General features: G+C 34.7%; 6 protein-coding genes across 6 annotated transcripts in view; 2 read left to right on the plus strand and 4 right to left on the minus strand.

Annotated features, from left to right (window-relative positions):
• Window positions 1-1,165: 1,165 nt before the first annotated feature.
• On the minus strand, window positions 1,166-2,161 carry LOC105348532 (profilin-4). The gene has a single exon (XM_011458004.3). It carries the CDS (start codon window positions 2,097-2,099, stop codon window positions 1,665-1,667), a length of 435 nt encoding a protein of 144 aa, XP_011456306.1. The 5' UTR covers window positions 2,100-2,161; the 3' UTR covers window positions 1,166-1,664.
• A 953-nt stretch (window positions 2,162-3,114) lies between these two features.
• Window positions 3,115-5,933, plus strand: LOC105348484 (protein aveugle). Its single transcript, XM_011457927.4, has 5 exons — window positions 3,115-3,294; window positions 4,507-4,681; window positions 4,970-5,036; window positions 5,141-5,217; window positions 5,718-5,933. Exons 1-5 carry the CDS (start codon window positions 3,256-3,258, stop codon window positions 5,795-5,797), a joined length of 438 nt encoding a protein of 145 aa, XP_011456229.3. The 5' UTR covers window positions 3,115-3,255; the 3' UTR covers window positions 5,798-5,933.
• Window positions 5,934-9,375: 3,442 nt separating this feature from the next.
• Window positions 9,376-15,743, minus strand: LOC105348483 (trimethylguanosine synthase). The gene is made up of 11 exons (XM_034458984.2): window positions 15,656-15,743; window positions 14,588-14,685; window positions 13,993-14,236; window positions 12,718-13,801; window positions 12,160-12,274; window positions 11,800-11,898; window positions 11,058-11,650; window positions 10,541-10,672; window positions 9,986-10,202; window positions 9,807-9,885; window positions 9,376-9,710 (listed from the first exon to the last, which is right to left on the minus strand). Exons 2-11 carry the CDS (start codon window positions 14,683-14,685, stop codon window positions 9,501-9,503), a joined length of 2,871 nt encoding a protein of 956 aa, XP_034314875.2. The 5' UTR covers window positions 15,656-15,743; the 3' UTR covers window positions 9,376-9,500.
• Window positions 15,744-22,427: 6,684 nt separating this feature from the next.
• Window positions 22,428-38,516, plus strand: LOC105348482 (nuclear pore complex protein Nup155). The gene is made up of 36 exons (XM_034458985.2): window positions 22,428-22,500; window positions 22,871-23,009; window positions 23,179-23,316; window positions 23,665-23,761; window positions 23,947-24,017; window positions 24,134-24,226; window positions 24,543-24,703; window positions 24,804-24,909; window positions 25,017-25,090; window positions 25,346-25,437; window positions 25,548-25,645; window positions 25,776-25,928; window positions 26,269-26,369; window positions 26,602-26,748; window positions 26,918-27,028; window positions 27,138-27,200; window positions 27,291-27,408; window positions 29,629-29,773; window positions 29,972-30,038; window positions 30,155-30,264; window positions 30,356-30,429; window positions 30,546-30,679; window positions 30,785-30,850; window positions 30,964-31,095; window positions 31,192-31,269; window positions 32,243-32,439; window positions 32,527-32,677; window positions 32,791-32,895; window positions 33,011-33,165; window positions 33,266-33,395; window positions 33,542-33,655; window positions 33,881-34,001; window positions 34,138-34,248; window positions 34,492-34,628; window positions 34,746-34,852; window positions 37,802-38,516. Exons 2-36 carry the CDS (start codon window positions 22,874-22,876, stop codon window positions 37,935-37,937), a joined length of 4,029 nt encoding a protein of 1,342 aa, XP_034314876.2. The 5' UTR covers window positions 22,428-22,500; window positions 22,871-22,873; the 3' UTR covers window positions 37,938-38,516.
• Window positions 38,517-43,444: 4,928 nt separating this feature from the next.
• On the minus strand, window positions 43,445-58,483 carry LOC105348481 (QRFP-like peptide receptor). Its single transcript, XM_011457924.4, has 4 exons — window positions 57,872-58,483; window positions 45,089-45,184; window positions 44,080-44,771; window positions 43,445-43,646 (listed from the first exon to the last, which is right to left on the minus strand). Exons 1-4 carry the CDS (start codon window positions 58,107-58,109, stop codon window positions 43,491-43,493), a joined length of 1,182 nt encoding a protein of 393 aa, XP_011456226.3. The 5' UTR covers window positions 58,110-58,483; the 3' UTR covers window positions 43,445-43,490.
• A 9,304-nt stretch (window positions 58,484-67,787) lies between these two features.
• Window positions 67,788-72,089, minus strand: part of LOC105348480 (integrator complex subunit 1) — a 20,393-nt gene continuing 16,091 nt past the window's right edge. Inside the window, exons 41-45 of the mRNA XM_011457923.4 lie at window positions 71,669-71,862; window positions 71,451-71,521; window positions 70,737-70,828; window positions 68,165-68,274; window positions 67,788-67,933 (exon numbers count right to left, since the gene is read on the minus strand). Coding sequence (XP_011456225.3) covers window positions 67,815-67,933; window positions 68,165-68,274; window positions 70,737-70,828; window positions 71,451-71,521; window positions 71,669-71,862 — 586 coding nt within the window. The 3' untranslated portion in view covers window positions 67,788-67,814. The remainder of the gene's footprint in view (window positions 67,934-68,164; window positions 68,275-70,736; window positions 70,829-71,450; window positions 71,522-71,668; window positions 71,863-72,089) is intronic.

The following is a 72,089-nucleotide window of genomic DNA, read 5'->3' on the forward strand; positions in this document are numbered from 1 at the left end:
TGTTCTAAATAGGAAATAAATTAATATGTTTACAAATCTACCTTATTTCTTCGTTTTTACATTTAATTATTATATTAATCATATATATCCTCTTTGTATTAGTTGTTTTTAACTGCTTTTATTCACGGAATACGTGAAATTTTTATTTGTCACAATTGCATCATGGTTTTGTGTTTCTTCGATGTTTTTTTTTTTATATCTGAGTTATGATAATAAAAAAAAACGAGTTTGTATTCCTTCTACGTTTATTTAAAGTTATGATAAGAAAAAAAATATCGAGGTGCCGAGTTCACCAGATTCCTGATGCCGAGTTTACCAGGTGCCGAGTTTACCAGATGCCGACTTCACTATTTACGCAGGTGCCAAATTCACCAGGTGCCGAGTTCACTTGTTACCAATAAAACTATCCTTTGGAACCTACCCTCCCCTCAGGCAAATTTTCTGGATCCACGCATGAGCTGGTGCATGCTTTAATATTAAAATTATAACTAAATATGTTTTTAAATACTTTTAAAACTAAAATAATGACTTTATTTGCGTTCAGAAAGTATCTCAATTGTACACTGCTTTCATTAGTTTGTTGTTAAGATTTTGTTAAGATTAGTAGTTTATAAGTGTATACTGCGAAACATATTCACATCAGTCTCAACGATGCGATAATCTTTGCTAAATATTTTTTTGAGCACTGCATATCTGAATGTATTGACATTACAACGATTCGAGAATCGTTGCTATGTAGAAAGATTTTGAGCTCTGCGTATTTAAATATTTTTGACGATTGTTCAATTCATTTCAAAACTATTTTAATCACAATCACTTCCCAAGAAAATTCAATCTGATGACAAAAAAAAAATCAGACATCATTTCGTGCATTACGCCATGGCGAACTCAATATTGGAGAGTCTAAGCTAGATTACCCCTGTGCTTTTCTAAATATCTATGAATATATGCACAATTTACCATGATGAATGTTTTTTTTTAAAGGTATACATCTGTGGGATTTTGTACGGTTGTTTGTGATATATACATTAACCATATCTAATATTTCACAACTAAACGCAGACGGGTTTTTCAAATGTCAAGACCATTAATGAACATTGTGCAAGCTTATAATTCAAAGTCGTCCACATTCTAAGTTCGTCGTTGACAAAAATTAGAATATACATGCTATATCGTATTTTATTTGTCTCCATTTCATCACGATTCCACCAACCTTTGACTCAGACCTCGTTTATACATGCTTCTGTAAAACACGGTTATAGCGAAAGCGCTTAAAACGAATTCACTCTGACAGCGAACTCAGCTCCATTCCCCAAATAAAAGATTATATTATAAACTCATAGAATTCTTGTTTCTGGCGCTTCGCTATAAAGTTTATTAGTGTACAGTCTATATCACATTTGTTCGATTAAACTAAAATCTTTACTTATGCAAAACCTTATTTATTAACATTTCTATGAAAAAAAAACCCACATATATAATACATCTATAACGTGCTAATACAGTCATACTCAAATATAAACGAAGACCATATACACAGTATTCAATACTGTCTGTTTTGATGTGCTATTGGGCTGTAAAGCGGCATGCACATTGGCATGCTGTTTGAGTATTTCGTCGGTAGATCACTAATTAAAGCGTCAAAAGTTCAACTTTTACTCCACTTATAATCCCGCTCTCCTTAGGAAATCGCCTAGTTTCATGACCTGTTCATTGCAGACTTTGGCCTCGTACCGTTCGTCCGTCACAGCTATGATAAGAAGTGTGAACGTTTTACACACAGTACATCCGTGGAACTCCTTACGAGCGAATATTCCATTCTTTCCATCGGCTAATCGGACGTCGTAAGTTTTTCCATTGATAACAAGTCCGTTCCTCTGTACGAGGTCTGGATAGGTAACTCCCTCGATCACGACTTCGAGTTCCTTTGGAGATACCCAGAAACCGTCACTGCTGGTGATCCGCCGTTTAGTCCTTACGTCATAGATTCCTATTTGACAGGGATCCGCTTCCACTAAATTGTCCAAGATATAACTGTCCCATAATTTAAGAACGTATTCCTCTCGAAGGGAACTATTTTCCAACCGGGAAACCTCCATGATGATGGTTCTTCTGCAAGTTATTTGTTTGTGTGCCTTACCATTAACAATAAATTTAAATGCCTGTAGAATTATTATTTGAGCGGATTGAATACGACATTTAAAAAAATTCAATGAAGTGCTAGGATAAATCGATAAATAACCGATACGGCTTAAAGTTATCTTTTGACACATGGTCTTTTGCCAGAAAAAAAACCGTATTTCAGAGAGAGAGAGAGAGAGAGAGAGAGAGAGAGAGAGAGAGAGAGAGAGAGAGAGAGAGAGAGAGAGAGAGTTAAATAAAACAATAATATTGTGGTGTTTTAAATAAAACATTATCATATGCGTCGGAACGGGGGGGGGGGGGGGGGCTTTTTGGGGGGCAAAGTTAGACCTAACCATCTGGCACATAGCATCAAGGAGGGGCCAGCTCCCCCCTTTTTCTCGCAGGAAACATAATTTTTCTTAACACATATAAAATTTGAAGTTTCAGGAAGCTATCACCCCCTTCTCCCACGGGCCCTGGAAGTTATTGTAAATATATTGCATGTGCATGTATAAAAATACTTTTTTATACATGCACATGCAATATATTTACAATAACTTCCAGGGCCCGTGCCTTCTCCCACCTCATTAAATTTTCGGTAGAATGCAAGGAATTAAAATGAAAATAAAGAAATATTGAATATCAATAGAGTGATATTGAAAATTGCAGATATAGGTACACTACCCCCCCCCCTTTTTTTGAGGGGGGGGGGGGGTGTCAAGATTTCTGATGATTAGTCAAGCCCTGCCCCCCCCCCCTCCCCATTTTCAATTTGCTTCCGACGCCACTGATTATGATACATGGTCACCTTGTTCCGCATGTATAATTTAGAATTTATGTTAACTCAGATAATTTATTTATCTATATATCTGGTGAAATGCCAGTGGTGGTGTTTGTTGTCTCGAGACTATGGTGTTTGTTGTCGTAGGTCCCTCCTCTCCTTCATCCGGAATATTCCATTCATTAGTTTTCACTTTTATCTACCGATCTTCAATATCCGTTTTAATTTCCTTCTATTTCCCTGTTCTGTGTCACATTGTAAACTGTCAGGAAAAAACATTGAAAATGAAATGGCGAATTCTATATAGAACAAATTAACAATATGTAATCAATCCAATCATTTTTGAAGTAATGAATTCAGAACAAAGAGCTGGGGACCATCGCCAGCAGGTAAGGAACCCGTTATCAAAGCACAGGTGCTTGTGTAAAAAAAAATTCAAACTTCAAATAGTGGGTCCTTGGATGAAAATTAATAAGGGAGGTTGCCATCTTGGATGTCTCCTCGCTTTATCAGCTAATTTCTCTTTTAAAACGTTATACTATAAACTTGTCTCGATTCGTATTCCTAAAGTTATAAATGATATTTCTTTAAGATCTCACCTCCAGTTTAATTCTATTTACGTCTACATCAACAAATTTTATCTTTTTTTGGGTAAACATCTAAAATCAACAACTCCTTGGCTTTTCTCATAGCCAATTGTATGTCAGAGATCTCACATGCTGTACTTTCGCTTTCTGCAGAAGCCAAGGAGTTGTTGATTTTCAATGTTTACGTGAGAAAACAACAAGTTTGTTAATGTTGGTGTAAAAATGAACTTATCTGGAGATGATATTTCTAAGGAGAATCATTTTTAAAGGAATACGAATAGCCACAAGTTTCTAGTATAATGTTTTAAATTGGATATTAGCAAATGAAGCGAGACAGTATAACACATCGAAGATGGTGGCCTCCGTTGTTATTTTTCCACCGAGGTACCCACTTTTTTAACAATGTTTTTTATTTCTATGCAAGCCCCTGTGATCAGACCAGCAGAGTTCTGGACATTGTCATGATTGATTTTGTTCATGACAATGCTGTATATTGCATTGTCCCAGGCAGAGGGGCTTGTGTAGAAAAAATATTATTGTTAACTTTACCGGTAGTTTATTTCTGAGACATGCAGAGGTGAAATTTTAGATGATAGACTTTTTATTACTGCTATTACTATTTGTTTCACAGGATTCCGGTCACATTTTCAAAGTCACTCAATTCATACAAAAACAAGTTACTGAAGTATCATTAGTGTCAGATAAATATATCAATATGTTTTGCGATGTGTCTGTTGGGAAAAGAGCATCAGGAACTTCAGATGAGTTCACTCACTCATCATCAACAATCCAACAGTTTGCAAATAGAAAGATAGTGTTTGCTCCGTATGTTGGGACACTTTGATTGATATGCATAAAAATTGGTATACAGGAACACCACAAAGATTACAATATATTTGATTATAAGATTATGCAGTCAAAGGTCAAACTACTTTGAACATAAATTTTCTCTAAAAATCTTAAAATAGATCAAATTATTGTTAAAGCATTCACAAATTATCTTTTTTTTTGTAGCCACGAACGCGAGACCAATCAAATTCAGTTCACCCTCATGGAAAAAAGCCAAACAAGAGTAAACCTAAACCGCTCTATTTTTGGGACTGTGCAGACGTGAACAAATGGATGAAGAAGTGGTGTGGTGCTCTGCATGAAAAGTACGGGGAACTTTTGCTTGAACAGGAAGTGACTGGTATGTATAATTAATGATATAGATTATTACCAGTTATGTACCAATATATGTTTAAATATTTTTGTATGTTTTCCTTTTAAACATGCAGCTTCTTCCCTTTTGTGTATACATGTGGATCTTGTTTCACCTTGAGGGCTCTTAATTGATACATGTAATATTATTTGAAATTGAATCAGATGTCATGTCAGGACTGTACAAATTGCTCATCAAATTATTTTTTTTATCTCATACCATAAGATATGTATTTATATACATGTAACTGATAAATGAATATATTTTTTCAAACAGGAAGAACACTTATTAGGATGAATGAAATCAAGCTAGAGAAAATGGGCATTGCAAATCCAAACCACAGGTTGGTTTTCCTTATCTTTCAATTTTATATGTTATTGGTATTTTTTAAAGAAAACTCTTTTTTTTCTGAGGTACCAGTTTATTTATGGGCTTGTGGTATTTCAGAAGGGAACTTATGCAGCATATACTGAGGCAGAGATTAAAACATGAAATGACAGATCTGAAAAATATGGATCAAGAAGGTACAAAGAAAATAAACACATACGTTAAACCAACTTTTATTCATGTATTAGAAAACTTTGTGAGGTTCTTGTAATCATCTTAATGTTGAATTTTTCTGGCTAAAAACCATTCCTTTACACTATTAAAATATGTCATATTTATTCAAGTTTATGGACGTAGGCTCTGTTATAAACCACAAACCAGTTTATCCCTTGTAAATTGAAAACTAGGTGTCTCGAATAAAAGTTTGTTTACTGTATTTTAAAATTTATGAAATCTGAAAATGTAAGCTAGATGTCATCATCTTTTCTTTATGTGCATCAGAATATTTGTTGTAAATTAATACGAATGTTCATGTTCTATCAGATAACATCAATAAATACCAGTACTTGATTTGAATATATGAAATCATGTCTTAGTTATTTGAAATAACTACACACCCACCATATTATAGACAATTATTTGTCCCTCTCTCCATTGTGGTATTTAGGCCTAATGACTTTGTATTTGATTATTGCAGGAAGTGGATTTGCACAAAGTAGATACCAATCTATCAAAGAGAAAGACAAAGATAAACATTCAGAAAGCAACAAGAAATAACTTCTATCCTGGCTTCTTATTCCCCTTACAAGCATTCATACTGTCACAAATCTATTTGCAGAGACATCCTTTTTCACACTTGAAATTCATCCTACTTCATGTGATTTTTTGGTAGATTGTTGCATCAGATATTTTTTTTTTATTTTTATGAGTATACAAATATTAATTTTTTACAAGTATTCATATTCACGTTACTACATGTATGCTTAAGAAGGTGCACATGGAAAGAAGTAATCTTAGATTTGCATATTGTAAAGATTATGGTATCTGTAAAACACTAAAATCATTTGATTCAAAAGTGATCAGCACTTAAACTCTTTGATCTATCATTTTGCCGGTATTGATGGGGGTTAGGGGGTGGGTTTATAAAAATCTATACACAGACAGGTATATATGAAATGCAAAAATATAGAGCTCATATACATTGTTGTTTTTATATACATTTATAAGAAATGGAAATATAGCTTCTGAAGAACAAATGATAATGAATACAAGTACAATGTACCAGTAAACAGAATGTTTAAAAAAAATGAAATAGATACATTGTATTCATATTTCAAAGATTAATTTTTACATTAAAATATATTGGTTGTAAAATTTTTGTATTTGAATGAATGTTGTGAGCTTGCTTTGTATTTTAAAGAAACATTATGTTTACAGTGTAATTAATTGATCCCGATGGCATTTGATTTTTTTTATCGATATATACATTGTAACACATTATTGTATTGGAAAGCACAGGTTGGTCTTGCTTCTACTATCAACTATAAAGTTTCAAGATCATATACATATACCAAAGAAATACATGTAGTTATTTTTCAGTTTTTGCTAAATGTGTAATAAATACATTTAATTATCTTTTACAGAAAGCTGAGTAGTATTTTTCAAGTACACAATTAATGTAGTACTTGTAGTTTATGTACAATCATTGAAAATGCTTTTGTATTGTTTAACATTTAAGGAATTAGCAGAAATATTTTGTGTTCAGTTAATTAGCATCTCTTAGGAAATCAGTCTGCAATACTGTATGTTTATTCATGATTTACTGGAAAATGTTCCCAATGCAGGTCCTGGTACAGACAAGTTCATATATCATCAAAGCATTTCTCCAAATATACATTATGTTGAGTTTTGATATGATTGTGTATGATTTTGTATTAAATTTTGATGACAATTCAGTTACAAAGAACATGTATGAATCAAGCAAGAATTCAGTTTTATTTACACGATTTGAAAGGCATTAAAAAGTTAATCGAAAACTGAATGACTACACCTATGTTTGCAGTTTTGATTAGGATAACCTTGGATGTCTTGGCCAATTATAGAAAAATTTAATTAAAAAGAAATGATATTGCCAAATGCATTGCAGCTCTTTGAGGAAATTTATATCTAAAAAAGGAAGGAATCTGTAATCTTATAAGCGGCTTATAAGATTACAGATTCCTTCCCACGTCAATAATAACACTTGATGATGCCCACAATATTGTAACTCCTAATTGAACGTGAGGATTAATAAGCCTGTGTGGTCAAAGACTTTTTTATTGCTTTTCACTTCCTCATTTTGTAGTTGCCTTCATTTGAGAGGAACTGTTCAAACTATTTTCATACAAAGATCTGTGTCATGAACATGACCCTCTTTATGACTGAAACATACATTTACCACTATTTTACAAATTAAACAACATTTATCTATTATCAACATGCAGCAAATTTATATCATTTGGTGTGCATTCATGCCCTAATTCTAGTTGAAATTGATAATATTTATCAACTGATTTACATGTACTTGTGAATTTTTCCCCATAAGATTGAGAATCATAGTTTTAACAGTACACTGAAGGAATGTGATGCATGTATGTTCATCTTGTTTCTGAAGAGGGAAGTAAATGGGGCTCTCCCTCATGCTTTGAGCAAATTGTTTACCGAGTAAAATCATCTTGCCCTTAAAGGTGTCATCTATATCTTGTCTAAAAGGTTTGAAGACCAGGAATTTCCATTTAAGATGGAGCTGTGGCAACATTGCAAAAGAAATATTTCTTCCTCTTGCAATCCAGTGTGTATAATCATCTACACCAAGCTGAAAAACATCGCTAGCCAAGGTTTATGATCCACTCTGCTCCTCTACAACCTTTGGCAGATTAAGCCAGTGTTTACAGAAACAGCACAGCGCTGTCTAGCAATTGAGTTGTAGAGGAGCGTAGTGGATCGTAAACCCTTGGCTAGCAAAGATGCAAGCTGAAGGGACCATGGCCTTCAACCTCTGCCTTTGAAAATAAATATGGTACTCCTTGCAAATAACATCCCCTTATTAAGAAGTAACAGTAAATTACTGTACAAATTTTCACATTCCGCGAATTTTGGTGTCTTGACGGTACACCGTGAATGGGGTAGAAAAACTGTACATTTTGCATACCGCCGGTACATATCACATGTATGAGTGTGATATCATTCAAACAGTATAGTCTCTTTCTTGCTTACAAAGTTTGGACAAACCATGGTTAAAATGTTACAGTACCGATCAGACCCAACCTAATAGAAAGTAAACCCTGGGTTTACTCTGGGTTTACTTCGGGTTTACTAGAGTGGACCCAGAGTAAACCCAAAGTAAACCCAAAGTAAACCCAGAGTGGACACAGAGAGTAAACCCAGTCAGAAGTATACCCCTGAAAGCAGAGGCTAACTGTGTATTTGGAATACACAAAGGGTAGGAATTACAGGCAGTAGGATATGGTAAGATAAAATACTAGTCTGCTTCACACTTCAGTGCATACAGTTGACCTCAAAAGCAATTTCAAAGTAAACCCGGGGTTTAGTTGGGGTTTACTCTTGTGTTAGGTTGGGTCTGATCGGTACTGTACATCAATCAGTCTATAGCCAATGATCAGAAATCTAAAAGCAGAGATATTTAGTTGTAGATATGGTTTGGCATTCTGTGTTTGTTCATTTTAATCTAACCTGCGACTAAACTGCAGATACATCAATACATAAAGGTATGAAACGAGGTCGACTGGCCGTATTGCTCACCTGAACAATTGCCAACTGTCATAACTCTGACAAATCAGTTTTACAAAGTCTAATTCCTAGCATAAAAATAAGATGAACATATATCTGAACAAAGTACCTGGTAGATCTGATAAACTAGAATAAATTCCAAAAGTGCTCATCTTATCTTTATTTCAAGGTAATTTTAAAAAAGCTAATCCTATTTTTCCGTTAATAGTAAATTGCATCTTTTGATGTGTGCAGCCAAGTCCTAGCCTTTAATATATTGTGCACACTGATTTGTGATATTCAAAACTTGCTGTACTGGCCACTGAGCAATTTTTGTTCTACCTAACAATCTTTCATGGTTAATTTATTTTGTCTTCTTAGTCATCAGCCAGAATAAATGATAATTACTGAAATCAAAATCAATTTAAATGTACTTTCAGTAAGTATATTAATGTTAACCAGGGAACCAGAAACACGCTGTTTACTAGTACATGTATTTTTTTTTCCTTGGTCAATGCTCAATATGTAACACAATGTCAATATATATATGTGTATTGAATATCTTTATAAATGACTTAATAGATAAACTGAGTATGTGAATTTTTTTATTCATGCATTTTTTAGAGTTTTTTATGGTAAACTTTTCTCTTTTCCTTACTACAGTTTATTCTTTCTGCTAATAGTGTAATTATGCATCTTAATGAATATCAGTTTAATGTTCAATGTCCCCCGTCTCTTGAGTTGAATCTGATTGATTGGTTTCTTCAATCTCTGCAATGTTGTCCACATTCTGTGCTGCTTCCTCAACGTGCTCTCCTTCCAGCACAAGTTCACCATAGTAGGCTGTGATTGTCTTCAGTTTATTGTTCAAAAGATTCTGCTCGATTTCCACATTTCCCCCAGGACCAGCCAAATAGGTCAGCTAAAATTGTCAAATAAAAATTACTGAGTTATCCTACAAGTATTTTCTTCATTGTTTTAAAAAAATGAAATAAAAATCAAACACATTCAAACTTACTTGTTCAACATTTGCATTTCTTGGAACAAAGAAGGCAATATTGTCTGTGATTTTTCTTGCTACATCAAAAATTGCTGAAGTACATTATTAAGGAAAATACACACAAAAGTTATGTCCTTTAAAAACAGATTTAATTATTTTCTAGAACAAAAAATATCTTCATTCTAGTAAAAGGATATGATTTTAACTCAATCATGGTCTCCAGATCAAACACTTCTGCTCCCAGATACTCTGGACCACCCCAGGGAGGGCTCAGAAACACAACATCAGCCCGGAGTTTAGGAGCCACGTGGAAGTAGTCCCCGATGATGAACTCTATCCTGTCCTCCACCCCGTACACTCGGGCATTGTGCTTGGCGATTGCCACTCTGTCAGGATCAATGTCAATTGCTATAACTGTAAATATAAAACATATCCTCAAAATTAGGTGACTAAGGATTGATGACCACTGTAGAATACAATTTTGGCTCGATTACCCACGGTAGAATAAAATACAGGTAATATGATTTCAAAAGCATTCGTGGGCAAAATGTTTTTGTAGATTCAATTAAATTCACAGTTTTCAGGATAACATATTTATCAATGCAATGTTTTATCAGATATCTTTCTTTGATGAACATTTTGATATGTGAAAAACTCAACAATGATGATTTAGTATTCAACAAATATTGATGAAACCACAGTAAATTTGCTTAATTTACAGCACAATCACATCACATAACCATATAATATACCTCTTTCACAAGTGAATGCAAATTGTATAGCATTTCCCCCTACACCACAGAAAGCATCCACAATAACATCACATCGGCATCGCTCTGCAATGTGCTCTGCTATTTTCTCAGGGGTCACCGAGAACCATCCCTCTGTAACAAGAGCAAGGAAATGTTTCATGTGAAACTAGATCAATGAATGTAGTAAGATGATAAAAGTTTCATATAAAGGTAGATTCATAGAGTGCTTGGATATAGAATGTCCATTATGTGTTGGTTCAACAAAGGTATATTCCTCTCCTGAGGTTTGAACTCTGTTCATTGTAATATAGACCTAGTTCTCCACCTTAAGGATTATTCCACCTATCAGGGACTACATTAAATATACACCATGTGCCCACATAGGTATAAATAATTAGCTATGAAAATTTATACTTGCGTATTAACCCATCACCTTAATGAAACTGTCAGAAATTACTTACTTAATTTATCATAGAACAAGTCAGTCTATGAAGATATTATCCCTGTGTACACATACCTCTGTCCAGCTTAACGCCCTCATCAAATCTAGAGAACAGGCGGTACCTCTGGGCCCAATACTTCCTCAAATCCTCACTGTTGGCCACTTCTAGAGGCATTTTCACTTTCTTTTTATTTCTCTTCTTTTTCTTCTTGTGACTGGTAATTTGTATTGTCTCATTTTCCAAGCACTGAGTTTCAACTGACACCTCTTTTTCAGAGTGAATATTTTTATTTAACTTGGAGTCTACAATTTCACTTTGTTCCTGATCTTTTTGATATTGAAGTCCAGGGTTTAGTTGTTGTGAATTACTGGTATCATCAGAAGATGAAGAAGAATCCGAGTCATTTATATCCAACACGCTCTCATTACATACACCAGGATCACCCTTCATTTTCTGATCTAACTTTCTATCATCATCATCAGCCTTTTCAAGAAATCGTTTCGCCTTATTCAGGGCCTTACTCTTTGTGATCGTTAACTTTTCACCTTTATCATCATACCAGAAGTGAGAGGGTTCTTTTCCTTTGTCCATTTTCTTACTGTTCCGCAATGCCTTTTTATCAAGATACTTTATTTTTCCAACTGTCATTCTTGAAGTTTTTACAGGTCTTTTTGAAAGAAAATCTCATGTTTTAATTTTTTTATTACCATAGTTTATCATGTACATTGTTATAGGATTAAAATAAATTTTCACTATTAAAAACATACATTATAATATAATTTCCAATTAAATTCAACTTTATTTTCATATCTATACCTTTCTGGTGTATCTTCATTATCTTCTGTTAAAGCAAATCCCATGAACTTCAATCCTTCCCTGCCATCTTCTTCTAAAGGGACATCATCTTGTGAATGGCTATATAAGATATAAAAATAGATATCATAGTTGACCATTCTCACATGTGGCAATTTTAATAAGGGTCAACTTTTTCGTAAGGTACTGAGCGAACAGGCTAACTAATTGTTTCTGCACCCAGATTAGTGGAAAATTACCAGTGCACTTTATGTATAATGACTATACCATTTATACTCTCATGAACTGTGCTACTTAACACTTAACTCTTTTATAAAGACCCTAAAAGTTAAGGTGCATTGATTTCAATAAGTTCTCTTTAACCTGTTGGGGATATCTTTGGGCCCGTCATCAGGGGGATCATTGTCTCCACCCCCTGTCCCACCTGATAGAGCCCCTCCCCCACACTGACTGGTGGATTGTCCACTGCTACCACCACCTACAAAACACAGACAAAGTACAGATGAAAACAATTCAGTGGTGTAGATTCCTTATTTTAAATGAGTACTTAACTCTGCAAATCAACCATTATGTATAATCATAAATGCCAGGGTTTTTTTTTATCACAGTTTCATTTAGTTTACGTCAGTCGGAAAAATAAAAGCAAGGTTTAAAATCTGTGAGCTGCGATGTTACATGGATATTAATTTCTTGTGTCATGTTAGGAATCTACAATACATGTACCAGTCATTAACTATAATCTGTCAAAATTCCTTAGATAAGCATTTTTAATCAACCATTTAATTAAGGTACATGTATATCTAATGGGTAAAAAATCACATGATAAAAATACTTCAGTTAAACATTTTTCCTATTAAAATGAGAAAACACCATATGAAAATTCTTCCCTAAAATCTTGACCATGCCCCTATCATCACTTACTGGTCCCTGGTGTACACTGCTGCCCTGTCTGTTGTGTAGTCTGGTTGCCTGCCTTCCTCTTCCTGCCTTCCCCTGATCCATCTTCCACCTCATCTTCCCTGATATCAACAGCCTCTCCTGCATCATCCACATTGTCCCCACAAACATGGTCACTTGAAACCTCCTGAGGAGTTTCCTTGTCTCCCTGTGATTCTGTTTGCTGGACTGTTTCCCTGGGAACCTTAAGTTTGTTGAACTCATTCAGAAACTGGTTGTAATAGTACCAATACAATTCTGTGTAGTGTTCATTCCAGAGCTCCTGCCAAGCTATATCATAATTCTCCTGACTTGTATGTTCTCCCATAGGCACCTCATTTTCATCATCTCCACAGACACCATTGGAATTCTCCTCATCCACTTGAGGATCTTGTTCTCTCTCGTACTGTTGAGGAGGCCCAGAATAAGAGTAGCTGTGCATCAGATTCACCATCTCTGTCTGCTGGTTTGCAATGTTTTCTGTCACTGAGGATGACTGATCTCCATTGTCACTCACAACTTCCTTCTCTGTTCTCTCTTTCATAACATTTTCAATTGCAGCATTGTAAGATTCCTGAAACCTGTTACACACTTGTGGGAAGACATGGGACGGACTTCCTCCACATAATTTTTCTTTTCCATCACAAATTTTTGATGCTGCATTATTTTCATCCTCTTTACTTTCCAAACCTACATCCTTTGGACTTTTATTTCCAGAGCAAGTTGGTAAAACAGTCTCAGTTTTATTCTCCTCACTCTTTCTTTCTACTTCATCTTGTTCCCTCACGGCTACTTGAGTTTCTACCTCTACTTCTGCTATACAGGGAATCCCTAAATACATCCCAGAGTCAATCTGTTCTGGATATTTATTTACCCATCCCTCCCACACTAAGTATTCCCCATACTGCTCCCAGTAGCTTTGCCACGCTGGTTCAAATTGAAGATCTCTGTTGTTGGACATGTCCCCAGTTTCAACTAAAGAAGAATCATGGACTGATTTCTGTGAACTCTTTTTCCGTTTACTCTGCTTTTTTCTTTTTTTTCCAGATGACTTTTTTGGTTTTGGTTTCTGTAAAATGTAAAGATATCTCTATAGTGGACTATATTGGTTAATATTTCAGCAGTAACTCTCAACATGAATGATTTTTCATCAAGCATTTTAAACATTCTAGCATATGAAAGCAATATTATGTAACCTATAAAACAAATGAATTTCTTTAATATTCAAAATACTGTCAAATTCTAATCAAAATTTGGCACCTCTGTGGTAGATGTTTTGGAGCCAAAAGACGTTGGTAGCCCTAAAGTGGACATGAGAGCTGCCTCTTCATCTATACACTCTCTATTATCCTCTGTGTCTTGCTCATTTACAGCTTCATTGTCATCTACTGATTCATCTTCTTTATCTTCATTGTTCTCTGTCAAGTCAGCGATACTATCACTATCTTCATCACTAGCATTCTCCCATTGATCTTGGTTTCCTAATCTGCACAAATATCTGTCACTGAAAATATACATATATACATGTACAATGCCGATTGTATATACTGGGGTACATTTAGTGAAAAATAATAGCTACAACAAGGCTATCGCGAGCCTGCAACAATTTTTCAAGAATAAAAGCTAGTTTACAGTTTGTACAATGCAATATCAACATACAAGTAAGATGATACAGTGTCTTTATAAATTAATGTACAATATATATACAATGTAGTATTTAATAAACATGTACATTGAGGTTGTATATACATGTTGTCATGTACAAAGCATACTTGACTTATCAAAAGGTTACTACACACTTGGTTGTTACATCCTTTAATCAAGGAGTAGGTAGATATACAGTAGATGTCCTCACCTAATGGATGCCCTGGTACAGTGACAGGTGACTACATCACGGTCATTGTTCTGCAGATAAACTTCCAGGTCAGCAATATGACTCCAGTTGTAGCACATCTGTCAAAATGAACACCAGTCCTTATCCATTCTAAAGCCAGATTCTAAATTGTGACTGAATAAATTTTAATGCCACCCCTCCCCCCTCCCTCCTTTAATACCCAAACTAACAAAACAGAACAAAAACAAGTACTGGTAAGCACTTGAGTTAATTCAGTGAGATATTATTTTTATAATAGTGCTGCTCAAACATATAATTAAGCAGAAACCAAATAGCGATCAAACTGTTGTCAGATGTTCTGGTCTATCAAAACAACAATAGGTGAAACTGCAGATAATCTGTAACAGTTAATTTTTGGTATAAAACCATTTATAATATTGCATATTTTATCATTCATGCCTTATCATTTTCAAAATATTGATTTCAGTATGTTTGGCTAAGTTAAGCAACTATGTTATTTCCTTTGTCTTGTTTTAGAATTCTGATCCAACACTCACTGCTGAGCTATTACAGACTTCAATTAAGTTGATCACATTGTATTCTGTACCACAAATTGTCAATACGTACCTCAAACTGGACATAGTGAAACAATCCATGAAGAGCTTTAAAATGTTACTTATTTCTTTTTAATATTAAAAAAAAGCATCATATAAATGGGAAGTGAAACAAAGGTAAATTTCTCTTCGACGAAACTATATTATATATTTACAAATAAGAATTTTACTCCCTTTGATATGAGAAACAAAAATTTATGGGCACTAAGTTTGTGGCTACTGCAATCAAATACTAAGAATATACTGTTAATTTTCAAATGTACTGAGATGGTTCTAGCAGGTGCTTGTAATTGTTAAAGCTTATAAACATCATCATCGCTAAGGTAAACTTGAAACAGGTAAAATATTATTTATATGTTACTCGTGCTATTAACCATTTACAATCCATTTTTCTGCAGACAGCATTTGTGCGGTTGAAAATGTTTATTAGGTTTTCACATACGCACAAGATCTTTGTGCTTTATGTGTTTCTTACCCTTATTGTTCAAGGAAACCAGTTCTTATTGAAAACGTGCTCACAGCGTTCAATAATGTGAAAATGAAAGTACACTCTCTAGCATTTCTTTACCTCCAATGAAAAAGAGCTCTACAATCGTAACCCCCCCCTTCTTTTGGGGGGGGGGGTGTAATTGTAAGCTATTACTTTATTTTTTTTTTAATGCCAATAGTTGTTATGTTAAAAATGAGGTAGCTGCAGTTCTAAAAAGACCCAAGTCTTTTTTTTTTAGACCGGGAGCTTCAGACATTGCGCAAGCACCTGACGCTTATTTCACAAAAAAATATTACTCTCTACCTATAACATCAAGTGCCTGTGAGACCTTGGTGTAAAAAGCAACCTGTGAAAATTAACAATTTTTGTCGTTTTCTTCGTGTTCCAAAAACGAAAACTTTTAATTTCACATAACCCCCCCCCCCCTATATGTTAAAAAAGTGTTAAAACTTTTTAAGGTGGCTCTATACACCACTTTTTGATGACGCAGCACGCGAAAAAGTAAATCTGGAAGCATGTAATTCCGGTACTGGCTGATTTAAACTGAGGCGAATTGTATGGGGACCGCTCTTTTGAAAAGTTTATCAATTTGCATTTGGTTAAAGGGTTAATTACGAACCTGTATGATATAAGTTCGAATCCAGTTGGGAATTTTTAAAATTTTTACCTTTCCCAAAATTTTAAATCGTATATTTTTGTTAAATATCTTAAAAGAAAATTAAAAATTGGTGAAAGTATTTCAATCATAATGTGCTTTAATCCACATTAATATCGTCATCTGTTCCATACAACCTTCAGGGGATGGGAGGGTGGCTTTGAATTTATCTCAGGTTGTGATACATAAATCCTATATCTTAAATTTCCCCTTTATTTATTTGACTTAGTTTTGCATTAAAGCGATAATATTTACTTATATAGACCTATAATGAAAATATGTATGATTTATCATTCCAACACAAAATTTAGGAAATGTTCTTTAACTCTTTTTTGTGTTATTTGTAATGATTTTCATTCAATTTTTTACGTCACATTTATTAGAATACATTTTCTTAAAACATCAAACAGCTTTTTCAGATGATTTGTCAACAGAGTAAAGTTATTTAAAAAATTATGTTTTGGGGAAATACTAAACAATTTGCAATGATAAAATTTTTGAATGTTATGAAGCGTTATATTTTTTTATGTGTCTGAAGGAAATATCCATCATATGATCAAAACAATTCTTTCAATTTGTTAATAGTTAACTTTTAAAAAATTATTTTACAAAAACACGAAAAAACATTAAAAACTCTTTAAAAATACCTATAGTATCAATATCATCATTTTAATATTTGATAAGTATATGTTTTGTGGTCTTCATTGAAAATTGGAATAAACTGTGGGTATATAGAGCCACCTTAAATTCAGTACAGTCTAAATCCACCAAAAAAGGCACTGAAAGATTATCATTCAAGTTGTCCAAATGATTTATACACTGTACTTTCTTTGTTCTTTATTGTTAGAAAAAAAACCTCACATTGACATTGCCGAATTTAAATTGGACATGAGGGAAAGTAAATGTTTTACATATTGACCTACCAGTGTTTTACCGAGAACTGTACTGAATGGTATCAATCAAACAATGTATACCGAAGTGGTTTTACATGTAAAAATAAGTTGAATGTTTATTTTGTAGGTACTGAAACATGAGTATTGCTATTTGATAGGATATAAATAATGTTTAATAATTTCTTTAATGAATCATAAAGGCAATCAAGTTATAAATAAAAACTCGAAGTTTGCACATACCCCTAACCACATTACAGGAGTTTGAGGTTCAGTATAAGTTAGCAAAGCTATCAAATTAAATAGGTTTTGTTTTACTTGAAAATTGTCAACATGTTTAAAAAAAACTTCACCCTATCCCCACTCCTTCGGAAATTCTTGGATTCACCCCTTAGGAAATCTTAGCATTTGCATATGAGAGAGAGAGAGAGTGTTACATTGTTTTATTTACAAATCACCGTCCTTGTGTTTTATATACTAGTACATGATTATATCTTTCCTCACAATTAATGAATAATGCAACTCTCAAACGCTGTTGAAATGTATTTTTGAAGATAATCTCTGTGGTTGCAGACTGATGCCAGTCTTGCAGAAAACAATTCATAATAAATATATTGAACATTCAAGAATTTTAAACAAATGTTCTATAAACATAGTTGTGTCAATCATAACATCTTGCCAAAACCTCGGTCGAATCAGTCTTAGAATGAAATATACTTGTACATAGGTACATACATAGTACGTTAGATCTCATACATTGATCTAATATATATCTTTAATTTCCTTGGAAAATTCTGTCTCCTATCGAGTGGTTTTTAGATGCCCCGAAAAAGAAGAAATCCGTTGTTGTCTTTTGTTTTTAACGGTGGAACGGGTGGAAGAAAGACTACGAATTTTCTCAGCAACGGTTGTAGTTCCTGGAAGCAAAGTCGAGGAGTCGGCACAAATAGTTTGTTCTCGGCGCAACTTGGGCTTTACAGGCTGTTCGACATTTTCTTCTTCGGTAACTAAAATCTCAATGATCTTACAGCTGTTGTCCAAGTTTGTTTCAAAACGCCAAGATGTATCTGTTTTAGGGTTCGGTTGTCGCACACGCCTTCTTAATAAAACGGACGAGTGAGCACCACTTTCCATCAGTTCGCGCTTTCGTTTCTTTAATATTTCCATCCTTTCTTTCATTCTTGCCTCTGAGCGCAGAAACTCCTTGCTGAAGAGTCTATAGTCTCTTTCGTACTGTCGGATTTCCCTGTTACACTGCCAGGATAGTTTTCGGTGAATTCCGTAGTATGCGGATCTCTTCGGCAGGGCCTTGATTTTCTCAAACAGAATCTCACTGTCTACCGATCTTCCTTCAGGAAAATCTTCAAAAGTTGCTTCTTCCATGTTTGGCGAAATGTCTCGACTGCTTGGAAAGAGTTGAGTGTTTAGAACTTTTATAGGCATTGTTGAATAAATCTGCACATTCCACCTCTGGTTTGACTTGTATTTTAATAACCATGTCTTACCTTCGTTGATTGATAAGGTGATAAGCCTTTTCTTAAATTTACGCGAAATCTTTAAAATCAAACATCGAAAGATTTTTTAAAGTGTTTCAGTCTTGGGCTTGATGCTTTTGTCGACATTGGTGTATGCATTTAGAGCGCTTATCTCAATGCATTGGTCATGCGATAAAAATGGAGAGTTACGATTAGTGCAAAGAGAAAAGGTATAATCAATTTGTCACGCGAAGCAGGTTTTAACAACATGACCAGAAAGAAAGCTGACTGATTTGAAATAAACGAGATAGATCGCTGACCTTTTTAAAAGCTCTAAGGGGGAATAATCCCTCTCACTAAGTGATTTCTGTCTCACAAAACACAATAAATTGCAGTGAAATCAACATCGCGATGCACATGCACTTAATTTCTCTCTTTGTACAGATTTTGACGAAGAGAGATGCAGTTAAAGTCGTTTTTAATGATACTGTTTGCAAATATAGGCCCATGTGCGAAACAAAAATTTACACAAGAGGACACCAAAACATGGATATCTTTATGATACAAAATTGCATCATATTTTCTGTCCTTGATATTTAAAACTACATATATTATCATATACACCAATCAATTTCTTATTTAACACGGAGGACCCTATTTGGAGCCGAATCTCCATCGCCCATCAGAAAGAATCATATTTCTCAAGATTTTCCTGTGACTTTCATCATGTAACTAAGCTTAAGAATTAATACAATGTATTATGCAAGTATACATAATACATAAAAATGCCAAACCGGAATTGGATGCAAGTCTGTGTGAAAATAAGTGGTGTCTCATGCAGTCCAAGACTTCGCAAAAATAAGCTAAACGTACACGTAGTGCCACAGTCGATAATTTAGTTTGATCCGTGTTTCATAACTGTTACCCATACCGAAGGCGACTGAAAACAAACATATCAGATTGCAAAACTGTTTCATCTGATTTGTAAACTTAGTTATACAACTGGAAGCTAGGATTAACAAATGTAAATTACATTAGAGTTACTTGTACAGTAAATATTTTATAGACGTTTAAGCCCCCGAATTAACAAAACTGAAATAAACATAGATTAACATTTGAGGTACACAATTTAACGATATAGTATATACGCACAATTTTCTGATCTTTTGTTGACGGACAAAAGAAGTTAAAAATAGTTTTGTTTGTAAATCATTGATATTTTCCTTGCAATTTTAAATCACGGTTTAAATTCTTAATCTATATTGAATATCTGTAATAGTTTACGAATGGGCTCATGGCGATAAACTATGTTTGACAAATGTAAATCATAATTAAATTATAGTTTACGACCTTTGATTATAAATTACTTTGTTAATATGTAGTAGAAAAGTTTAAATGATAAAGTTAACTATAGCTATAACTATAGTTAACACTGAAAACAATCATTTGCGGTTGTTAAACATAGTTTATCTGATAAATAGGGTTTTATGTTCAGTAAACTACGGTTTACAAAACTAAAGCACGCCAAATTCACATAAATTAGCAAAACATAGTTTCAAAGTCGATAAACTAGGTTTATCGGGTGTTAACTATAGTTTAAGGATCCTCAACTATAGTTACCGACGTTATTCTATAATTCACATCTGTAAACTATAGTTTACGAATGCAAATCTATGTTGTTCTGTCTAAAAATACACGTTAACAATAGATTTTGCTGATAAATATAGATTCACGTCTGTAAACTATAGTTTACATTCGTAAACTATAGTTTAGAGTTGATAAATATAGTTTCACGATTGTGAAACTATATTTATCATATACAATTTGCATTCGTGAACTATAGTTTAGAGTTGTTAATCATAGTTTCTCAATGGTGAAACTATATTTATCAGATAAACTATGTTTAACAATCGCAAATGATTGTTTTCAGTGTTAACTATAGTTAACAGATGTGAAACATACATGTAGATTATCGCGTTAACTATAGTTTACAGACGTGAAATATAGATTAACGTCGTTAACTATAGTTTTCGATCCGTAAACTATAGTTAACAGTCGATAAACCTAGTTTATTGACTGTGAAACTATCTTTAGCTCATTTTTGTGAATTTGTCTGATAAATGTAGTTTCACGATTTGTGAAACTATAATTAACAACTCTTAACTATAGTTCACGATTGTTAATTAGAATTAACAAATGTGAATCTATATTTATCAGCAAAATCTATTGTTAACGTTTTTTACAGATAGATAAACTATGATTATCATTCGTAAACTATAGTTTACATTCGTGAAATACAGTTTCACAGATGTAAACTATATTCAACGAATCGTTAACTATAGTTTACGATCCGTAAACTATAGTTAACATCTGATAAACCTAGTTTATCGACTGTGAAACTATGGGCGAATTTATTGATAAAAAAACTAGTATAGGTTTTAGTTCGGTTTTGCAAACTTTTCATATATTTGCAAAACTGGTTTGGAACTAGTTTTAAACTAAAACTAGTTTTTGTATTTATTGGCTTTAAACTGAAACAAGTTTCCAGGAAACCTTAAACCACCTTTGAGTGCGGTTTCGGGGGTTTTAAATCCGTTCAAGATGGCAGATAGGTGTTCGAAAGAGAGTTGTTGATACTTAAACGTGGCAAATGTGTCAAAGAATGAACTCTGCGAAGCATATTGGTATCGTTCTAACGTTAAACATATGTGTCTCAAAGGATCTATGATAGTACATATTGTACTGACCAAAATAATAACGTGGAAGAGAGCGATTCCATTAATACTAACACTGAGAATTACCCTTTGCAATTTACAACAGGCAAAGGAAAAACTTTAAAGGTGGTTGATGAAAAAAAAAATTCATTGAAAGATCTGCTCATAACATTTTTATTTTAGTACACATTGTAATGCGTGTAATAAGTTCGTCTGTGTATTTCATTGCTGGCCACTCAACCACGGCTCTTTGAAATCAACAAGATTTGTCTGGCTTTTGCGCTAAGACCATGTAATTAGTGGATATTTCACTTGAAACCAGTGTCATTTTTTAACTTGTTTCTAATGCCTTGAGTGAATCAAATGATCTCTATTGATATATACGTGTAGAAAAATGAATATTAATATAATTTTTCATAGCGGCATTCACTTTCCAAAATATTGATATGGTGTAAAAAGCCAATTTTGCAATGGGTTCGTAGAATAACTTAATATGTGGGTATTGCCAGGAAAAAAATTGTCTGCACTGTTTAATAAAGACTTTCATGCAAATGTAGATGAGTTCAAAAATTATCTTCTTTAAATCCAGTAGTCATGCGATTGCAATGACAGCCATTTTTCTAAACTAACTTTCCATTTAGTGCTAAACCTTCAGACCACCCAACTGGTTTCAAATAGATATGAAACTATTATCAAACCATAAACCTTAACTCGAACTAGTTTTTGATTAATAAATTCGCCCATATGGTTAGCTCATTTTTGTGATTTTGGCGTGCCGCATAAACATTTGGATTTTTAAATGGTAATCTTAATTTATCTCTCTTTATTTTGCTGATAATTAATCAGCAAAATAAAGAGAGATAAATTAAGATTACCATTTTAAAAAACCGATGATTCTTAACCGTTAAGTCTAGTTTTACTGATGTAAACTATTTTCAACGAACATTTTATAGTTCACGACCCGCAACTAGATTGTCTACGGTCGATAACTTATCCGGATTTCCCTGGTCCGATGTTCTAAGTTTAGCAAACACTTTACTGACTTAGTTTCCGGTTTAAAATTTGGCGGCACATGCTGAAGTGAAAGTATCCAGAGGTACGCTAAATTTGATAATTTGATTTAAGAATACCGTTTGTATCGATAAACATACTAACTATAATGCAGTAGCATGTTTATGATTTTATTAGAATATTTTGCTCCCACTATTTAAAAGTCCAGCTCAGTTTTCACTTGAATTTTTTTATTGACTAATGTTGTTTAAACATTTTCTCTGTAAAACATTGTAGTTAAAGGTTCATACCTTAATACAATATCGTCTCAGTCCTATCATCTAAGGTATTGATTTTAATGTTATATAAGTTATAGAAATCAACTCTTTTCAGTAGTTTTACTGCTTTGTCTTTTGTCAAGAATATATATATGTCTCTGGTCTCCTTTGATCTGTTGAGTTACTGTTGATTTTCAGAGTATGTCTTCGTTCATGGGTTCACCACAGTTCTCCCACCAGGACTGGATGGAGAATGCAGCCCGACAGGTGGACAAACAGCTTCAGGATGACAGAAGTTATCAGGATCTTTCGGATCAACTCAAAGTTCCTATTCACAGTAAGAACAGGCAAAAAGAAAAGGGACTCTATTTATCTGGACAAATTTCTCTATGAAATGATAGTTTACTTAATGACACAATATCTTAGTTTTTTATGTTATTTCATTCTTGTTACTTTATATTTGCAGCTTTTTGCTTTAAACCTTTAGAAAATCCTATATATTTCAGATCAGCCAAGTTTGAGTGGATTGAATGAGCTGGATTATCCCAGTTTACCGGAAGCTGGTATTTCTATCGAGAGTCTGTGTGAGATTTGTAATGTGAAAAGGGTCCCTCTACCCCCAGAGCTGGTGGAGCAATTTGGGCGTATCCTTGTCCAGAATTAACTGATGCAAACAAAATAATCCGTTTGAATGACTAACAGATTTGACTGAAGATTTTTAAATACCAAATGCCATTTTCCTGATAATAAGTATTAATACTAAATTTAAAGTTGTGTTACCATTAGGAGAATAAAAATCAGGCATATCTTAATCTACTTATTAAAAAGTAACGTGAAAATTTTCTAATTACTTTAAAACATTTTGCGAATACTTGCACCAATAATAATGAAGGGATCAGGAATCCTGTTAATTTATTCATGTCAATATTTTATATGGAATAGCTTTTGCCATGTGATAGCACAGGTTATGACAATTCTTAACTGTGAGCCAGGTATGCAGTGTAATTGTATGATGGGTTTGTTTCCCTCCATTGAGAGAGCATGGCTAACCATTGACAGTGACATCTTTGTCTGGAGATATGAAGATGGGTAAATAATTAACTATTCGGCTAATTATTTTTTATGCAAGGTGTAAATTAAATGAATAAAACGTTTTCCAACCTGGCATTTGTGGTGGTGTCATTAGAAGCTTTCTTATGGCAATGAAATGAGTAATTATTGAGGTACAAGGATAAAGTGCATGTATCTACTCATTTTATTACATCTGCTTTCAGAACAGACCTTGCTTACTTTGATGGATTAAACGAGACCATACTGAGTGCTGCCCTAGTCAAACCCAAGCAGGGTAGGTCAAACTCTGTGGTCTCTAATGGAGATGATGTAGATGAATTTATTATGAAACTATTCATTCATATCAGATTATAATGTTTACATGTGATGAGAAAATGTTTGTGTTGTTAGGTATATTCCAGCCCCACATCCAGTACCTACTCTGCCTTGCCACTCCTGTGGACATTGTCTTACTGGGGGTCAGCTTTTCTAGACCATATGATGGTATGATACCTTTTTTTTTTTATTTCTATATAAAAAAAAAAGTAAGTAGTTTGAGTATTCAATGCATAGAAAATTATACTTGTAATAATAATATAATACAAACATTTCAAATTTTCAATACATACATTTTCTTTACAATTATTTAATATAAACTAAGAATTTTGGGTCATACAGTTCATTTTTATTCCCATCTTGAAGAATTGTTTTAGAATCATGATTTATTAAATCATAGCTTTGTATATACCTGTAATTACTTCTAAAAATACACATGTAACATATTTGCATACATGTATATTACAATGATTATCTGTTACAGGTGCTACGTCAGACAGCGGTAGTGGTGAGATGCACCTCCTTCCCGAGCCTTTGTTCTCAATCCCCACAGACAACACGTACATTGTCAGCATCACTGGGGCCCCCAACGGGAGAATCTTCATGGCAGGCAAAGATGGTTGTTTGTACGAGTTAGTCTACCAGGTTAGATCTATTAACAGATTTTTTAAAATAAATAATGAACTGGTGATTACATGTAGAAGATGGAATCATTTAGAAATCTTTTATTTAATTATTTTAATAGGCAGATGATGGCTGGTTCAGTAGAAAGTGCAGAAAAATCAACCACTCAACCAGCACATTGTCTTTCCTTGTGCCATCTTTTCTCAACTTCTCCTTCAGCGAAGATGGTAAGTCCAAAACACTTTTTGGAGTTCAAATTTCCTATCAACAAATGTTTGTACTGATTCACTTTAATAACAAATTGCTACATTCTGTGCTCTGTCGATTTTCACAGATCCTTTGCTCCAACTGAGTCTAGATGATTCAAGAAATATTTTGTATGCCTGTACAGAAAAAGGAACAATTCAGGTATGTCTGATGATGCAGTCATTTCAATGCATGGATTTACACTCTTGGATTTTATGGGGGATCCCTTATCCACTCAACAAATTATGTAACACATCATTGTTCATGAAAGAGAATGAATCCACAAAGTTTGCATTCCCATAAACCTGTTGAAAAAGCTGACAGCCACAAAACTCTACCCCCATGAATTTAAAACAATTTCATATATTTTAAAAGTATTACTGTAAATTCTTTTGGTAATTGTGGGTTCTGTTTTAGGTGTTTGACCTTGGACAGGATGGGAAGAGTATGGGCAAGGTCGCATCTATTCCTCTGAACAACACAGTACACAGCGCCTCTCTTATAGCAAGGTAGATTTGAAAATGTTCAATCCTGAATGCATGTTAAGAGTATTTTTACATTTATTTCATGTATATTGTGTTATAATGTATATATATTGTATACCACTCTCTGTTTTCAGGACTGTTGAGCGCTCGAACTTCAAGCCCATTGTTCACATCAGTGCCTTGACAAAGTCAGAGTCTGGAAACATTCATCTGGTGGCTATCACAAAAACGGGTACGTTCTTTTGGTCTATATCTTCAGATTGATTTGTTACCTTTAAAGTCAGTCAGTAAATTCCCTATTTCATGAAATGAAATTCATTAGTCCTTAGTATAATATTTTTTTTCTTTCCATTTTGCTATAGGGGTTCGACTGTATTTCACGACCAACCCGTTCGGTAACAACAAGGGGCGGCCATGTATGCTAACTCTGGTTCATGTTCGCTTGCCGCCAGGGTTCTCAGCCTCAACCACTGTTCACAAACCACAGAATGTTCACATGGCTTATCACAAGAAAGGTATTGTTATCATGAAATACATTATTGTGGATACAAAATAGAAATGTATGACAGAAAGTTTCTGCTTGAATCTGGGTGTGCAAACTGCATGAAATTTGTATGGAACTCATGGAGAAATTCTTTTTAGTACATTTAACACAGGTAACTGTAATGTATTACCTTGATTTAGGAGTATGATTTGACATGTACATTTATTTTCCTTATCAGCTGTAAACAGTAATGCTTTAGTTTGATGCTTAATCCCCCATGTAACATATACATGGAATTATGTGTAAATTCATATTTTAAGTTCATCTGATGATTGTGAAAAGCTGTATATTTTGGCCTCTCTTTGTTCCAGGCACCTTGCTTCTGGTGGCCTCCCAGTCTGAGGACAGTGACCTATTGTGGACAGTCAGTAACGACTCGTTCCCATTCCAAGTACAACTGATGGAAGCTCATGTAAGTCTAACTCACTCACTTCACTGGTTGATGTACAAAGAACTCTCTAGCATGTTTGATTACAAACAAGAAGTGTATGTACCTCATGAATTGAAATAATGATTTTATACATTGGGTATATTCTCAGTTTTATATGTTCACCTCATTTATTTCTATTAATTTCCTTTTGTCATATATGTTAGTTTGTGCTTGGATGGTATATAATGTTTAATGTGTACTTTGTTTTGAACAGAGCACTGTTGCTATAGAGGGTCGTACCTGGGCTATGTGTGAAGTCACCTCAGGGGAGAGCCCCACTACCGTGGATAAACCCGACCCTCCCACAGTGGTTACCCAGCACTCACAGCCTCCCCGCCAGTTTGTTCTCCTCAGCGCCCAGGTAATCAGTGAAATATCTTTTATTATGTCGATGACTTACCATTAATGTGAATTTTTGTATATCAGCATACAAAACCCATTATGTTACTTGTTTACAGATAATACAGAAGCAGCTGCATGTTTTTTCTATCCTTAACATTTTACGTAAAAAAGATCTTGATTGATTTCAGGGAAGTCACATCTTCACCAAGATGCGTCCCGTTGACCAGCTGCGCCAGCTGTTGATAGATTGCCAGGGCCCAGACGCTGAGGAGGTCAAGGCCTTCTTCAGACTTCACAAGGTCGGAACCTTGGCTAACTAGCCCAATTCTTGTGTCGGTTATTGCTGAGAAGAATGATTTAAAAGATTATGAAAACAGAATATTAAATCCTTCTTGTTTTCTCTTTCAGCTTGAGCAAGCTTGTTCTACATGCCTTATTTTAGCCTGTTCTAGGATAGCAGCAGATCAACAGGTATGGAGTACAGTTCTGGATTTGTTTTTTGTCATTCATTGATGTTTTTATGAGTCATGGAAAACCAACTTGTATACAAAAATCTTGCAGGTTGCCACCTGGGCTACCATGGCCTTCTTTATGTATGGGGGTGAGCCCCAGCTGAGTTTCACTGGGTCAGCAATGGGTACAGATGGTCGTATGATGCCAAGTAATCTGGGAGCCATGGGTATTTCATTTTGATTTCTACAGAAAAACAACTACCAGCAAATCATTACAATTGAATTAATTTCTTTCCTCAGTACTATTTTGAAGAGTAATGATTTTACAGGCTTATGTGCATGTCCTTATTGAAATTTTCAAGCTTGCTCGTTTATCTTAAGGGCTCAAAGTTGTGACTAAATAGGTCACATTTGCGACTTAAATTTAGGTTTTGCGACTTAAACTGATAGCCAGCCACCAAATGGCAACCAAAAATATATCCGCCTGGGTCATTTTAAAAATTCTTTCAAAATAAACAAATTGTGTACTATTAAAAAACATGGTTTGTATCAGTCCTAATCCTCCTATATTAGTATATAAAAAGAAAGTACTTTGTCCAATAGAAGTTTTACATGCAAAAATGTGTGAGAAAAACATGTTTAGCAATGTTTGTGAGACTTTAACATAACAAGAAGGTAAACTTATTTTATTACGCCGGTGTAAAATAACTTCATAAGAGATTATTGTTTTATATATACACTCAAAAAAATGTACACTATTGGAGATTTAGTTGACGTGTCTCCCAAGAAACAGTGTAAAAAAATACTTCTAGATAATGTTTTTGCCAGACGTGAAATGTGCAATAAATAAAACCTTTTTAACAATACACTTCTTTAATAATTTGATGAGAGAAAATATGCAGATATCTTAATGCTACATTAAGGTAAAGGTCCATACCCTACTTGATAAATAAAATGCGTACAGATTTTTTTCATATTTTTCAAACATGTATATGAGCATATGATCTTATCAAATTTTACTCATTTGGCTGGTCCATCGGTATCATTAAAGCTATGGCCGTGCCTAAAAATAGAACCGATTGCGGAAAACGGCGCTTTTTTCATACATAATGAATCTAGGCCTAAGCATGAAATTTTACTTTCACAAAATCATTTTTTGACTTGTATCCTATGTAAAATGAAGGAATTATCATTTCAAAACAAATAATTTTTTGTTCACTTGCTTATTTATTAAAATATAGATAAATCTGCTAACAAATGAGATAAAATGATTTAAATTTTCAAAGCGAATTTAAGCTCTTGTAATTTTATTTGCGTACAGAATTCTCTGAAATATTGATATTATTTACCCCCTAACGTCCTTAATCAATTGGAAATAAAATTACCCAAAGGACCCGCCTTTTCAGGATCACAATGGGCGTATTTTTGGTAAAGAACATTAAAATATATATTTTGAAAAAAGATCCGTAAAAATAAAATTGTGCATAGGTTTATCATTTCATCACTCTAAAAAAATATGTTTAGTTTATTGTTAAATAGAAAACATGATTTAAACAAACTGTTGATTAATCTGTATTATTTAAATCGCAAAAGATGGTTTCTTTTGGAATCTTTAAGTATAATGGATCGAGATCGGTATTTAGAAATTGCAGTGACACGCGTGGATAATGCTAACTACCTGATATGCTTTTAAGACAAACCTCTATTCAACCTTTTTTTAACTGGTTTAAAGACTGTTCTTAAAATGAAATAACTTTTCTTCGGCGTATGGTTTTAATTCTAAAAACATTTTTTGTGTGGAAAATATATATATGCTCGTTGCTAAGCGAAAAGGATAAAGATGATATCGGTCAAATTATTTCCCCTTGTGTATTTATCTCCCTTATGCACTGGAATAGATCTCGGTCAGGATTTCATTTTGGGTGTTTATGGACTTTTGGGGATTAATGTTCAAATATTTGGATTAAATTCAACCTTATAATGCATTGATGTTTATGCAGGAAAACAGTAAGAGGTCTATATTTTCAAAACGAGTACGCAATCGACACAACCCAGTCAAGTTTTCATTTCGCTGATTAATAGGCCTAATTGATTGCAGTTGTCAGTATTTTGAATAGCTTTGTTTTGAATCAATTTCTAGGTCAGCTTGATTTCAGAACAAATTAGACCCGGCCTCGTTAAATTACACCTTTTAACGCTAGCTCTCAATTAGATCGGGCACGGACAAGACGTAATAACGCCTGAATTACGTCAGACGTTGTTTTGTGACGTATGGATAATTACCTTAAGTTTCACTTTTGGTGACCTAAATTTGAAAATGGCAAGTTAAATTCAATTTAGGATTAATTTGTCTAAAAGTCTACTTTGAGCCCTGATATTTTTAATGTCAATTTTCTCCGGTTCATATTCTTAGTACATGGCTGTATAATTGTTGTTTGAGTATTTAGGCCTTCACCAGACATCTACACCAGCTCCAGGAATGGGTCATCCCTACTTTCACCCTGCCATGACGCCAGGACCCAACATCACCCAGGAGATTATCTTCTCAGGGAAACACAATGGGATCTGTCTGTACCTGGCCAGAATTCTCAGGTGTGTATGACCAATAGAAAGTAGAGATTTTATACAACAAAAAAGTAACTACAGTATACATGTATTCAAAACGCTATAGCTCTATGCATGTGCACTTCAGTGGTAAGTTCTTGTCAATGAGTATTTCTTTGGTTTTAGTAAACTTTTCAAACTAGAAAAGTCTTTGTAAATAGATGAATGATTTATTGTGTTATACAGGTCCATTTGGGAAAATAATGTTACCACAGATTATCCTTGTCAGACCTCACAAGGAATCACAAATTATGTGAGTATTTCACCTTTAACTGTAATTATACTATATATTGATATTGAGAGAATATGGAAATATCAAGTCAAGCATGTAATATCCACTTTAATCTACTTTGATATTATTTGTTTCAGTTAACGAGCAGAATAAATGGCGATGATTTGAACAAAATACTTGAAAATGTTAGAGGGCTCTCAGACTTTGTGGAATTCAACTCCAGGTTTGACACTGGACCATCAGAAGGGTGAGATGATTAATATAACAAAAACAATGTCAGCAATCTCAGTGTGCACATATTGCTATAGATAAATAGTATAATCTGTATGTGGTTGTAGGATGATGTCACAAGTTCCATTCTCTCCACACATGATGGGACACATGGATGAACAAGGACGTAAAAAGTTGCAAGGTTCAAAGATTTCAGGATTTTTTACAACCTACAAACATGTGCTTCATCAGAGACAAGTTTATTATGGGAAGTTTTTTGCGTTGTTTGTTTCACATATCTGTTTAATCCTGTTGCAGCGGAGGCCCAGAAAATGGAGAAGGTGTCATTGCAACACATTAATGACCTGATCAGACGTGTGGAGGAGGTGCTGGGGCTGTGGAGGATTTTGGTGGATCACCAACTCCACATCATTGTCTCCACACTGTCCAAGGTACAATATCTGAAAGATTAAATATTACCCCCTCCCCCCCTTTCTTTTAAAAATAAAATAAAAATTTTAACAATTTTATTGAATTTGACATTTTTTTGTGTTTAGGACCAACAGAATCAGCTGAGAGGAATGAGTTTTAAACAACTTTCAACTCATGCAACTGGAAAAGAGGTATGGTGTTGGTAACCAACCATTCAATCAAATGTCTGTTAATAAGACTATATAATTTTGAAAGAAACATGGAGTATTATTGTATTTTACGAATACATGTATGTACATTATAGATGTGTGCATCTTTGATCACCTGTTTGATCGATCGCTACCTTGACGACAATGCTACTATTGATGCCATAAGTTGTAGACTGAGAGAAGTGTGCCCATCTCTTTATAGCTCCGATGATGCCACTTGTTCAAAGGTACACGTAGATCATGCATGTTTTATATCCTTTAATGTTTTAAATTTTGTCATGGTAGAACTGCTTGATTGATAACAAATTATTTATCTTTTACAGGCTAATGAGCTCTTGCAAGCTGCCAAAGTCAATCAGAATCAGAACGAGAAGATGACACAGTTAAACGAGGCATTGAAAGTAGGTGATGTGATAAATGAAAGTTCAATCAACACCAAGATCAAAGTCTCATTTTTAATGCAATTAAACTCTGCTTAATTTTATGACCACTTCATGCATATACAAATGTACTATAAGCAGCAACATTTTGATGTTATGACTGTAAATAAGAAGTCTCACTTCTAATGCAATTTAACATTTTAACTAACTGTTTCATGTGTATGATATAATCAGCCATATTTTGATGTTACAGCTGTACACTGTACAAATAAATCTTATTATTATACCCCCGCTCCGAAGGAGAGGGGGTATACTGTTTTACCCTTGTGTGTCTGTCTGTCCGTCCGTCCGTCCGTCTGTCCGTCCGTCCGTAACAAAAATTTCTGTCGCATTTATCTCAGCAACTATTTATCGCAGATGCTTGAAATTTTAACACACTATTTGTTTAGGCATGCCATATTGTGGGATATATTTTTGTATCAATCAAACGTCAACTTCCTGTTAAATAATGACTTTGTTTATTTTTTTGCCAAAATTTTCAAACAAATTTTCGTCAAAGATTTCTCAGCAGCTATTTATCGGAGGTGCTTTAAATTTTAACACAGTATTTTTTAAGGCATGCCATATTGTGGGATATATTTTTGTACCAATCGGACGTCATCTTCCTGTTAAATGAGTACTTTGTTTATTTTAGCCAAAATTTTCAAACAAATTTTCCTCAAAGATTTTTCAGCAGCTATTTATCGCAGATGTTTGAAATTTTAACACACTATTTGTTTAGGCATGCCATATTGTGGGATATATTTCTGTACCAATCGGATGCCAGCTTTCTGTTAAATGTCGACTTTGCTTATTTTGCATATTCACATCAGAGCGGGGGTATCACTAGTGAGCATTGGCTCACAGATATCTTGTTTATGTAACTTAACATTGTAAGTTTATAACTGCTTCTGCACAAACATGTATTATAAGCGGCCCTGTTTTGATGTTTTAGCTGTACAAGGAGGTGTCCCAGCCCCTACAGCTACCAGTGGTTTGTAACCAGTTTGCTTTGGTCCATTTCTACACTGGTATTGTCGACCTCTGTCTGACCTTGGCCAAGAAGAGGGACCCCCAGAACCTGGCCCTGCATTACTACAGGAGTGGGGAGCCCCAGGAGGACATCCAAGGAATGACCGCTTTCATGTCCAGGTACTTGATTTATAGAAAACCATTTTAGATTTTTAGTTGAGAGTGTACTTAAATGTGTTACTCTAATAATGACCCCTTATCCTACAGGATGGAGTCTTACAACTGTATAACAGACACCTTGGCGTACCTGCTCTCTGCCAGTGTGTCACACCCTCATGCCCCCAGTGTTCCCAAATCTCCAGGGCCTCCCCCCCAGCCTGACCCCAACAGGATGACAACATATGATGCTGAAAAACACGTAAGATTTGTTCAGCTGAAGCTGTGAATATTATCTTCTTGCACAATTCATGTACATGTGTATGTTGTGTCACTTGTTTATGTGTATTAATCTCTTTTTCATTTATTTGGTAGAAAGAGGATGTTTTCAGAATGTCACTGAAGTCGGATGATGAGTTGTTCCATGTGGCTCTCTATGACTGGTTCTTCAATGCCAGTCTCACAGAGAAGCTGTTAGAGGTACATTTACAGTATCATTAAATGTACTGAATAATACAGATATAAATAGATAGTGCGTTAAATTGAATTGATTTATTTGAAGCATATTGTACGTGTATTACTGGTTCTTTCACAGGTGCAGACTCCTTTCATTGAGCCATATTTAAAAAGAAAGGCCACCTGTCCATCAGAGGCTATAGGGGCGTTGGACATGTTGTGGAAGTATTACGAGAAATGTAAAAACTTTTCGGCAGCAGCCAGAATTCTGTCACGACTGGCTGAGAGACATGGGTAAGTGCGCAAACTACAAACCATTTACTCATTCATTAAAAAAAAGGGAATCTTAAATGCAGAATGTGTAATTCATTTGGATTATAACATGATTTTTTAGGACCGATGTTAACCTTCAGCAGAGAATAGAGTACCTGTCTAGATCTATCATGTGTGCCAAAAGTTCCTCCACTCGGACCAGCTCGGCAGTGGAGGGAGAATTCCTGCATGAACTGGAAGAGAAAATGGAGGTTGAACATACTGACTTGTACTATATATATTTATGATTAATGATGAATGCATGTACTTATTAAAAAAATAAATTGTCATTTGAATTTGATTTGAGAATGTTGAATCTGACCTTAGTTGTTTATTATTTTATGGTTTGTGGTTGCAGGTGGCACGTCTACAGCTCCAGGTTCAGAGGGCGGTGGGTAAACTCCCCAGTAACATACTCAACGTTCAGTACGCTCTTACCAGTCTAGACTCGGAGCTCATGGACCTGACTAGGGTGTGTGCTCTCATCAGTCAGAACCTTTACTGACTTCTTTCTTATGATCAAATCCTGAATCTTCAGACCTGGTGTTTTCATGACATTTTTTTTTTTTTAATTTTTAAAACCACAGACAAAGAATATTAACTGGGGGGGGGGGGGGGTATATATGTGTGAATATCAGGAGAAGCAGTGTTTTGAAGTTCTTTTTTTTTAAATTCTTATTTTCTTTTCTGTTTACAGCTGTATGAGGAGTTTGCTGACAGATTTGACCTCTCTGAGTGTAAGCTGGCCATTGTTCATTGTGCTGGTCTGTACGATGGAGCTCTCATTGAGAATCTCTGGCAGAACATCGTCGACAAAGGTTGTTAATGATTATTTGATAGCAGCTCTGATTTTATCTTTGTGCTAAAAGCAATTGGAAGAGTTACCTGTTTCTAGATTGAAAATGTTAATGGTTTTTACCCCTATATTTTTAGCCTTTTATTCTGATATTGTAGAAATTGAAGCAACCACAAATATGAATTCGAAGCTGAGAGCAACAAATCTACATAACACTCTGTTGCCGATAGGAAGATTGTATATCAAATCAGACAGATACTTTCCCCTGGGTATGTTGTTTTAATGGTGGTAAAAATATGCAATATGTATCTAATTCCATGGAGATTTGAATGCCTATACTTCACTCATTCAACTTTTTCAAAACTAGAATTTATCTTGAGGAAAGGTTTTTCATATTTATGTATATACCGGTATATACTCTGTTAATATTAAGGTAGGAATTCTGATAACTGTGAGACTTGCCATTGTGTACTTAAAGTATTGATATAAACAAAAACTTGATTTTCTTGCAGCTTTCCTAGTGAAATACCTGGAGCAGAGAAGCTGTGATTTAGATTTGAATACAAAGTGGGTTTTTCTCCTTTTACTGGATATTGGTGTCTCCCCTTTGAAGCTTATGGAAATATATGACCGACTGTTCAAGTCTAGGGTGTGTATTTAATTGATTTGTAATAAGATTTTATCATGCATGTTTATTTATGAAGAATTAAATGCTTAAGTTCTACAAATTGTTCTATTTAATGTTTTACAACTTGATTTCTTGAAGGACCCATATTGGCAGCAGGTTCATAAGCCGTTGAGATTGTTGGAAGTTTTACATAATTTGTTGTCACATATATGTGAGAATCGTGCAATCATCCCATCTGTGGAAAGGTAACAATGTCTTGAATTAGAATGATCGAGAAATAAAGCATAATTTGTTTGTTTTAATCATATCCATTATTTGAAAAACATTCTAGTGCTTTATAAAAACCTAACCTTTATTGATTTTTCAAACAGTCTAGATATTAGAGCAGACCAATTATATAAAAGTTTTGTACATACCCTGGTATACATGTGTAACCTTTAAAGTATCTTTAGCTACATGTATGTTTCTTGAAATGATGAATGGGTACATCTATAAAAAGTGCATTAACATTGGTCTACACAAAGTATACAAAAATCTGTTTATTAAAATTGATGTAAATATATTCAAAAACATAACATTCTCTAATATAATTTATAATTTGATTAAGAAAAGCTGTATTTTTGTTATCTTTTTCACATACTGTATAAAACTGATCATTATTACACACCATTGACTCTAACTACACCACATTGACCTTACTACACACCATTGACCCAAACTACACACCATTGATCCTTACCACTCACCATCGACCTTAACTACACAACATTGACCTTAACTGCACACCATTGACCCTAACTACATGTCATTGACCCTTACCATTCAGCATTGACCTTAACTACACAACATTGATCTAAACTACATACCATTGACCCATTGACACAAACTACTAAACATTGACCCTTACCATTCACCGTTGACCCTAACTACACTCCATTGACCTAACTACACATCACTGACCCAACTGTAAACCATTGACCCTAACTACACTCCATTGACCTAACTACCGGTACACATCACTGACCCTAACTATACACCACTGACCCTTACTATTTACCATTGACCAAAACTACACACCAGTGACCCTAACTACATACCATTGACCCAAACTTTACACTATTAACTGTAACTACACCCAATTTTCCGTAAACATAAACCGTTGACACTTACTACACACCAGTGTGCCTAACTATATACCATTTGACCCTAACTACAAATCATTGACCATACATGTACCTTTTCACCATTGACCCTAACTATTCACTATTCACCCTGACTACTAACCATTGACCCTAACTATTCACTATTCACCCTGACTTCTCAGTACTGACCCTAACTATTCACTGTTCACCCTGACTTCTCACCATTGACCTTAACTATTCACTGTTTACCCTGACTACTGAGTATTGACCCTAACTATTCACTGTTCACCCTGACTACTCAGTATTGACCCTAACTATTCACTGTTCAACCTGACTACTCACCATTGACCCTAACTATTCACTGTTCAACCTGACTACTCACCATTGACCCTAACTATTCACTGTTCACCCTGACTACTCAGTATTGACCCTAAACTATTCACTGTTCAACCTGACTACTCACCATTGACCCTAACTATTCACTGTTCAACCTGACTACTCACCATTGACCCTAACTATTCACTGTTCACCCTGACTACTCACCATTGACCCTAACTATTCACTGTTCAACCTGACTACTCAGTATTGACCCTAACTATTCACTGTTTACCCTGACTACTCAGTATTGACCCTAAACTATTCACTGTTCACCCTGACTACTCATTATTGACCCTAACTATTCACTGTTTACCCTGACTGCTCACCATTGACCCTAACTATTCACTGTTCACCCTGACTACTCACAATTGACCCTAACTATTCACTGTTTACCCTGACTACTCAGTATTGACCCTAACTATTCACTGTTCACCCTGACTGCTCACCATTGACCTTAACTATTCACTGTTCACCCTGACTACTCACAATTGACCCTAACTATTCACTGTTTACCCTGACTACTCAGTATTGACCCTAAACTATTCACTGTTCACCCTGACTACTCATTATTGACCCTAACTATTCACTGTTTACCCTGACTGCTCACTATTGACCCTAACTATTCACTGTTTACCCTGACTACTCAGTATTGACCCTAAACTATTCACTGTTCACCCTGACTACTCATTATTGACCCTAACTATTCACTGTTTACCCTGACTACTCAGTATTGACCCTAAACTATTCACTGTTCACCCTGACTACTCATTATTGACCCTAACTATTCACTGTTTACCCTGACTACTCACAATTGACCCTAACTATTCACTGTTTACCCTGACTACTCAGTATTGACCCTAAACTATTCACTGTTCACCCTGACTTCTCACCATTGACCTTAACTATTCACTGTTCACCCTGACTACTCACCATTGACCTTAACTATTCACTGTTTACCCTGACTACTGAGTATTGACCCTAACTATTCACTGTTCACCCTGACTACTCACAATTGACCCTAACTATTCACTGTTTACCCTGACTACTCAGTATTGACCCTAACTATTCACTGTTCACCCTGACTACTCATTATTGACCTTAACTATTCACTGTTTACCATGACTGCTCACCATTGACCCTAACTATTCACTGTACACCCTGACTACTCAGTATTGACCCTAACTATTCACTGTTTACCCTGACTACTCAGTATTGACCCTAACTATTCACTGTTCACCCTGACTTCTCACCATTGACCCTAACTATTCACTGTTCACCCTGACTTCTCACCATTGACCCTAACTATTCACTGTTCAACCTGACTACTCAGTATTGACCCTAACTATTCACTGTTTACCCTGACTACTCAGTATTGACCCTAACTATTCACTGTTCACCCTGACTACTCACAATTGACCCTAACTATTCACTGTTTACCCTGACTACTCATTATTGACCCTAACTATTCACTGTTCACCCTGACTACTCACCATTGACCCTAACTATTCACTGTTTACCCTGACTACTCAGTATTGACCCTAACTATTCACTGTTCACCTTGACTACTCACCATTGACCCTAACTATTCACTGTTCACCCTGACTACTCAACTATTCACTGTTCACCCTGACTACTCAGTATTGACCCTTACTTAACACTGTTTCCTAATTGTAGGCGGCCCTTCACCACCACCTGTCTGGACTACGTCTCAAACTACCTGGTCGACCTGCAGACAATGATGAGCACCCCCCAACAGGCAGCGGTGGTCAGCCACTTCAAGCGCCTTCAGGCTCAGCTCGAGAGGTTCTGAACCACTGGACTCATTACCCCTGCAGGACCCACCTTTACACCTTGGAGGTCGTGGCCGGAAAAATTTGGACTAATGCAATTGAAGTGAACAAGGTTATAAATATGAAGGAAGCATTAATGTACATGTACACTATGAAGGAAATTTTAGTGGACCATAGATTCATGGAGATAGACCAAGGGAAAAATCTGTTGTTAACGTTTGTATATTGTGTACTCATTGTAAATGCCATGAATCAATTTTGTAACAGTTTGTTCAAGAATTAATGAGATGAATTGCATCATTTTGAATTTAGCAAGGTTTCCGTGTATTTATTAAAATGCTGTTACAAGCACTGTGCAGTGTAAGACATAAAGGTGATCAGAAGATTTCATGAAAGAACAAAAAATTGCAAAAAAGAAAAAGAAAAAAGAGAAAAAGACATGTAAGGTTTGAAAGTGTTGTAGCCTGTTTAACTCACATGTGAAATTGTTGATAAATAGAGGTATTTATAATAAATCTTGTTTTGTGATCATTTTAATCTCTTGTCTAGACACATTAGATTTATCCTTAATAAAAAAAAAAAGTGTTGCCACCAGAAAATGATGGTGTCTAATTTTATTTTGTTGGTAAGATTGCTTAACTTGTATTACTTGATGTTGTCTCATTTTTAAGTCGGTATAAACAGAAATTTAATTTTAGTATGGGATACTAGTAGTCAGAGTTCAAATTACAACTGGACAAGTCCTCCATGATCTTTTCCTCATCGTAGGCAACTTAGCATAATTTATTTCGTGCCGTTTCTGTAATATAAAGCGCTGATAAAATATAGCAGTGTGTTTATGCAAACTTATAGTAAATGTAACGCTTCATGCGAACATTATGAGTCTGTTTGCCAGTTTATAGCGGAAGTTTGAATCATGAACGTTTGCGTTAGTTTTGCGTTTACCGCAAAAGTTACGCGCTATGCAAAATTTAAACGAACCTCACCCAAGCTTTGCTCTATATGTACATTTCCACAGTTTCAAGGCTTACTGCTCCGTACACGTTACGTGAGTAACCTTGACATTGTAAAGATGTGTTTTAGAGGTCGACGACCCCCACAGGGAATCTTTGATTAGAGAAATTTGCAATTCCAAATAACCTAAGATAGCAGTGGGGGGCAAAACCTCGTAGCTTACATGTAGATGGTATTTTGATAGATAACAAGTTGTTACAAACATTCTTGCTTTTATGTAGAGCTTGATCCGTGAGGAATCTCTCAGGCCCTATTTTTTAACCATTAGAAAATAATAGGATCATGCAATTACAAGTGTTGATATTTACAAATTTGCCATCAATTTTTGGAAGGGAAATGGTGTATATTTAAAGTATTGTCTCGTAATCATGAACCTCGTAAACTTCTGGTTTACATATACTATATGTAGGTTGCCCTTCAGCTACACTTCTGGGCTTCTGGTATCATGTTAATGCGATTACAATAAATGTTTATTCTTATGTATGTATAGTAGATATGGTCACCATGTAAACCATTCGTCCATTATACCTAAATAAACAGCGAGAGAGGTTGGCGGAAATTCCAGCACTTGACGTCCACCGATGGAATGCAAGGATAGAAGGAAGAGGAACTGGCGACACAATTTTGTCAGCTAAATTAATTAACACTCGGAAACATTTATCTTCTTAGGATTAATGGGTATTGATCAAAATGTCCGATCTAGTGTCAGAATTAAGATAAGCAGAACAAAGTGAATTTATGGACGTGCTTCATGAGATCGCATCATCTAAGATTTCTTAGAAAATTTGAAATGCGCTACTAATTTGCACAGATGTGGGTCAATACGAAAAATTTGCTCAACATTAGTTTAACATTTCTATGTGAAAGGCATTTTAATTTGTAGTATTCACGTGGATATGAATTACTGCTGCATTGTAGAATTCATGTGGATATGAATTACTGCAGCATTAACCTTCAGACAGACAGAGTATGAAACATAAGCCAGCAAAGCTATGAATTACCATCATTAAAAAAAAACCTATTTGATCTGAGTTGATATTAGGAGATTGATTCATAGCCTTCTTGGATCGAGGAGGAAATATTGTGAGAATTTTTGTTAGAGAAAGTTGGTGTCTTGTCACGCCATTTTTGTACATCAGGAAAGATTCACACCCTGCCCACGTGTACCAAGGTTGAGGGTAACAGAAACCGTAAAACAATTGCACTGATTATGGCGAACTTCATTCAAGTTGAAACTATGACGTGTTTAAAATATTAATTGAAGTGTTCGATTAAGCCTTCGCTGGATTGAGTTCTTCCACAGTTATTGATGAGCTCATTACTGACAAATAAAGTCAATCCCTCCTGGTTTTTGCTTGTTTTTGCTTGGTGCGTTAATAATAGGGCCGACATGAACTCATCTCCACAACCCGTACTCTTTATACATGTAGCTCACCTGAGTCGAAAGTTCACAATTTTAGCTTACCTTGCGGTACAAGATTTGAAATGAATATCATAACTTGACAATTTTTTAAAGGAACGATAATAATTCATCAAGTTATATTTACATCTATCGAGTAAGATTCCCTCTATTTCGTACGGAAACTGATAGTTAGTTCATAGCACTATATAACAGTTGTAGAAACTGACAGGACTGAAACATACACGCCCCGTTTATCGATTGGTCGAAACCTACAGCGACCTAAGAAAGGTCACGGGCTGCACAAAATATTTATGATGATGTCAGACTGAAATTCCCATAGGAGACGATTTGGCTGTTTCATTTAGCTAACGTACAGTTACCGATGTACATTTCCAATTATTAAGCGAATTTTACTTACTTTTTACAATCAATCTATTAATTTGTTAGTAGAAACAAGTAAATATAACCAATGATGTGCTTTCTTTGATGTTTCATGCGGGTTATGAAGGTAGCGACCATTGCAGAAAAAATACATCTTTTTCATGCATTTTTGTTTGCAATTAATGTCGCCACCTTAATATCCCGCATGAATCACCAGTGAAAGTATTTCATTGTTTAGAGAGAAATTTATCTCTCATAGCAGACGACAATCATCGTCTTACTCCTACAGCCAGTCTCGTATGTACACTTTACGAGAAAGGTGAGATCATTTCAGGTGATCTCACTCATTATAAAAGGTGAAATCTCCTATTTAAACTAAATCTGAAATAATAACCACTGATAATAAACCAAGAGCTGTCTGATTTCAAAGGAAAAATAACTATACATCTTGGAGTTGTTGGATTTGTACCTCTGATCAAGCGTCCTAGTTTTTAATTGATTCAGCATGATTTACAATACTTGAGTCTTAGCAAAATGATTTTTATAAAAACCTCACACATTTGCAGGTACTTTTAACTTTTAAGGATTATTTAGTCGTTCATTACATGAATTCTAATAACAAAGTTAAAATCAATAATAAAGCAAACATGTTTGCATGTAAAACAAGAATTTATAATAAGTGTATGTCAAAATTACTTTAAAAACCAATAACATTCAATGTCAAAACTAATTTTAATAAAGCTGAACGAAATTATGGAAATGAAAATTTAGAATGCATTCATTTGTAAAGATTTTGAAAAATAACACAGCGTCTAACGTCATCAGTACTGAAGCATCTTTATGGAGACAAACGTGTTATCAAATTCTCAGACGCCTTTTCCTGAAATCATATTCTTTACTCAATTAAGCGGTCACTATTTCATTGTTGATGCTTTGGAAATGAAGGAGGAACCATATTTCATGATATGTAGCAAGAATGTAAATGGGGTACAATGTGACTCCTTGAAATTAAAGACATCCTAATGTAACTCCTTCAAATTAAGGATATCACCGGTCAAAATCAACAAATCCGATAAATGACACCACTTATCTATCCATTTAAAGATTGTATCAACTAATCGAATACTAGTAGTTTACATCAACTGTTCATTGTGGATTGGTGATACCGCTTATTCAAAAAGGTGATGATATCAATTTGAATATAGATTATATCACTTATTCAGATAGGTGACATCACCCATACTTTTTAAATATGTTATATATCACTCGACTGAGTTAATAAGTCATATTATTAAATAGCAAGATGTATCAGAATTTGGACTCAAACTAATCATCATATTTCGTTGTGACCAATATTCGTGGATTTCATCGCTTATCTCTACTCACATAGTTACATATACACCAGGTGAATCATTTGTATTTTCTATTTCAGCAGAGTCGTCAATATGCCAAAACGTGTCTTCATTTTAATTAATCCGTACCCTCTCAACGATTAACGAAACACGTAACACGTTATAGATTAAACGGTATGGATTTATTCATAGATTTATTCATAACCTTTTTTCTGGCTTGTGAAAGGATACAGACAAAATATATATAGCTGTCTGATTTATGATTTAATTGCAGTCAAATATTAATGATATAACGGTAATAAATGATATAACGGTAATAAAGATACTCGATTTACCCTTTGTCGCCCGCCATAATGGTGGATTTGGCTGCGGAACCACATCGATAATTTTCCGCGTTTCAACCCAGGATACAGATAGATCTGGATCAAAGATATTATTGAATGTTAATCCCTACTATTGAAATTCTCCATTGAATACAGCATTAAATGATCAATCGGATTCAACCAAACCTAATGCCAAGACAGCGGTGATCATTCGGCTGTTAACTTATCACAGCATCCGAGTCTTTGAAAGAAAATAAAAATTGTATATCATTGATACATGTCTCCGATTTATGGATTTGTGTATTCTGTAAAGTTGGTATATCGTTGAATATCAAGTGATAACGCGTGTCACACAAAACTGTAAATCTGAAATAAAAAATTATTTTTTCAGGCTAAAGTTGAACTTTCAATATTTAATTCAATTCTTCTGAATATTGAATTTGAATACTTATCATTCTTTTATGAAACAAAGGGTGGGGTATGGTCAGTACAAGGTAATTTACAACGTATATCAGTGTCCTCTTTGTGACATATTATGAATTTTTGTACTAATTAGCCCCTTTTCTCGTATGAAAGCCTGAATTTACTTGTAAATGTAATTTTTTCGAAAAAAAATTGTAATAAAAATATAGTTCTGGATTGTATGTTGCACGAAAGCCTCTGACCAGATATTGCCTTCTGTTTTGTTTCATATATATACGATGTATGATGGAATAAATATATTTATAAAAAAAAAAAGAATTAGGTCAATATTACGTTTGAGATAAGATTATTCATTTTTAATCAATTTTTGGTGGGACTCGTGTTTCCTGGAAGTGTTTTGAATACTTGAATGTTTCTAAGTGGTCCATTTCATTGGCAAATAAACTGTTTGATGCATGCGAATCCTTTCTTAAACAGACAGACTTTATTCCGCCTTTTTTTTTTAAATAAACCAGAGTTTAATTTGATTTTCTGTTGTTACTATGACATGATGATATAAACGTTCTATAAAGATGAAAATCATGATTAAATAAAAAGTATCCAATTAAAAGAAACAAACAAAAACAAAACACTACAAACGTAAATATTTTTATTTCCCTTCATGTCCATTTTATGAAACTATCGTATATTTGTTCTCGGTATAAGTCTTGACTTCACGCTTGCTTGGTCATAGTCGTACATTGCGATGACGTCACCGGTCGTCATGTGTCGTTTGGATCGACTTGAAGTTCTGTTTCCATTTTCTCTTGATGAGGAATACGAAGCACCATATCTCTGAGAAAAACAAGAAAATGAATGATTTATTTCTTTCCGTTATCTCCTATTATATCCCCAAAATACTCAGAAAAAAGATGTCCAGTCCAAATGGGAATTCTATTCAATCTGATTGACGATGTCATTTAAGAATTAATTCGAGGGATAGTTAGAAAAAAAAATAAAGTTGTATCTGTGAAAATAATTGCCAGGTTTTGCTGGGAAAACTTCCCTGCAAAACAAATTAGAATCGTTTCGCTATATATTTGAACAATGGCAGGGGATTTAGATCGCATTTAAGATGACAGCTGTACGCGGACACATTGATATCTGAATGTTGTATACACTTATAAAAATTACGGAATTCCCATTTGGTTTTCAATTTACAGTGGCTTTGTGGAGGGGAAATGTAGAAGCTATTGCTAATAGCAGAGATCTTACAAATATTACTTACAAGTCGTCCCTCGTTTACTTTATCACATCGACAGCGAAATATTTGCGATGTAAACTTATGAAATCCTTTATGCATGAAGCTATACAATATTGGATTCTGGGCGCAATTGGAATGTCCCAAGAGCAGTGCAAAGGGGTAAATTTGATTCATTATCTGCTGACTCTCCACACTTAAGTCTAAGTACAGGAATAAACTCAATAGAAAGTACGGCATCCAGCTAAGTGCAAAAAGCACAGAGAGAATGATAAGGAGACGCGCCAAGCGCCGTCTGTTGACCATGACGATATCGTCGTATTGACCGTTCACCATTGAGTTGGAGCGCTGCAAGCGGTCGTCTTTACGACAGAGACTGAAACCGATCAGTGAATAAAGCACCATAACTACTAGCCCGGGAATAATGTAAATGATGAACAACAGGAAGATATTATAGATCATCTGGTCCTGTTTCGATGGCCAGGTCTCTATGCAGTATTGGATTGACGTTATGTCCAGTTCAGACGGAAGGTCCTTGAGTCTCTTGTACATCACCAACGGACACATAACAATTATGGACGTCACCCACGTGACTACGACTGCCTGTTTGACTTTTGAGGCGTTGCAGAAGATTCTGGCTTTGATAGGGTGTCTGATGGCTAAGTATCGTTCTGCACTCATACATACAATGGTTAACACACTGCCTTCCACGTATACACCTACAAACACGGGGAAAACATAAGCATAATAAGTTCATCATTAGTTGTTCGTTTTGCATTATCGTCTTTTTTTCCCCTTTTTCACTGCCTGTAATTATCTGTTATAATTGTAGTCTGATGAACACATGCAACGCGTTGCAATAATATCAAAATTAATGAGCAAGACTTGTAGATAGCTATAATCACCAATATCGAACAGTTTAACTGTTTTTCCTGGTTTAGTAAGGGCTTAATTAATACTTTGCTGTAATTATGAAAACCCGACGCATGTACAATACTGCTACCGTCAGAAAGAGCAAAAGGAGATAAAATGGCACCTTGCACGAAATCCATAGCTTTGCAAAGGAACTCTCCATACATCCATGGAGTATAGACATGCCTTCCTACTGTTAAGGGTATGCACACCAGTGTCACTGAAAAATAAAAGGTTTAAAGTAGCTTTACGTATCTTAAAAAAGCAATGTTATCGTACAATAGATATGCACGTCTGAAAACTGCGTGTACATCATGGCATGTTTAGATTTTGGTAGTTAGAATATACCACTGTTTTGTCTCTAATGCTTTGCCAATCATTTTTGACGGCTGCTGTTATTGCTGTGAATGTCTTGAATGACAGCGTTGAAAACCCTTTTCTGACACCCACTTATTTACATAGAAAACACTTAAAATAATTACCCCCTAACATCAAACACAAAACTTTCATTTCACAGTTGTATTTCAATTAAAAGTAATTTCCACTAAACTTCAGACAAGCAAACGCAATTTTTATTGAAAGCCATCTGGTACTTAACATTTATTCGTCCATCTCTCATTGAGTAAAATCTCCTTTTATTGTTTCTTTCATCTTCCGTGGTGTCTGATTATTCCATAGTTTTACTCTCTGAAACTGACGCCGAAACTACTACTAATTAAAACGACCTTCCTTATACCGACTTTGGGATTAACCGCAAAGTCATTAATCACAGCCTAGCGATCCAAAATCAATTCATTGACCAACATGTTTTTTCCTCTAAATGCTAGCTTTGATGAATTCTAGAATCGCATTCCATTCTCTCGTGATTCATGAATGAAGGGTAAACTTTTTTCATTTGAGAACTTCACTCTAAATATCAAAAGCGGTTGTAACACAGGATTCAATAACAAAACAGGCAAAATGGAAGTATAATGCAAAACTTGCAAGAAATTTAAACATTTTAACAAATATTTCAAGCAACCAGCGAATATTTGACTATGATACCATTTTCTCAAAGCATTGCGATATTACACGACTAAACGCTTAATAATTGTACGGCTTCTTTTCATCATTAACTTGGGTGGTAATTGTGTGCTCTCGTGGATTCATGGAAAGGAAAGATTGCTTCGAGAAGTTCCGGGCTTTACTTATGATTTGATGTGAAAGTTCTTTCACCTTCAATATACAGGCCCTAACAAATTACTGAGTATCAGTATGTATTCACATGAATTAAAGATTGAAACAGGGAGGTATGATGATTTATAACACGTGAGTGTCGAAAATGTTACTATTTCAACTTAAATAAGATTGAAAATGAATTCCATCTTTTACTTATTTGTCCATCATTTCGTAGTTTAAGAGAAAAGTATATTTAAGAATACTACTCCCGAAAACCAAGCGCCTATAAAGTCACACAGTTACTATATACTTCTAATACTAAAGAACGGTGTAATTTAGGGAAATATCCATATTATGCAAACAAGCATCGAATTCTCTTAATGGGAATAATCAAATTTGATTATGTACACTTTGTATGTTGCTAACTTACTGTATTTCATATGTTTATATACACCCATTGTTCACATGTATAACCTATGAGATATTTGTCTCTTGGAATATAAAACTTGAACAGTTGTTCTTGCTTCATGTAACAGTCTGAATGATACAGCCTATAGATGGTTGAAGTTTAAAACGTTCATGAAAGGATCTGCCAAATAATGAAACAATTACAAAACCGGCTACTATAAATATAAACTGTGTTAAAAATTAAACATATAATCAAGCCATTTAGTCTATTTTGGTTAAAAAATAATTAGAAATTACCGAGCACGCTGGCAAAGCAACCGTTCACGTTACAAACTGCGCACTTATGTTAACAGTTTTGGGAAAAATCGTTTTCGTCGTGGTATGTCGAGATTATTTTATTAGTGCCCTAATTTATATATTATAGAAAACGAAGTTCTTGAATGTTCCTGATTTTGTTTGTTTTTTCCCGAGTGTTCGGGACATTTGTGACTCATAAAATACACTCCATTAAAATAATAGATGAGCTGTGCTTTGAGTTTTGTATTTATTCTTGCATTCTTTGTAAATTTTCTTGTTCAAAGAGATTGAATAGTTTTGCTGAAGAATTTTTGTGCTTTTCAGTTTTAGTTTCAACAGTTTTTACTGAGCTTAATAAAATCTAAAAATTTAAAAGACGCCAAAACATTTCTAATAAATAACTTTTATTGAAATACATGTTTGTATTTGCTCCATAATAGTACACAAGAGGCAAAACACGGTAAAAGGTAAACATTTCAGTAGAAGACTATTGCAGGAAAAACCCTGTATAAAATCACTGGAAATCTTCATGGCAATTTATACACTATTGTTAGTTTTATTAGTTGCCAACGCACTCGAAAAAATTGTTTTGACATTTTTGAATCGAAAAAATTCCATCACCTTGAGCTTGATATTTGATCCTCATCAATTGCTACTTGCTCTCATAATTGCTGACTTGTGACATTACAATTCGAAAAAAATTAATTAGAAATTCGCGTTTGTTTTTCATCTTCATCTTCTTTGTGAATGATTAGTTTTTATTCAACCTAGAGAAAAGTGTACTCACTAAACTCTACGCACACACCTGAGCTCTGACATCAAGGGAGTTCTGTACAAAGAGGTTTCAACCATTCATTTTCCTCCTTTAATGACCTGTACATAGCAAAACGACGGCTGTTTTTGCTTGGTTCATCCCAATTTTTTTAAAGCAATATCATCATTCATCCCCCCAAAAAACCCTCATCTCAAATCTGTACAGAAATATAATACAGGGTGTAAATAGTATTTAAAGTCAGTATTTTAAAAATTATTTGCATAGTAATCTGGTAACGATTTATTGATTAACAACGAAACTGACAATATAGATTTTTAATGATTTTGTTTATTTCAATAAGGCTTTTTTTATTTAGAATATATACAACTGAAGATATTGGGAACAAATGAACACCTCTTTTGACGAAGGGGATATATTACCTAGGGGAACTCAGCGAAAAAAAAATATTTTGAGGGGATGTTGAACAACGTGAATAATACATATTTTTGAGTACATGATAGTTGATGGTGTTTTTGATACGAATGATGAAATGAAGCCTTAACCGCCTGCAGTCATATTGAATAGATCATCATTTTACCATCATTTAAAACTGAACATTGACATAAATGTATGAATTAAAAAAAATGTTTCTTTAAAGTAATATGACTTGAAGTGAAGAACTGACAGTTTTTACGTACGATAGGTTGATATTGCTACACAATGAAGAATATTTATCAAAATTAAGAGGACCCTCGTTATCTCACTAGAACTATAAGAAAATGATAGTTAATTCAAGAGAGGTCATCTACGAGGAGAGAACTCTCTATACATGGGAGTTAGCTTTGATCAATCAGATGATGTACATTAGGATACTAAGTCAACCATAAATCGACGCTGTCTAATCCCCACGTTCCATAATAAAAAAAAAGACGTTTGCGTCATAGAGTTTTGAAAAGGAAAAATTTAATATAAAGCCTTTTTTATGGCCCTTGGTCAAACTCTTAAAAAGCTCATAATATCTTTTATATATGTATGACTACCTTGGGTATTTTTAGATAAAAACAATATCGTCCGAAAGATGAATCAATCTTATCGTTTATTTTTCTGAAGATTTTAGTGTTTTCTGACATTCTTCAGCAATAACTTTACCAACGTGTTTTTTATTATTAAAAAAAACTAATTTAATAAACCAACAATGTAGGAAGAAACTGTTCACATAACTATGCAAACTTTAAATTTACAAAGAGGTATGCGCATTTTCCCATCATTTCGCCTACACCTGTGTTTTGAACGGAAAGTACATGTTACTAAAATAGATATAGGTAACTGTCGCAATACCTAGGTACCCTATTTAATAATGGTGTCTGTAACCACTAATTTGAAGGAAACGTGAGAAATATATATATATATAAAACTGCGTCTATAAAGACAGTTGATATTCTGGACCTTGATAATTCCAGCAAAATAAAATGAATTAAGTATAAATAGAGTATAGTGTTATTGAACAGATAAGTTTATATTGGGTGTGCTCATTCTTAGAATTAATAAACAAGAGAATTAAAAAAAAAACCCAGCAGATTAGATACTTAAGCATTGAATCATTGTTTTTTGAAAGATGTGGTCTCATAACTGCAACGGTGTGTGCATACAAATTGAATAACGCGCGCTAGCGCGTTATGAAAATTTGTTTGCACACACCGTTGCAGTTATGAGACCACATCTTTCAAAAAATGATGATTCAATGCTTATATTTACGTTTTTTGACATTAATTATCTTTCCGAAAACATGATTTATTTTTTTAAATCTCTGCCTTACTCAACGAGTAATGTGCAATAAACGGAAGAGCCATCGGAACAGCCGAATCATGCTGACAAAAATAGTGCACAGAGATTTGATAACTTATGAGAGAATTTTTTTGTTCATTCTGTAATTTGATGAATTTACTTTTGGTATTCTAATAAATAAATCAATTGAATTCATTTTACTGTTAAAATATGTTTACATCAAGAAGTATTTATCAGCGTAAGTATAATATCAGGTCGTGATCTGGCTTGAAGTCGCGAGGAGAGTGAGTCATGTTCTTCGAGAAATACTAAAGGAAGACTGTATTCATACGCACCAGATTTGGTGATTGGGTCTTCTGTGTTATGCGTAAATATCACTCAAATAAATCAATGCAATTTAATAGAGGGAAAGAAAGTAAATGTAAATATATGTAATTGAAAATCGCTATTCTTCTAATGCTGAAAAGAAAAAAAAACTACTTGATGGAATCGACCCAGCGACCGCAAAATCAAAACGACTTACGCGTTACTACTAGGCCGCGCATAGAACACTTTAATTGGATGCCTTTTCAATTTAGGTGGCTATATATTTGGTTGTATTAGAAAAGTCACTAATTGATATAATTGTCTAATTTTTAGTACGAAGACCACGTTAAACAAATATTTAAAATTCAATGTAAACGGTTGCTACAATACCTGTAGAACATAATATTCATTGTATTTCTTTGGTTTAAGGGGTTCTAATAGTCATCCAACTTTTTTTTTTTGCATATTAGCTATTTTCTATATGTCCCAAACAAAACCGGATTAGTTGAGGCGAAATAATAGGTAAAGACGATGTACCTCTTAATAATGAAGATGGGTGAATAAGGCGTGTAAACTGCCTATATGAGGATAGATAAGATACTATAAAATTAAAATATCAACAAATCTCATAATTTCTTTCTTAATAATTGAAAATAATGTATATTTACCATTACATCGATTTATAACCCTTAAATATGTTAAATATTTGGAATAGGTTGATTTAAACTGGTGTATGCGTGTCAAAACCTCCAAATAGTATCATTTTTAGAACTTCAATGCCTTTTCTTTTATAGAGTGGGTCTGAGCTCCATAGTCTGTATAAGGTTTAAAGAAAATCAAACTGATATCAAACAACGAAAACGCGGAGAGATGACCCACTATACTTAAAAAATGTCATTTTGTATCGCAACATTTGAACCATTTAGAAAAATAATACAAGTCCGTAAATTCGTGGTTGTATTCGAATATAGCATTTTCCAATGGAGTTTTCTGTGACTGAAATGGCTCAGTGGTTAGAGCACCAGACATAAGATACCATTATAGAATTCGAGTTTTTAGGTTGTGGGTTCGATACCACCAAAACTTTAGATTTTTTTTCTTATCGTTTGTTAAAATATTTAAAACTTAATATAGTTAACGATTGGGCCTTTTTAAACTTGTATTATAACATTATCAAGTATATTTAGTTTGAAAATGGTATTTTACGACTAAACCAAATAGGAATTTGCGCTATCTTGTTCCCCCATCTTCTCGTAACTTTTGACAATTTCATTGCAATTACTAGTATAGAAAGAAACTTATCCTTTCTACATGTGACCGATGAAGACAAAGAAAGCAGAGCTTTTTGTAGGGGAAAAGCGAGAGAATTTACTCGGAAAAAATGAAGTCTTATTTCATTAACTGACCCTTGTGTAAACTTAATTAGTTATACACCGACAAAAGAACTACGGAGTAACCTCCATTTAAAAGTCAAAGACTTCACTCGTTTTAACAGTATTGCGATTCTACCGGTACTTCTGTACCATTGATCTAGATCTGTCACAGCGAGGGTCGATCAGAATCGTCCTCAAGATGGATTAATTTCAGCAGGACATAGATTTCTCTAAGACGGCGTAAGACGGCAAAACAAAAAGACACAAGTCATGATCCGTGTCCTTGTACCGAGGAGTTACATTGTACCTGAGTGGTATATGGAGTATTGATTCAGCGGGTGGGCAAGTCAATAATTACACGGCAAATGGAACCTTTATGCCCAATCATCGTTTTCTGGTCCAGGAAAGCCAGATACATACAGTCAAAAAATCTAGAGTACAAGCCATACATGTTGACTTGTGTCAGTTATTTATACACATTGTACATTAGCTTTTTATACATGTGTCGTACTGTTAAGGTCGATACTGATCAAAATTTAATTACACTTTTGAAGATTATTCAATTCATGACCATTTTAATGAACTACATGTATAATATCAAAATTATTTTTGCAAAAACATCTTGTTTGATTTTTGCTGCTTGTTGTCTTTTTTCACAATCTATGGAACCATATCAATTCTGTATGAAAGTTAAGATACACAACAGCTATACCAAGAACTCCAATATTCATTCCAGCGTAAATGATAGAAAAAGCAGTGAGCGTGTATAGTCTGTGGAGTGGATCTTTCATACGCTGTACTTGATGTTGAAATGCATTGGTACATGAAGAGAGAAACATAATTCCAACATGGTTACTCCTCATCAGAGATTAAATCACAATAGATGATGTTTTGGAATAACACAAAGTGCTATAACACAGTGATGGTTGATGTTGCGTAAACCGTCAATAGGACTTTAGGACAGTCAATGTCTTTCTGCAAATCAACAACCAACACCCGTCTAGAGCAATACGTCTAATTAAATTTACAGTCAGATTTCACGCAAAAATGGAATCGTTCTTATTCAAGCAGAACGCTGCCTATCCCACAAGAGATCGGGGATTGAGGACGCTCAGAAATAAACAGAAAACATTGGAGTTTTGGCGTTTACTATCGGCATTTTTGGTCTAGATTTGACAGATTACAAATTCCGTGTGGAAATGTATGAGGAGAATTACAACTTTTACAACGAAACCCGAACGCAATGAAAACAGTATTTACTCAAGTTGTTCATCAATAAAGTCGTATATTAATTAAGCGTTCGAACTGTGGTAAAAGCCCAACAGTGACCAAACCTACAACCTCGGCTGTAGACAACTGAATTATGATAATACTAAAACATTTATAGTATTAATCTACATATGTACTTCTTTTGACCTTCTTCTGCTGGCATAAAATTTGTGTTAGGTCAGTGACCAAAATTTTTAGAGATATAGTGATTTTTATCTTTTTTAAGCATTTTTCAACATTTTTGCATCGCGTGCCATACAATCATATTGTAAGATAAAAACCAACCAAAAAATTCAAAATTATATTGACTAAAATCTTGACTTTTAATTTTAAAGTACTACCAAAATGTTTTAGCGAAAACAAAATCTGAAAAATTTAGCTAAATTTCCTCTGATTTGCTCTAGGCCTAGGTCTATTTTTGTTTGAGCCTCGTTTCATAATATAGTAAAGATATCGAATGTAATGTCAATAACAATTCATTTCATAAATACTTTTTGTGTTTATAACAAATTTTACTCATGGCATTAAACTTTTTAACTATTCGAAGTTGACAACTCAAACCCTGAGTAAACAACATCCTTAAAGCAATGGCCAATTAAGGCATGTTATTCACACAACTTTTTCGTTTGAAACATTTTAGGAGATATGTTCTCTCCAATAACGACTTTGGGGTTAATTTGATTATCGTATTTCGTCACAGCTAGAGTTTTTTAAGAGTGAACTTTCGAAGTTTTGATGAAAGCACGCAAAATAAAAAATTCTGATTACATGTATATTACAATAGATGGGGTCTTTTTCAACAGACACGAAGAAAACCAAATAATTGGAATGCTTTTGTTGTCATTGAACCCCAGCTATAAAGGTCGGTATTTTTAGACTACGCTCGTTTCTAAAGCTTGTTCTTAAGTCAGTCTATCAACAACAATCTATATAGGGTAAAAAACATAAACACTATTCAGTATTCAGTATATATTGTTTTAATTTACGTAATGCTATTACATTTATAAAAAGATTAGAAATGTTTAAAAATAAAGTTAAGTGAAGATTTGGGACTACTGCTATGAAGATATTAGTTTGCATAAATAAAATCAGATACTCAACTTATCAAATCGTAAAATGTATATATTTGATATATACTAGTATATTACTGCATGAAAATAGATTTTAAAAAGAAATATAAGATATAATATAGCTCCTAATTTTCTTTTTAGTTTTTATTCCACTATAGGAACTTAATCCGCTTACTTTGCCATGTTCTTTTTGTGTCGTCAAAATACATTGTCTTCAAAAACAGTATTGAAAACCAAAGCAAGAAAAAAAAGAAACAAGAAATTCCAACTCGTAATAATCATCGATCATGATTTCCACGAATACCCATTAAACATTTCTTTCCTTATCACTTTCAGGCTGCGCATATAAACATCGTCCTCACCCTAAGGCCTACGACCTTTGGTAGAAGCCTTAATCGAATGTTTGCCTACTACTACTTGACTTCAGGGGACCTGGCTCCTGTTTAGCATTCATACACACGTCCCAGCATCCGGACCCGGGGGTGTTTAAGGTAAACCGGTTAAAGAACACAGATTCTACTGTTCACCATATCATTAACAAATACTCTCAACAAATCGTAATTTTTTTCATGCTGATATCAAGTTCCGTCGTTTGCAAGAGACAAAATATTTACGAGTGGTCGTCTTCATAAAAAGAAACCATCTGCTGATGTCCGTATGCTATCGATCATTGGTCTGACTACTTTATTGAGTGGTTTTGGGGTTTTTTTTTATGAGTTTCTGACCCTTGATTGACACAAGTCCTGTTATGTTTCCCGTACAGCTTCAGTTACCGATGCATAATACATCACGTGTCTCCATTTCGAAGGTTTCCGAAATGCATTTTCCATTTGTTTGGATCCTTTAGAATTTACGATATGGAAAAAGATAGCAAGAAGCTAGAATATCAAAACGTTTGAAGAGACACGCAGCTTTTTTGTTTCTTTTTATGAAAAGAGAATGTTTTCCTGCTGATAACTGTTGCTAAGAATGAAAATTAGCATCATCGACAGAGAATGAATGACAGAATATTTAAAGCATATTTCTTTAATGATACACCCAGTAAACGACTGTTTTAATAATCAGATGCCTGAGGGTCAGTATCCTCTCGTCAAAGGTCAACCCGAGTCAAGGTTTTACGTAAACTAGATCCATTAAAACTATGCATAAGTGACCAAATATTGGCGTCTGGTCGATCAGACAATCAAGGACATCAAAACAAACGTGTTAATATACCAAAATCAGTGTAGAGATAAGAGTTGCTGTAAGAGTCTAGGACCTTCTAAGATATTTATGAATGTAGATACATCAACATTACCGACTAGACAATTAAAGGAACCAGACAAACACACACATAAAGATCATGAAAAGACTAACGACACAAACACGTGACAATTCTGCAAAAAAGGGTACCAGAAGACCAACAGAGAAAGATGGAGCAATAAACATTTTTTCCATTTGAAAGATGTTTCTTTGTAATTAACAGTGGTTGTTTTTTAATATCTTTCTGTTTAACTGTTCCTGAATCGACATGACCGATAGCATGAAGAAGAAAACAACAAACTGAGTACCGATGCCTTCGCTTGGCCTGCATAGAGTTTACTGACCAAGTGCTGCTAGTATTGTATATCTAGTAGCTGCGTGGCTGTATTCTATGAATATTATACGGGTTTATATAAAATATCCCGTTCAAAAATAAATATAGATACATGCATATATCTTTAAAGGTAACCAAAACATCTTTTTTCGGTAAAGCATAGAAGAAAATGGTATTTATCATTAATCGTTGGTCATCATAAATTTCTTTGTCAATAAGAGAACGGCATGATATCCATTTTGTTGAAATACATTTTATTCGGGAAAATAATACTCTGTTTTAAAATGAAAGAAATGAACTGATTTAAGTTTTAAATGCATGTAAATAAAAACTAATAAGCTTTCAATTCATCGTCACGGGATTTCCATGTTTAAAATACGTAACACTTATGAAATGGCGTTGTCAATTATAAGAACTATTTGCTCATAATCTCTGACATTTTAAAATGAATGGTTTTTGTTTTACGTGAAGGATTAATCGAGAAATTCCAAAGAATATCATTAGCTCTCTTATCTTTCTAGGATTAAAGTTCACAAATTGATTGACAACAGCCTTGGTTATTCTCAACAACTGACGAAAATTGGTCATCCGTTGTCATGACTTGATTGCGAACCATTCCGCGAACATGCCAAACTGTTATCGTGTAACTGATGCTTGAGACATCAAATTGTTCAACTTAGAAACACGTTCGACTTTGCTATAAAAACTAGACGATGATTCGGTGACAAAACCTGTGGGAATCACCATATTGTAATGAAGTATTGGCGCGACAAAGATTGTCCTTTCTCATAAAGAAAATTGACACCTCACAGAAGACAACCAAAAGAAACAAACCAGAAAAAACCGGGAGAATCACAACATCCTTTTCAGCATAAAAAGTCGCCGAGCTTTGTCGCATGTTGATCAGACAGACTCGTGTGATACCAATCACGCGTTATTTTTGGTCACGTCGTGTTTGCAATATAAGTAACAAGATATATATATCGACATTTCCCGTGGCCCTTAAAGGTTTTGCGATAGTCCGATGTTTGGTACGAGGTATGAAATGATTTCAACCATCAATCGACTTAAATTTTATCGTGTTGAGGCACTGGTCAAATTTGGATGTACATAAAGATTAGTTAATGACAATATTTTCAATTACATGTTTATGATAATATAAAATCATTATATAATCAGATGAAAATGTAAAAATAAGGTATAAATGCCATGTTTTGGTTTTTTTTTTACCATTCACCCCCACATCATGACAACTATTCCTCTGGAGACTTTGTCAAATGTCTGTTCAGTTGGTGAGTTTTAATGCGTATACAAAATACATTTTTAAATATTTTTTAAACGGTTGCTGTCTACTGATGTAAGCTTTTACTGATGGTGTGAAATTGAGAATTGCATTGAGAACTATCAAAGGGGGTTAAAGTCACAACTGAAGTATTAAGAAGGGCAATGATTCGGTTAGGAAACAAACAGATATGTATCAAAAGTAAGAGATTGCGACCAGGGCACTCTTTCAATTTTGGAAAAATTATAAATTAATTTTGTTATCGTCTCGGTAATGTGGAAACATATTTCAATCATTTTCGCCTCCAACAGTTGTAAGTACGTTCAAGTATAGATATATAGGTATAGCTTATGTATAGATGTATGATTTGCTTTTAGCCAAGTCTTGTTTTATTGAAGCTGATTTCTCTTCCCGGGCTTTTCAGAATGTTTTTAATCCAATAATCTGCGTGCAAACGTCATCAAAGTATTTCCTTCTTTGTCCATACACCACTCCAGAAAAAAATATGATTTCTTACAACTAGTAAATCTAATTCCCTTTGTAAAAATGTGCTTCCGATGGCAGAATGTATCGAATAGCCCTTTCTTGCAATTCATAATAACTTCTACATTACGATGTGCTTCTATTTCAATAGGGACATGGGTTTTACGATCGCTAATTGTATCAGGTTGACGGTAGCAGATATTCCATGCATGTCTCGATGCCATTACGATGAGTGTAAGGAACGGATTAATGATTAACTCAATAACGATATGCCGAATTTAATCCAATAAACAGATAACTTATCCCGCAATTACTTTCCACTACTTGTATATATGAATAATTAATTTCGAGAAATGATGTTAGGGCAGCAACAGGGTCAAAAATGTATATTCTCGAGAGAGGTTCCTCGAGATGTTTTTGAGGTGAATGCTTAAAGCACATTTTCGTCCTCTAACTGGTAAGAAGTGCAGAATCTTCTGGAATTTTACAACGGACAAGCTTTTCAGTGTATATAATCTGCTCGATACATACCTACCTGATATTTCTTAGCATCATTTAATATATCTCAATAAGAATCGATACATCTTATATAGCTGTTCAGATATCAAGGCGATTTTACTGGAGAATAAAGGAATATTCAATTGTTTCAAAACCTTCTGAAATTTTTAATATTCGTACATGAAATTTGCAAAGGAAAATCTACAAGTCATATAAAACTACGGTAATTTAGGAAAGATATGTAATCAATATACAATGTGTGGGGGGAAAATCACATTATTTAATCATCCTCAACGAAAACTGCATACAGTGATAAACCTAATTAAGTTAATAATATTCCTCGCGACGAGTGAAAAGTGATACCAATATACATACTCCTGGACGATTGATTCTGAAGGCGAATAAAGGAGATGGGTCTTTGCTGCGTTTTTGTTATGAGATATCTAATGTCTTGATTTTATACATCCATTAAATCACTTTTTCTATAACACTAGAATATATGCATTTTATCATTTAACAATTAACGAACGTCTTGAAAATATAGAATTAGAATATCTATTTGAATTTAACGCTGAGAGTAATTTCCAAAACAATTTATTTAAAAGTACCCACTAAATAGATCAAAACAATTTGTTTAAAAGTACTCACCCAATAGATCCGCCACTGCTAAATTGACGAGGAAGAAATTTGTGATGTTTTTCCGGGTACTTCTTTTTAAGCACACCATAAGTAGAATAAGGGAATTCCCCACCAGGGCCAATACGAATATAATCACATACATTGAAATGAGGGCAATTTTTTCCGGGTGGTCATAAGTGTACAGGGAATTCTTGTACTCCTCAAAAAATCTCAACAGCTCCTCGTCAGTATCGGTGAAATTCTCCATGATGAATTAAAAATAAAAGAGACGACTGGCTGGAATCAATGGCAATACATCACGGAAACCTGTCATAAAGACTAAAGCATTTGAAGCGATAGATTTTTTTTCTTTAAACTTTCTTCTCGAAGTCGATCTCGGGAAATAACGGTGAAGTGATGCGAGCGAGTCTTCTTACTGCTCTGCTCAGCGCTCGAAGAGTTAGCGGCTAAAACTATCAATACATGATAGCGTCGCTAATCACATTGATAAAGCATAATAAACAAATTACAACTCAACCCGAATTGTTTTGCTCTTCATGATAACTCATTAAGCAAACTTGTATAGCCATTATTATCTGGCGCCCAAGGCAGATGATTAGCAGCGCTGTTTAACAGTCCGAACACCTGATTCCGTCACAGAATGGTAGAAAAATGATATCAGAATACAGGAATAAATCTCAAATTCTGGAGAGAAATGAATCAAACTACAGTAGATACAGAAAAGATATGAAATCAGAATACAAGAGAGAAAGGAAATCAGAAGAAAATGAAATCAGAATGCAGCATAGAAATGAAATCAGGAGAAAATGAAATCAGAGTGCAGCATACTACAGTAGATACAGAAAAGTATGAAATCAGAATACAAGAGAGAAAAGAAATCAGGAGAAAATGAACTCAGAATGCACCATAGAAATGAAATCAGGAGAAAATGAAATCAGAATGCAGCTTAGAAATGAAATCAGGAGAAAAAGAAATCAGAATGCAGCATAGAAATGAAATCAGGAGAAACTGAAATCAGAGTGCAGCATACTACAGTAGATACAGAAAAGTATGAAATCAGAATACAAGAGAGAAAGGAAATCAGAAGAAAATGAAATCAGAATGCACCAAAGAAATGAAATCAGGAGAAAATGAAATCAGAATGCAGCTTAGAAATGAAATCAGGAGAAAATGAACTCAGAATGCAGCATAGAAATGAAATCAGGAGAAAATGAAATCAGAGTGCAGCATACTACAGTAGATACAGAAAAGATATGAAATCTGAATACAAGAGAGAAAGGAAATCAGAAGAAAATGAAATCAGAATGCAGCATAGAAATGAAATCAGGAGAAAATGAAATCAGAGTGCAGCATACTACAGTAGATACAGAAAAGTATGAAATCAGAATACAAGAGAGAAAGGAAATCAGGAGAAAATGAACTCAGAATGCACCATAGAAATGAAATCAGGAGAAAATGAAATCAGAATGCAGCTTAGAAATGAAATCAGGAGAAAAAGAAATCAGAATGCAGCATAGAAATGAAATCAGGAGAAACTGAAATCAGAGTGCAGCATACTACAGTAGATACAGAAAAGTATGAAATCAGAATACAAGAGAGAAAGGAAATCAGAAGAAAATGAAATCAGAATGCACCAAAGAAATGAAATCAGGAGAAAATGAAATCAGAATGCAGCTTAGAAATGAAATCAGGAGAAAATGAACTCAGAATGCAGCATAGAAATGAAATCAGGAGAAAATGAAATCAGAGTGCAGCATACTACAGTAGATACAGAAAAGATATGAAATCTGAATACAAGAGAGAAAGGAAATCAGAAGAAAATGAAATCAGAATGCAGCATAGAAATGAAATCAGGAGAAAATGAAATCAGAGTGCAGCATACTACAGTAGATACAGAAAAGTATGAAATCAGAATACAAGAGAGAAAGGAAATCAGAAGAAAATGAAATCAGAATGCACCATAGAAATGAAATCAGGAGAAAATGAAATCAGAGTGCAGCATACTACAGTAGATACAGAAAAGTATGAAATCAGAATACAAGAGAGAAAGGAAATCAGGAGAAAATGAAATCAGAATGCAGCATAAGAAAATGGTTACAGTATACATGTGAGACATAAAATCAAAATAAAGTATAGAAATGAAATTAGAATACAGGAGAGAAATGAAAATCAGGAGAAAATATTATCAAAATACAGGAAAGATATGAAATAAGAATACAGCAGAAAAATAAAAAATGAAATCAGGAGACAATGAAACCAAAATAAAGGAGACCTATACAATAATAACCACTTCATCTTTTTGTGTGTGCACATGTACATGTATAAGACATGGTCTAAATGTATGAAGTCTAGCGAGGTCAATCTCCGTCCTTTTCATTCACAAGTTTGAAATAAACTATACTTTTCTGACTGTAAAACTAAATCAAACGATCAAACAGGAGATTTTTGTGAAACACTTATGCCCCCCCCCCTCCTCCCCGACACTTCTGCGAAGAAAATTAACGGAAACTGCAAATAATTGAAATATTTCTAAGTCCAAGGAGCATGACTCTTTTAAAAATTCTTTGATTGTACCCAAAATCAAAATCAACCTAGATATTCTTATGATAAATCCGTATACTAAATTTCATTTTAGTACGCGCAACCTCTGTTTAGAAAATGAACGGGAACTGTTGGTGGACCTACCGACCGACAGACGGACAGAAGCAAAGCATTCCCTTCCTTCTTCGAAAGGGGGGGAGGGCATAATTAGTTAATTAAAAATACTGCACTAAAATATCGATTTATGATATCTTCTGATTCCCCGTACATCAAAAACGTGACATTTTTTCTCTCTGAAGAAAGATGTTTCTTATGGTAATAAAAAAGGTTGGTCTGTTACTCACTGACCGATTTGCAATGTATGAGACCGACTAACGATGTCTGATACCTTACAATGTCTGAAACCTTATATTCCGAGTCCTCATCAATGGCATCGTTTTGCTAATTTTGCTACCGGGTTTTGTAATACAATATGATATTACGACTCGAGATACAATCAAACCATGTAGAGTTTCCCACCGATTGGCTTTAAAAAATAGAATTCCATTTAACACTTTCAGTTCCAATGTCAAGAACATCGCAATAAGACATTTTCAACGTCATCAAAACTTCTTTTCCGGAAACAAAGACGAAAAAAAACAACAAGTCAAATGTACAACATATAAATTACCACAGAACTCCTATTCTATCATGTTTCTACAAAAAATGATTGAAATCTAGAAGAACACCGTCTGCAATTTTTGAAAAATAAAATAACAGTCATATCAAATCTCTAGTCTTGGGATTGGTGGAAATTTACTATAAAAATGTAAAAAGATATTATTAATTTTTGTTTGGCCAAGATATCTTGAGGAATTTCTTTCGCCTTCATATATTGGATGCCTAAAGTACACGTGCATGTTCATTTGAGCTTTTTCTTCCACCATATATAGGTCTTCAATAACACATATTCCGAACTATGATATTGAACACAAAAGTGTGATTTTGTCGATTTTTGGTCTAAGGGTTATTGGTCGACAGTCTACCGATTGTCGCCGACTCATATAACAACGTTCGACCTCGGCACTCGATCGGGCGACAATCGACCGACTTGGAAACGTTATCGTCGTCAAAGCTTAGCGTTCTATAAAGTATCAATGTTAAGGCAAGGTATCGAACAAATTTTTTTGTCATCCGACTGTTTTTTCGGCTAACAGAAAAAAATATTCTACCGTTCGTTCATCGGTTTAAATACGACGTAAGCACTTACCAGCTGGAACACTTGAATCTGTCACAGATCCCCAATAAGCCCCGACAAAGGCGCTTTTCACTCTTCTCGTTTTACACAAGTATGTTTAAACGAATGAAATCAATCAACTCAATTCACTGTTAATACCAATAGAATTTTGTCATTTGAACAGGAGGCCGTTGTGCTAGGGATTATCTTTCTGTTCTACAAAAGATGTCTTTTTAAGCAAGAGATATCTCTTTAGATCAGAAATAGCACCCCCCCCCCCTAAAAGCGCCCTTACGCTTTGTATGATATCGCTTTCTGTATACACGTAATGTGAAGAGTCATCTCTTTTAAGCCCCTTTCACAATTGGCGTACGAGCAGAAGCGACAACATACCACTATTCGTTCGACTGAAAAAAATAGATATGGTTTGTAAATTGTTGCCAAAATAATCGCATATCAAAAAGTACTCTACAAAACTCACACGATTCAGAGCGACCGTTGTGCGATGTAAACGCATTGAGTTTGTCTTGCGTCTTTATGCGACTCTTGTACAATGAAAGTGAGTGTTGTAAGATAAAGCGATCGGTCGATTGAACGTGCGCCAGTGCGACAGGACGAGCGGGACTCGTCCGATCATGCGTTTTATCGTACGGATGCTCGTACGATTCAGAGGGGGTTTATATACCGCCCGGTTCCAACGCTCTCCGTAGAAATGAATAAACGCAAGAGAAGATGCCGAGCCAAAATCAAAGTCAATTGGGGTTTGAAACAGATATGCTTACACAGTGTATACTGTATATTAGGGAGCTGTTTGCCCTCGTTTTATTATCGCTCACTTCGCACTTTTTTCGGTAAGCGGATTAAGACTTGGCGAATTCAAAGTCTCATTTTATCAGCATAAGCCCCTTTCACAATTGGCGCACGAGCACTCTACAACACTTTTGCGAGCTATCACATACGTTGCAAGGGCTCTCGCATTCGTGGAATGCGTTTTTATGGTCGCATCAAGTCTCCTCAAATGATTGGACATGCACACTATTCAGACGCGACCGAATCTAAATTATTGCAATGCAACTCACGAACATTAGTACGAACGTTTTACAACGTTCTGTGTAATCGCAAGAGCGATGCACGATTTTTTTAAGATCGTAAGATAAATCTCAGCTGTTAAAGCGTGTGTTGTGGGACCATGGGGCTGTTACTCAATGTGTCTCATTTAATATTGCAACATTTTATCATCTATCATCATTGCAAGATTTGTCGTTTTTAGTTTCCATGCTTTGCCACTATTATATACTCAGTACTGGATAAAGGGTTATTTTCGCCCTGTGATATTTTCACTTCCATTTACGGTTTTACCTCTTCTTGAATTCGCCCAAACAATGCTGTGGTAAAAAAGGGACAATGTGAGACATTGGTATTCGTCAAATCTTTATCCGCTAACTGACAAAAAGAGCGAAAGGAGCGAAAACAATACTTGGCGAATAGTTCGGTTATACATGTGTAGAAGCATATTTGTTTCAAGCCACAATTGAACTCGATTTTGGCTGTTGTTTTTGCTATCTTCTTGGGCGGTATCTTCTCTTGCATTCAGCTATGTCTACTATGTCGTCGTCGGAAACGGGCGGTATAGATACCCCCTTTGCGGTATTCGTAAGATGAAACGCATGATCGGACGAGTGCTGCTTTTCCAATTGCATTGGAGCGCCTTCAATCGTCCGATCATCTGGTCTTTCGTGCGATCATACCGCATTATCTTAAAACACTCGCTTCCATTGTAAAACAGTCGTATATAGACGCAAGATATATCGCAAGATTCAATGCGTTTATGTCACACAACGGTCGCTCCGAATTGTGCGAGTTTCATACGAGAAATTTTTCATATGCGATTATTTTGGCAATAGTTTACGAACCATATCTAATTGTTTCGGTCGCATGAATAGTTCTTCGCTTCTGCTCGTGCGCCAGTTGTGAAAGGGGCTATATACTAGTGGCAAAGCAAGAAAACTAAAACTGATAAATCTTGGGGGGAAAAAAAACACAGTAAAACGTTACAAGATAACATGAGACACGTTGAGCAACAGTCTCATGGTCGCACATCACACACATAAACAGCTGCAAATTATCTTATGATCTTTGAAAATAGTGTGTCGCTCTTGTAAGTACACAAAACGTTGTAAAACGTGCGTACTAATGTTGGTGCGTTGCATTGCAATAATTAAGATGAATAGTGTGCATGTCCACTATATTGAGGAGATTTGATGTGACCACAAAAACGCATGCAACGAATGCGAGACCTCGTGCAACGTATGCGATAACTCGTGCGAAGCCAAAAAATTCCGATCGCGGAGTGTTGTCAAGTGCTCGTGCGCCAATTGTGAAGAGGGTTTTTTTTAAGGTTTTCCAATCCTCAGCCTCAAAGTATTTTTTTCATCATAAAAATTTTATCTATCCTTAAAACTTCATAAATGAACAGAAATTTATATAGAAAAAATACCGATGGTACATGTACCCATGCATTTTACGAAATTTTTGCAATTTTAGAATAAATATACAAGTTTGAGATCTAATAAGTAAAATAGATATAGATGCATCGGTGACTCGGACCCGTTTTACCTCTGTCTAGTACAGGTCGGTCTCCATGCAACCATTAAGCCAGCAAGTACGTTGAAAAAGTCATCGTAATATTAACATTACGACGAATTTTTCAACGCACTGGTTGACTTAGTCTTAGCCTAATTTATTTTGTCTATAAAACAGGCAGATTTAAGATACGAATAAAAAAAATCCTGATAATTTAGAGTTACTGATCATTGCTGAGGATCGGAGATCGTTAATACTTTTCCATAGAGAGATAAATGTTTTCGTGACAATCTGACATCAAAAATCTTTTTGTGTGAAAGAAATATCATCACCTTGACACAGACTTATCTTCGGCGTAATGAAATATCTTTTTTTTCAAAATATAGTACCAATGATACGATTTGCCCACATGATTCTTTCGTTTTAATCTTCAATTTTTTCTTAATTAAAAGAATCCTTGTACTGTAATTATCATAGTTCATGGATTTTTTTCTTTAAGAGAAATTTTAACGATTTTTCCTAATGAAATTTTTTTTTTACTACAACTATTATAGTCGAAGGACTTTTTTTAGTGTTTATATGTGGAAGTCCAGATAAAACAGAATATCACTTACACAGCCATAATGAAATGGACGGTGTTGCTTATATGCCAGTATCAAAGAAATACTCGATTTCTATTAGATCTAGCGATAACTTTGAGGGGTTAAGAGAATCCATGTCTCGAGCACGTCGAGAGTCCACAAAGTTCACACCTTGATTCATTGTGAGATACAAATGTAACGACATTCGGCTTTGTATGAACGGTAGCTCATTGTCAAGCATACACGGGTCGATCAGAAATAAACCACGACAAACATCCCGTCCAAGAAGATTACTATGGGTACCAAAAAAGGACACCGTCCTTCAGACACATTTTAATCTTAACAACAAAAATATGCATTGGACTAAATATAATATACGTCAGTAGGACAATGCTAGCGTATAACACGCATTAGATTTTTATAAACTTCGTGTCCCCTTTGCCCTTCAAAGTCCAATTCGTGTCGTCTGCAACCGAATACCCTGCCCCCTTATCCTGCGTGCTTGTGTCGAAAATTCTCACAATTGGTTTATGTTACTCAATCTTCTGTCACGACTTTTGAGAAAAAACCATTCATAATATCATTTCCAGCTTATTGGCTATAAAGAAACGACACGCATTCAATAACAATATTGCTATGATTTAATAATGTTCAGCTTTCAAAACACAGCTAAAAATAAGACGTACTTAGACACTTAAAACCCAAACGGTCAACTGGATATTTGCAGGCACGTAGCATCAGGGGGGCCAGGGGGACCCCCCCCCCCCACTTTTTCTCGCAGCAACAAATTTTTTATAAAATTTACATATAAAAAATGGAATTATCATGGAGTTGCCCCCCCCCCCCCCTCCACTTTTTTGGGAGTATGTAAAAAATTGATATGAAAATAAGGAAATCAGCAGTGAAATTGAAGTTATATAGTACGCCGACCCCCCCCCCCCCCCCCCCCCCCCGATTAGGATTTTTGAAGATTTTGGAAGACTTAAAATTTATTTATTTTTTTTTTTTTTGCTTGTCAAGATTTTTTGGATGAGTCTGCCCCCCACTTTAAAAAACGATGCTACGTGCCTGATACGTGCCAAACTTGGAATTAATTGGGGAAAAAACAACAAATAAGAACGCACATAGGTTTTCTAATTATTTCCTTTAACTTTAAAATTCTGCGATGAATTTCCCTAGATTCCAATAAATGTTTATGTAAGCAATGTGGTCGCCATTACAACATAGAAAAAAAAAACCCGGATTGGAAAGTTGGAAATCATTTTGTTCCACTTCGCAATTCTGATTTTGCTTTGACCAGCCCTTATTTAACAAACTCAAATACAGTGAAAACATATTTGTTGTTTCTCTCTGATAATGACATACGGCTTTTCTTTACCGCAAAAGATCAGGATGAAATATGACAGTAAAAACTCCTCGCTCAATCAATAAACAGAAAACACGCATTTTAATTATCTGTCTGGACATAATGTTTAAGAGTAGTGTGAGTCTTCTGGAGAGAGAGAGAGAGAGAGAGAGAGAGAGAGAGAGAGAGTATGCATCACTGATCATCCTAAAAATGTAGAAGGCAGTTAAAATAAGCTAGCATAGTTCAAGCGGAGTCTTTTTTAATCTGTCAAGACAACACTAATACATGTATACATGAGGGAAATATGAAGATTATTCCACCATGAAAAATCATATTTCCTGAGGGCAACGACCGAAGGACGTGTTAATTTAGAATACATCGGTTTCTAATCGTTTTCAATTCTATTAAAAGCAATAACGTAGTTAATGTTTACCAGTTTCTTTATATGACAGTTTTCTGATATAAAAAAAGATTTAAAACGATTTTCAACAAAATTAATCATCTAATCACATCGTATGCTCATCCTCGGGATTTTCACAAGCATGGAATGAAAATTCGAAGGGGGGGGGGGTATGCTGAAAAATATGATATAGTTTTATTGCCCTGGCACGTGATTGTCTTGAACCAAACAGATGTCGCGTTATATAGAATAATCGTATTGAGGTATGATAATTTGATTATGTCATCAGAAATATTCTTCGGCATGTATCATTCATTGCGCACAATGTGAATGTACATACTTACATTTGTATCGATAATATTGTTCTTCTTTAAAAAAAAAAATATTAGATTCAAAAGAGAGCAGTCTTGCATTAATGAATATCAAAACTAGAGAACTTTAGCCAAATGACTATGACAAAAATAAATTGTAAATTTTTTTTGCCAGTGGTTGGTTTTCGGTAACCTTAATACATAAAATATATGAAGTTTGAAATTTCCTACCCCCTCCCCTTCTTGATACGTGCATGGGCTTTATCTTCATGAATAAACTGCTTGTTTCAGTTAAGTTTAAGGTCCAGTGACCTCCCTCCCTGCCAAAGTAGACAACCCCAAAAGGTAATTCCTTGACCAAATTGTATAGTTCAAAGGGGATTTATGTTCAATCATATTTAATAAAGTAATTTGGCGAAGTTTTGCTAATTTCAAACACTATTCACACTTATTTTTAGAAACCACATTCACTCATAAAAGTATAAAGAGAAATATGATAAAACAGATGGCATTTTATGAAACCAAATGACCAGTGCTCACTGAAAACACTCTCCCTCTGAGTGGCTCTGACACAGGTGTCAGTTCATTTATTTATATCATTAAATAAGAATTTTTATTGAACTCTTGATCAAAATACAGAAAGAATTTTTTTGTAAACAGTTTATTGACAAAAGTCATATGCACCTTGCTTCTGCATTAACAACTAAATACAAAAAAACTGAAATGACATGACTGTTCACCTTTCAATGTAAATCATCATAAAAATCATGAAATTTTACAGAAAGAGAGCAAAAATTGTATCCATAATCTAATTCATTGCAAGTTTCACCAGCAGATGAGTTTTCCTTCTCATTCATTTCTGCTGTCTCTCTGTTGAGTATCTGGGAGGTCTCATTGATGTAGCCACTGAATTTTACAGCCATAGTGGCTCCTTTGCTTCATCAGCTGAGATGTAAAGTCTTGCCATCCCATTCATATCTGCACTGTCTCTAGGTTGAGCAGCTGTAAGGTCTCGCTGATATAGCTACTGGTTTCTATGGACGTAGTGGTTCCAACAACAAAGGATTTTTGCAGAATTTCATCAGCATGATCTAAGAAAAAAAAGAAAATGAAGCTTTACATGCCAAAACAAACACCATGTTCCAGAAACAATAGATAATTCAGATACAGACATGCTTCATTATTACAGAAAAACATAGCTCTAATTCTTACTAATGACAACAATAAAAAAGATAATGACTGTTTTTTTCAAATAAAATAAACAATATGCCTTGATTATAACTATTGCAAAACATGTTGTTTACACAATTATTAATGCATACCTTGGCAGAGAACACAGAACTCGGGTAGATTCTTCAAAGCACTTGTTACGATGTCCGGATTTACACTGTCAAAGCAGTGAAGGAAGCACCCCACAAATTGTTCAGAAGCCCTGTAAGTTAGTAGTTAGATGTATTACTGACAAATCAATTAATTTTACATCTTACACATTGTTATCCACTTGTGCTATTTCAAAAAATTTCAATTCAATACAATGAAATGTGTATCAATTCTTAATATTTCAATAAAATATTTTGTTCCCTTTTATTACATTTATAATAAAACAAAATAAAATAAGCATCCTAAAAAAATGACTACTCATAAACATCTTCCCCCACAAATCAAAATGATTCCACGGTATATACCGGTATCAAATAAATAGAATACAAGATCAAAGATGTTTACTGACAGTACAAGTATACTGATATTTACTAATCATGTGGTAATCTCGTTAATGCTATCTAGAATCTAGAATTGCTGTTTAATGTTCAATATCAATTTGTAGATGTACCAAGTAAATCAATGTCTACTGGATGGTAAACAAGTACACATGTACTTTAAACTAAGAATGTCAATTTTACTTGGATAGCTGAAAATGATGAGAAAAGGAAGCTGTCATTTTTTATAGCCAAAACATTGATGCAATAAGAAATAATCCCAGCTGTTTCCAATTTCATTAACTTCATTATGTCAAGTACCGGTATATTATTAAGAAAATTTTGGTCAATGATTGGTTTGACTGAGCAATAGTTGATAACTCAAGTACATGTTGACATTCCTACTTAACACTGATATCTAACTAGCACTCCCAAATACACACTATATATGATATATATTGAGTAAAAAACATGCATGCTTTACTCTGAGATTACTATATGTACCGATACTGAGTACAGCAGCAAAACATGTTTTATATTGTGATCAAAGCTACAGGGACAAGCAATTCTGATTTGTTCTTAAAAAAAATCTTTACAGCCAATCACTTAAAAATATTACTTCAGAATTAGGGGAATGAAACAGACGTCACTGTAATCATGAATTCAATAAGATCATATTCAAGGTAACCAAGTTGTACTGTAATAAGCACACAAACTATACACTGATATCTATACATGTTTTGGACCTGTGTACTGACCATGTGTACTGTAACCTAGTTGTACTGTAATAAGCACACAAACTATACATTGACATCTGTGCATGTTCTCGCCTTGTGTACTGATCGAGGTAACCAAGTTGTACTGTAATAAGCACACAAACTATACACTCAGTACAATGTACTGTAACCAAGTTGTACTGTAACTAGAGGTACTGTGAGCAAGCTCACAATTGATACCCCCCGCTAAGAAAAATCATAACTCATGTATTTTTTCTATTATAGAAAATATTGAATGAATCTATTTCATCGTCCATTTTCTATAAATAACAACTGCTCTATTTTTTAAAACTGTTAATGCTTATATGAGTAACAAACTTGTTAACAAACATGACTCGAATCAAACGAAATTCCAATTTTGAATTATTGTTATACTGAGCCCGATTTTTTTTTTAACAATGACCTTGAACTTCCTCAATTGACCTTTGGTCAAGGTCATGACATACTCTCAGGTTATAAGCATTCTAGATGTGAATTAAGAACTTCCAATATTTGTCCATTAGAAAGATATGGACTGGACACGAGTTTTATACTTTTCTGCAAGTGACCTTGGCCTTGCCCAAATGATCTTGGGTCAAGGTCATGACAAACCCTTATCTTATAAGCAATCTTTGTGTGAACTGAGAACTTCCAATGTTTCTCCAGAAGAAAGATATGGACCGGACAAGAATTTTGCACTTTCTTCTGCCATTGACCTTGACCTTGTCCAAATGACCTTGGGTCAAGGTCATGACACACCCTTAGGTCATAAGCAATCTTTGTGTGAAGTAAGAACTTCCAATGTTTCTCCATTAAAAAGATATGGACCGGACACGAATTTTGCAATTTTTTCTATCAGTGACCTTGACCTTGCCCGAATGACCTTGGGTTAAGGTCATGACACACCCTTAGGTCATTAGCAATCTTTGTGTGAAGTTAAAACTTCCAATGTTTCTCCAGAAGAAAGATATGGACCGGACACGAATTTTGCACTTTTTCTGTTGATGACCTTGACCTTGCCCCAATGACCTTGGGTCAAGGTCATGACACACCCTTAGGTCATAAGCATTCTTTGTGTGAAGTAAGAACTTCTAATGTTTCTCCATAAGAAAGATATGGACTTGACACGAATTTTGCACTTTTTCTGCCAGTGACCTTGACCTTGCCCGAATGACCTTGGTTCAAGGTCATGACACACCCTTAGGTCATAAGCAATCTTTGTGTGAAGTAAGAACTTCTAATGTTTCTCCATAAGAAAGATATGGACCGGACACGAATCGAACAGACAGACGGACAGACGGACGGACGGACGGACGGACGGACGGACGGACGGACGGACAAGGTGATTCCTATATACCCCCCCAAACTTCGTTTGCGGGGGGTATAATAAGCACACAAACTATACATTGATATCTGTACATGTTCTGGACCTGTGTACTGACCGGGGGTTGTGTCTGATGTATCGCATGACCAGACTGTAGGCCGTGTTTCTCAGTGTGTCAGATCCGTGTAACAGCAGCTTCTTCAGATCACCCTAAACACAATTGGTATAAAACAATATATTTACATCCACCGAGTATTATTCCCTCTATTTTCTTATGGAAAGTAATAGTTAATTCATAGCTCTATAGAAAGAGCCAGACTGAAACCTACACGATGTATTTTTTCTGCAATGTCACCACCTTCATATCCCGCATGAATCACCAAAGAAAGCATTTTATTGTTTAAATGAATAATCCAGCATGATCAAAAACTCATATAAACTTTAAAGGCTCTCATATTCCATTGAATGCTCTTTCAAAATGAAAATTTACAACCTCAGGGAACAAATTCCTCAAAACACTACAATAAAATGATGCACAGGATAGCATCAATAAATAATTGATGAGTTTAAAACATTTTAAATGTCTTTTTTGAAAGTCATATGAGGTTTAATTATAACCAACTAATCCACCTGCTTATCAATTATTGCAAAAAGGGGAGACTATGGTAGAGCCACAAACCTCAAAGTAACAACCAAGACAGAGAACAATTTTATCATTATACATATTTATTAAATAATCTTAGCACATATTAGACATGATTGAGAAAGCATCATGTAAGAAAAAAATTAATACATATTATATAATGAGCTGTTAACAAATTATGCTACTTACTATAAAGTGTTCCAATATGTCAACCTTTCTTTTTGAAGTTTCGTCGAGATCTGTCAAAACTTCTAGAATATCTGAAAATAACAAATGTACCCTAGCTAGGTGATTCAATGGTTTAAATTAAATGTAATATCCAGATTCATTTTTTTACCTAAACCATCTTAGTTCAGCTTTTATGAGGATCGACTGTTGGTCACACTACCCATGATTAAATCACCTACCCTCACTGTCAGTGGAGGTGTGCAGCCTGTCCAGGAACGGGGTCAGCTGACCCACCGTCCAGGGCGAGGTTGACCTTGGCTGACCTACTGCCTGGACCATGTTGCCTTGGTTACTGTCTGCCTGCCTAGACAGAGTCAGTCCGGCCAGCAGGGATTTTAGCACTGTTAGTTCAGGGTACATGGTGGAGATACCACTGAAAACAAATAAACACACCACAGATTCCTTCATTATGGAGTAATTAGATGAAATATCATACAGTTATATATCATTCAGGTACTTATGTAGGCACCTCCTTACACTGATAAATGTTTTGTCTACATTATTTCTTACCTATATTGTACAATAAAATACAGGTGTCTATAAAATTTTTGTTCTCAATTTTCCTTAAAAATCTCCATAACACATAATCTCTAACAATTA

Source organism: Magallana gigas, chromosome 7 (genome assembly GCF_963853765.1).
Source record: "Magallana gigas chromosome 7, xbMagGiga1.1, whole genome shotgun sequence".
Lineage (NCBI taxonomy): Eukaryota > Metazoa > Mollusca > Bivalvia > Ostreida > Ostreidae > Magallana > Magallana gigas.

Excerpts from the sequence above, each read along its gene's own strand:
- LOC105348532 (XM_011458004.3), bottom strand. The coding sequence starts at position 2,099 with ATGGAGGTTTCCCGGTTGGAAAATAGTTCCCTTCGAGAGGAATACGTT.
- LOC105348484 (XM_011457927.4), top strand. The coding sequence starts at position 3,256 with ATGAATTCAGAACAAAGAGCTGGGGACCATCGCCAGCAG. Across the intron at positions 5,037-5,140 it reads ATTGCAAATCCAAACCACAG|AAGGGAACTTATGCAGCATA; the intron begins GTTGGTTTTCCT and ends GTGGTATTTCAG. Across the intron at positions 5,218-5,717 it reads GAAAAATATGGATCAAGAAG|GAAGTGGATTTGCACAAAGT; the intron begins GTACAAAGAAAA and ends TGATTATTGCAG.
- LOC105348483 (XM_034458984.2), bottom strand. The coding sequence starts at position 14,685 with ATGTGCTACAACTGGAGTCATATTGCTGACCTGGAAGTTTATCTGCAG. Across the intron at positions 12,275-12,717 it reads GCAGTGTACACCAGGGACCA|GTGGTGGTAGCAGTGGACAA; the intron begins GTAAGTGATGAT and ends TGTGTTTTGTAG. Across the intron at positions 11,899-12,159 it reads CCCAAAGATATCCCCAACAG|CCATTCACAAGATGATGTCC; the intron begins GTTAAAGAGAAC and ends TATCTTATATAG.
- LOC105348482 (XM_034458985.2), top strand. The coding sequence starts at position 22,874 with ATGTCTTCGTTCATGGGTTCACCACAGTTCTCCCACCAGGACTGGATG. Across the intron at positions 30,039-30,154 it reads CACAAGGAATCACAAATTAT|TTAACGAGCAGAATAAATGG; the intron begins GTGAGTATTTCA and ends TATTTGTTTCAG. Across the intron at positions 33,166-33,265 it reads CGACTGGCTGAGAGACATGG|GACCGATGTTAACCTTCAGC; the intron begins GTAAGTGCGCAA and ends ATGATTTTTTAG.
- LOC105348481 (XM_011457924.4), bottom strand. The coding sequence starts at position 58,109 with ATGGAGAATTTCACCGATACTGACGAGGAGCTGTTGAGATTTTTTGAG. Across the intron at positions 44,772-45,088 it reads AGCTATGGATTTCGTGCAAG|GTGTATACGTGGAAGGCAGT; the intron begins GTGCCATTTTAT and ends CCGTGTTTGTAG. Across the intron at positions 43,647-44,079 it reads AAGTAAACGAGGGACGACTT|AGATATGGTGCTTCGTATTC; the intron begins GTAAGTAATATT and ends TGTTTTTCTCAG.